The 71,894-nt window shown below is 39.3% G+C and overlaps 5 protein-coding genes across 6 annotated transcripts in view; all 5 read left to right on the top strand.

The window, feature by feature from the left end:
• Positions 1–6,717, top strand: part of LOC140942697 (N-terminal kinase-like protein) — a 10,035-nt gene extending 3,318 nt beyond the window's left edge. The window contains exons 7-19 of one of the 2 annotated variants that reach the window (XM_073391663.1): positions 455–613; positions 987–1,094; positions 1,230–1,343; positions 1,511–1,600; positions 1,850–1,912; positions 2,644–2,832; positions 3,568–3,649; positions 3,964–4,119; positions 4,396–4,529; positions 4,955–5,038; positions 5,146–5,304; positions 5,473–5,610; positions 5,856–6,717. In XM_073391663.1, the coding sequence (XP_073247764.1) occupies positions 455–613; positions 987–1,094; positions 1,230–1,343; positions 1,511–1,600; positions 1,850–1,912; positions 2,644–2,832; positions 3,568–3,649; positions 3,964–4,119; positions 4,396–4,529; positions 4,955–5,038; positions 5,146–5,304; positions 5,473–5,610; positions 5,856–6,209 (1,830 nt within the window). In that variant the 3' untranslated portion in view covers positions 6,210–6,717. The remainder of the gene's footprint in view (positions 1–454; positions 614–986; positions 1,095–1,229; positions 1,344–1,510; positions 1,601–1,849; positions 1,913–2,643; positions 2,833–3,567; positions 3,650–3,963; positions 4,120–4,395; positions 4,530–4,954; positions 5,039–5,145; positions 5,305–5,472; positions 5,611–5,855) is intronic. The other variant, XM_073391664.1, reaches the window with a different exon arrangement.
• A 6,625-nt stretch (positions 6,718–13,342) lies between these two features.
• LOC140944105 (uncharacterized) lies at positions 13,343–17,559 on the top strand. The gene is made up of 2 exons (XM_073393229.1): positions 13,343–13,619; positions 16,006–17,559. Exons 1-2 carry the CDS (start codon positions 13,343–13,345, stop codon positions 16,359–16,361), a joined length of 633 nt encoding a protein of 210 aa, XP_073249330.1. The 3' UTR covers positions 16,362–17,559.
• A 12,478-nt stretch (positions 17,560–30,037) lies between these two features.
• On the top strand, positions 30,038–38,678 carry LOC140943853 (uncharacterized). The gene is made up of 2 exons (XM_073392972.1): positions 30,038–30,936; positions 38,281–38,678. Exons 1-2 carry the CDS (start codon positions 30,810–30,812, stop codon positions 38,643–38,645), a joined length of 492 nt encoding a protein of 163 aa, XP_073249073.1. The 5' UTR covers positions 30,038–30,809; the 3' UTR covers positions 38,646–38,678.
• On the top strand, positions 32,231–33,082 carry LOC140942548 (uncharacterized). Its single transcript, XM_073391465.1, has one exon. The coding sequence runs from the start codon at positions 32,231–32,233 to the stop codon at positions 33,026–33,028; it is 798 nt and encodes a 265-aa protein (XP_073247566.1). The 3' UTR covers positions 33,029–33,082.
• Positions 38,679–48,394: 9,716 nt separating the features above from the next.
• LOC140944843 (uncharacterized) overlaps positions 48,395–71,894 on the top strand; it is a 24,123-nt gene continuing 623 nt past the window's right edge. The window contains exons 1-6 of the mRNA XM_073393945.1: positions 48,395–48,942; positions 49,071–49,217; positions 52,334–52,887; positions 54,561–54,714; positions 56,333–56,467; positions 59,708–71,894. The exon at positions 59,708–71,894 is cut by the window's right edge and continues 623 nt beyond it. Coding sequence (XP_073250046.1) covers positions 48,759–48,942; positions 49,071–49,217; positions 52,334–52,887; positions 54,561–54,714; positions 56,333–56,467; positions 59,708–69,489 — 10,956 coding nt within the window. The 5' untranslated portion in view covers positions 48,395–48,758 and the 3' untranslated portion in view covers positions 69,490–71,894. The remainder of the gene's footprint in view (positions 48,943–49,070; positions 49,218–52,333; positions 52,888–54,560; positions 54,715–56,332; positions 56,468–59,707) is intronic.

Here is a 71,894-nt window from a genome sequence, read left to right on the forward strand (position 1 = left end):
TGTCAGTTGACTTTTGATAATGATTATTTGTAACTTATAATAATAATTGTTATCATAAGTTACATGATATTTGTATTATTAACCCTTTAAGTCCTGATAGTGACCAAGATCAATTTTCTCCTAACAATATCCATATGTTACCCAGAGAAATGGTTATGAGAGTTAATAAAATGAACACCTAAGAGAAAATGCTTTGATCTTCTACCAAATTCTCTCAACTTATTCCTTAAGGAAATGTATAAAGACCAGTTTGGAGAATTTGTATGTGGATATTGGGGCTTAAAAGGTTAATGATAATATTGATAATATTTCAAGGCTTAGTGGTTGAAATCCTCCTTCTATTGTCAACAGAGCACATGAATACTGCCATTACTGCCATGGTAACAGTAACATGCAGATACATTTGCATGATCTGATTCTTAACTTTACTGTGCAATTTTTATTCTTACTGTAGATTAAAGAGCATAAGGAACAGAAAACGTTCTTCTCATCCTTGAGTTCATCACTGGATTCTTTTCCTCAGCAATACTGTAAACACAAAATCCTTCCACAGCTGCTTAATGCTTATGAATATGGATCAGCAGGCAGTGCCGTGCTTGGACCTCTCTTCAAAGTCAGTAATCTATTTCCCTCTATAAATTATATTCACCTGGACCCAGTTGTTCGAAGGCCGATTAGGGGTTAACCCGGGGTTAGATTTAACTCTTGTTTCTTTTTCTTGTGTTCAAAAGCATTTTCTCGAAAAATTTTCTCTGTTATTTTCAGAGCTTCCAATCATCAACTTGTAGACAAAAAGAATTAAAACTGAAATGCTTTTTAAGCATTCAAATCTGAATTCAAATCTCGCACTAACCCTGGGTTATCTTAACCCAGCTTTGAACAACTCGGCCCTGAATCGTTGTAAATTCCAAGACAAAAAGTGTTGGTTAGGATATGTAAGGAATTCAAAACCTGTTAAGTTTTGTTGCAAATTCTTGGCATCATAGGTTGGTAAATTATTGGACACAGATGAATACCAACAGAAAATAGTGCCATGTGTGGTCAAACTATTCTCATCAACAGACAGAGCTACACGTATCCACTTATTACAACAGGTATAAACAAGTTTGTTTGCAATTCTGCTCCTGTTTTACTTTGATTAGCTGCATAAAGCAAAAAGGAAAAATGATATTATTAAACTAAAATGGTAAAGGTACAAGTAAAATATGTGTAAAAATATTTTGTTTCAGCTTGACAACTTTGTCCAGCACCTGAAGCCATCAACTGTAGATGAGCAGATCTTTCCTCATGTTTCTCTGGGTTTTGGAGACACAGTACCAGCCATGAGGGAACAAACAGTTAAGGTATAAAATAGCCCAGCCTGCCATGCTGCTGATTTTGATGATAAATTTTGCCTTATATTTAGATGGCCCAAACTTGCTCTACTTCAAAATACATATTGGTTATTGAGCACTGAGTACTTGTAAGCAAAATGAAACTGTTGTTGATTTTAGTGTTTGATTCCTTACAGTCAATGCTACTTCTTGCTCCAAAATTGAGTGAGAAGACAATCAACAATCAGCTACTGAAATACTTTGCCAAACTTCAAATGGACCAAGAGGTAATATTATCTTTTAGTTTTTCAGAACTGAGCTCCGGCCAGTTGTTTATCATTTTACACCTAATTAGAAACCAGACCAATATTCCAACTGTCAATAGTGAATATCAATAGTTGAAAAGTTTTTGTGTTCCATGTTTTATTTTAGTTCTAATTAGGTTTGTACAGAATGTAGTTGTATCTTCAAAAATTTAAGCAATACATTGCCAAGATTAAATTCTTGAGCTAAAATATTTGTCTTACTTGTCACAGGCTGGCATTAGAACAAACACTACAGTCTGTCTGGGAAAAATTGCTGTCAACCTTCCACCAGCTGTATGTACTTATATCGGTAGTTTTAAACTGATTATAACATCCTACATTGCTGGCAGTTTTGTTATTCGAACTGGAGAAAATGAAATGGGCGGGCAGTACAGTGTTTCTCATTGTCTCCAGCCATTCTCTTTTCAGCTTGACTGCTCACTCACCCTCCCCTCCATGGTTCCTCACCAACAAAACCACCAGCTATGCCAGCTAAAATTATTATAAGTTTTTGTAACTCTTTGTTTTGTGGACTAAGAACCTAATTTAACAACTAGTTGCCCTTTGTAAAAAGTCGAGTTTATTTGAATATTGATCAGTGTATTCAACACAAGGCACTAATTAAGGACACAAGTTTTTACATGTCCTGCTGAAGACGAGACTGCTATTTCTACGGGGTCAGTCAAGCGGAAGGTGTAGCCGTTTACAGAGTATTTCTGTAGGTAAAATGTACTACCATTGTCCTCATTTGTTGTGATTATTGTATCTTGCGTGAAGCTGCTGCATCTCGTTTTCTTTGTGGTATGATTTAAGGCCTTGCTTTCTTTCTTTACTATATACCGTTTAGACCCAACAATATATCCACACTTACTAGTCTACTCAAGCCTGTTAGAATTAATCTCACTATGTTTTGGCCTCTGCTTATTTAGTTGGCCCTTGTTAAACAACCCTAAATATAACAAAGAGACACATATTAATTAGTCAAAAATAGAATATTGACACAGGATCCCCCATTTTTTTGGCAGACCCGTCAAAAGGTGTTGATCCCTGCGTTCTTGCGTGCTTTGCGAGATCCTTTCCCCCCGGCCCGCACAGCTGGAGTGATGGGCTTTCTTGCTTGTGTGGAGTTTTTCAGTTTAAAGGACTGTGCTGTTAAAATATTACCTGCTTTATGCAACCTTACAATGGACACAGAACGCAAAATCAGAGATCAGGTAAATAATAATGGAAAAATAATTGATTCATCAGAGTATCCAGCAAGGCGAGGGCAGTAAAACAAGCACAGAGTCAGTCTATCACTGTTTGGGATGAAACTCAAGGGTTTTCACAGAGAAAAAGGGAATGAAATGGTCCAAATCTGTGCTTTACATGATGAGTTACAGACCCTGATAACTTAGATACTGTTGATACCGGTCAAACTTTGAATTTTCTTTCAGTAGCGATTTATTTTGTTTCCTCCTTAAAGTTGAAACAAACCGTGAGTTATTAGTAATCGTAACGTAACTGTTGTTTGTCGATACATTTTGCGTATCTAGTGAGTGGAGAAGTCAACAATAACTGAATTACAGTCATCAGGTTATGAGTGAAACACTTTAACACGTAGTTTAGTTTAGTTTAGTTTTAGTTGATTTCACTACAAAAAAAAGCAAAAGATACGTAGAAGCAATGTGGTGTGGAAGGCCAAAAAGAAACCATAAGCCTTATAGATATTGGGCTCTCTCAGAGTGTAAAAGTATAAGTTTACAAGGCCAGGATCGAGTGTATACTAAGTAATTACATGACATTGATAACAAGTGGATAACTAATATAAATATGTATAAATAAAGTATAGTAACAAGTGTATAACCCAAAAAAAGATTGATAGTTTGTTAATTGTTAAGAAATGGTGCTTTGGTTTCTGTTTCATGCAGTTCGTTCCATGTGTCTCTTGTGTGTTTATGTGTGTGCAGGTCTTCAAAGCGATAAAGCTTCTCCTTGGAAAGCTTGAGAAAGCCTCAGAAGATCCTGAGTCGGCCATGAACCAGGGAGCAGGTATGGCAGACAGCTATGATGTTATCGACGCTAATATATTTCACCGCAAATTAACGTGATTCCACCGCAGAAAAACGGATAATTAGGAGCACCCTATACTACCCAAATCCCACTGCAATAAAATTAACATCCCACCTAACGCGTAGGTGAATTATCGATACTCTTAGTTTTTAGTTTCTTCGTGCCCCAGCAGTGGGGTTGCAAGACGTGCAGGCAGATTGATCCAGTTGTCGTCCTCATACTCTTGTACCTTCCAGGGATCCTGGCTCATTTTTTGTTTAAATGAGGAAGTAATTTTACCTTTCCATCTCTAGTTGCAGAGCAAACTCCTGATTCAGCAGCTGCTGGAGGTTCTTCTTGGACGGGTTGGGCTGTCAGTTCGCTGACATCCAAACTCTACCGGGGAGGGAGTATTCCTGCTGCTGGGGCTCCTGAACACGCCAAAACAGTTGACAAGGATAAAAACCCAGGTATGACTGCCGAGTACAATGCCAGTCCACATGCAGACAAACCCAGTGTGTAGTAAACACCTTACTTTTTTTTCCAGTTAAAATCAGTAGAACGCGAATGGTTGTAGGCTCGATTTTCACCGCTCTCCCGAATCTACATATACATGTAGATGAGCATCGATATGTCACGTCTTGGCCGGGTTCTTTGCCATTTCATCACAAATTGATATCAAAGAATCCATCTCAAGGGAATGATAAGAAGCAATAATAAGATTTTTATATTCCCTTGCTATTTAGAATCAACATCAGTCAGCAAAACATCAACTAAAAATTGTCCTGAACATACACAACCTACAAAAAATGAAAAGAATGAGGACTCGGGCAGTGATTACGGAGGGGAGTGGAGTGAGGACGAGTGGAATGATGCACAGGTAAAAATTTCTCCCCAGAAACTCCTCTCTTTGTTTTGTTTTGTTGTTTTTTTGTTGTTTTTTTTTGCTTATTTACTCTTTTAGAGAAAGGTGCTATATTTTGGTGTGAAATCGCCATAACCTTGTATCTTTTGCAATTGATTTCTGCTTTAGGGATCTAGTGTCTCTGAAAGACACAATCAGTTTCAAATTTAGATTTTTTTTTTTTTGACGTTTTGCGTTAAACAGCACATCTCGTATCGCTTTTCTTTCCATCCAGTGGTATTAACCAGTAATTTTTTATTATACTTGAGTTGCATACCCTTACGACAATGCATTGAGTGTGTGAAGCCTGAAACCCCAATTTTTCTCTTTTCTGTTGCTAGTCCGACCCATCTATTGATGCAAACGACCGTTAAGGCTTTTTTTAATGTCTATTTTTTCAGGAACCGGACATAGACGATCTAAAGAGCGACCTTCTGGCAGCGAAAGAGGAAATTGCTCAGTTTCAGAATACAAAGAAAAAACCGGTATGACCACTCAGAAAACAGCCGATGCCTTCGATCATTTAAATCGAGATTGCAGTTAAAGAGAAATTGTAGTGTATGAAGTCTATATTTTTTTTCTTTATGCCCAGTCCCTTAGACGATCTGCAAATCTTGCGGCTGATTTAGACGGAGGAGAGAGTGGCAGCGATTATGGTGACTGGGAGAATGATAACTGGTCTATGGATAGCTTTGCTGCACCTTCTGTAACGAGAAAAATAACACAAAACAAACCACAACAGATCGCTAAGGTAAGAGAACAATGAAGACCTTTGGGTGCACGTACCTCCCAATTAACTCTTTAAAAGAAAACGCATATTCTCTTTTTGCTCCACCGGACTTACTCTCAATTGACTGTCACTATAACCTCTCTGAGTGTGTTAGTTGTTAAATTGCTCTTCACACTTTGGTATTTACAGCAAACTGGAAGCAGCACTAAGCATAAAAAGTCTTCTCGCGCAGACGATGATACGCTGATATCAGATATATTAGGCGGAGCAAGTAGTCAGCCTCCCGTTTCAGACAGCGGTTGGGACGAAGACTTTTTCGCCCCAAAGGTATCGTGAGTGATAATTTTTGATTTCAGTGTGGTGAAAGCAAATCTTTGTTTCCAATTTTTTCCCCTTAAGCATACATAATACTGCTCATGTTCTAACCAAGGCATAGAAAAGCTAACCGTGTTATTTATTTATTCGTTTATTTTTATTTTTTATCCCATTTTCCGACAATAACGGACTAAGTATCCTCGCTAGGATTCCGTGTTAATGATGCCCTGGTAAGCAAAATTTCTCGTCACTTTCAGGTGAAAATCAAGTCAGGTGCGGGACAAAGATCTGGAGTCCACGGCAAGAACAGACCTCGCCCGTCACAAGACACTGAAGGGAACGCTTGGGATGACGGGGACTGGGGATCATTTGACGAATCACCTCTGACCAGCACTGTCCCTGCGAAAGAATCCCAAACTAACAAGTCCCCGGATGGTGGATGGGAAGAAGACGACTGGGGTACGGAGGACTGGGGACAAGACAAACCCAGTAAGGCGGAACTTGCAAAAAAGAGAAGAGAAGAACGGCGGCAGAAACTGCAGGCTCAGAAAGAAAAACGAGCCGCCGGAGGAAAGGGACCAATGAAACTCGGTGCAGTGAAAATGCAGTGAAAATTGGTCGGAAACAAATTGGGATGTCAGGTGGTGCAGAGTGAGGCAGAGCTAAGTCAGATTCGAGGAAACAAGCTAATGAAGGGAAGATGTTCAGCAATTGCCTCTTCGTCGACAGGCAAAATGTGCTTTGTTTTGAAGAGAAAAAATTACCACTCAATGTATGAATGAAGAAAATCAGGCGAATGAAAGGACCTGAAGAATGGCGAATAACGGAACTGTCAATTGTTATTTGTATTGACTGTGCAAAGAGAAGATGCTTTGCGGATTAAGGATATTGTTAACTCTGCTTTTGTATGGTCAGGGCAATGCATATCTACTCCGGCATACGTGATTGTTTGACCCAGAAGTAAAACTGGCGCAATCTCACCACATGCATTTCTCGTCCGTCCTGTTTGTTCACTTTACCGTATTTCTGTGAAGAGAATCATAGATATTATCATATTTCAATGGATATGTTGATCTAAGGTGGCGTATCTAGTAATCATGCACAGTGGTCTCTTCCAAAGCGGTGGTGTCTTCTTTAGTGCTTCCCCCCTAAAAGAGTTATTTTTTCGAAAAATGTCTGTCTTAAGAGAAATGTTGACCTTCTTAGAGATTTTCAAATAGAAGGGCGAGATGAATGAAAATGCACCTTGAGAAAGGAAAGACCTTTCTCAAGATCCTGTATCGCTTAAAAGTTTTTAGTTCTCTTCATACGTGAAACGATCTCAATGCTCTCAGTAGTTCCCAAGCGACGAGTGTCCTGATTCTGTCCTTTGGAAACATTTTACACTTGCATAGGAATCACCACGGCACTGAAAAAAGCTGGTCAGTAGCGAACAACTTAGCCTATGACGAAGCTCTTGTTTGTTTTTTTGCACGTTTCAGCGAGTCGCGCCATAGCGTACAATGCGCCAACAAGAAAGAAAGCAGGCTATTCTTTCTAATCTCCGCCGGCTCATAACTCGTAGAAAGAAAACAAGCGAGAGATTCCCCTTAGGCTATGATCAGCCAAGGCCCGTGTAGGTAGGAAAATGTAATAAGCTCTAGTATAGTTGAGCATGAGTTTTTGAAATTTTAATTTCGAAAATTGCAGTTATGGTTTAACTCAAGAGACTATAAAGGGGACAGAGAGGGCATCCCCCATATACACCCTATTCCATAGGTAATTCGTCTCGAGTTATTTTTAACACCACAGATCTCAAGGGGGATTAGACAACAGCCAATCACATAGCGCGAATGTGTTCCGCGTGGATGACCCACGCTGAGAGCCACGCGTCCTTCACGAAATGACGCAGAACAAAATGGGGGAAGACGCGGAGAGCGATTTTGCTATTCCTTTTGTCGACGAAAACGACTACAGCGAGATTTCTGCGAAAGCTGTGTCAGCGAAACCGAAATTAAAAAGAATCGCCCTTCCTCTCTTGTATAGAGCTAACAGTAGAGCAGGGAAATCCTTAACACACTGAATATTCTCTCAGGATCATTTATAATTTACAGTTTGAAGAGAGCAATTTCTGGTTTGATGTTTATTTTTTTCAGTCTTTATAGCGATTATTCCTACCCACCTACTTTGTCAACTGTAGGCGAACCCTCCTAAAGCTGAATTTCAAGGGACCATATTCAAGCTAAGAAAGAGAAATAAAATTTCGTCGTTGCTTATTTACGTCCTCCATAAAACGCGAAATTAGGCATTTTCACGTCGTAGTCGTGCAAAAACGGGAAAGAAATGAACAAAAAAGTGTGTTGCACGTGCGAAGTTGTTTTTTTGCTAATTAAACCTATTGTTTTTTTGATGTTCTAGTTGTCGTCCGCGTCGTTGGATCTTAAACTCCCTAAATTGTACAAACGACCTGTTTCAATAGACCGGCGAAATTTCTCATTTTATTAAAGCACTGAGGTTACGACAACTTCGAGTTAAACTGATTTCACGGGTTGTCAAAGAGTCCAGCGATTCCTTTTTCCCAGGTGAGTGCCGACTCATTTCGCTTCAATATTTAGGAATGCTCTCGATCTTTTTACGCTTTCATTGCCTCTCGCCCGACATGTTTTGCACGGCGTTTGGTCATGCGAAACCTCCACGAAACATCCACGCCTCGTGCGAGGTAACTTTATCCCGATTCTAAAAATAACTCGACACGAATTACCTATGGAATAGGGTGTATATGGGGGATGGCCTCTCTGTCCCCTTTATAGTCTCTTGTTTAACTATAAATTTCTTATTATAACATGTAGCTGAGCTCTCTTCGCTCGAAATGTTGCTTTTTACAGAGGAAAAATAAATTAATTTTCTTGTCCACTTAGTGCTGTTTGCTGCTACTATTGTACGAGGTGCTTAAAAAAAACTGAAGAAATTTGAACTATCAATTTGCTTTGACAGAACTGACGTCATCATTCTAGTCGATACTCAAGACGAAGGCAAACCATCGAAAAACACACCTCCTAGGCACTCTACGTAACTAGTTAAACTAGAAGTTGCAATGTGAAAGTTATCCGGCTGGCGAGGAGAAGGCGGTCATGGAGCGATAGGGGGAGACATACGTAAAAAATTAGGGTTTTTGAAGAGACCGGGGCTCCCTTGTTAAAAGGAGGGTGGTGCTTGAGGGGGAAGGTGAACTTTTTATTTCTCTACTATAAATATTTTGGTATCTCTTCATTTCGAGTAACACCCTAAACACCGAAGATTGCGTTACCTTTTTGGCGTGTCTATGGAATGTTTATATATTCTGCCATTTTTAAAGAGAGGTACAGAAGGTCCCGAGTTCAAGGGAAGTGTAAGTGTAAGTTCGGTTTGAAGGTTGTAAAAGATTTTTGGAAGGTGTTTCAGGGAGCGGCATCAGTGTTAGGAAACAATCAACAGTTTTGTTATGAAATATGTAATGAGAAAAATTACATCTCTTTAGGATAAAATACAAATTGATTATAACGGGAACTTGAATGTGACGCTACACAAAGGTCACCTCTGTTGTCCATGGAATTTTGTATAAACTTAGCATTATTAGTATTATATAGTAGAGTATATATTCTGTGTCATTTATTTGATTTCAAAAAAGCCCAATCTTCGTCCCTGGACCGCATCTAATACCTCAGTGCAAATTTAAAACCATCATACTGGACATAGGATTTACCAAGAAACAACAATAAACGGCTTAAAACTGAAGACCCTTTCTACCACCACCCCCCCCCCCCCCCCTTCCCGTCCCCCGTCGCAAGGTTGTAGAAAAACTCGCAAAAAAAAAGTTAAGAAGATATGGTTGAAACGGCTGAAATTTTTTGAATTGAAAGTAATTAAAACATAGGAAAGGAAACCCTTAAAGCCGAACGCATTAATCTGACTACAGGTGTACCTGTTTACAGCGCTTGATCCGATCGAGTCGTCTTCGCTTCGCAGAGGTAAACATGACAACAAAATTAGCCGTTTGGGGAATCCAAACGGTGACCGCTTCCGCTTAATAGAGGTCAAATTTACAGTAAATATGGGAAGCAAATTTCGGGAAATTGATGGGTGACCCCTTAATAGAAAGTGACCCCTTAATAGAGGGCCGCTTAATAGATGTTGGACTGTATTAAGCGGTCAACCTCCATTAAGAGGTCACCTGGCTAATTCCCGAGGGTGATCGCTTAATAGAGGTTTGACTGTAGTATTCTACTACCTATTTCACGTTTCAAGTAAAATCACTCTAGACTTCAAAGCTATTTTTGCTTTTACATATTTTAGCTTTTTTAACGTCTTCGCGAATTGTGTGTACTTTGTATTTTTTAAATTTTATGACATCCTTTTTGAAAACCATCTTTTGTATGAAGAAGTTATCTCAATAAAGATTATTATTATTTTTATTACTTAATTCACCAAATTCGTGTTGAATCTGAATTGCAGACGCAATTGTATTTTTTATTTATTTAAGCTATGCTATTCAGCACTACATTTATCCTCTCTTTCAATTATTCCAAGTATTTATGTCTCTTAGTTTCACCTTTATATGAATATATTGTGAACCTATCTATTAGATTAGATCGAGTATCGATCTGTTATTTTAGTAGTCTGACTGAAATGTCTGGTTCATTAATTTACTGCTGACAACTGCTGAGAGGGTGGTTAGGAAATGAGTTTTCAGTTTTTACCGCAAAATGAATGAAACATGTTCTAATGTATGCTTGACACAACAGTTCAGTCTGAGACACGTCTGGGGGAAATGTAAATGACTGTTCAATGACGCCGCGGTGGTCATCATTCTCCGGTATCAGAAGCATATGCTTCTGTTGGCATCCAGTGGTGAAGTCTAGAGTGATTTTACTTGAAACGTGAAATAGGTAGTAGATTACTACAGTCAAACCTCTATTAAGCGGTCACCCTGGGAATTAGCCAGGTGACCGCTTAATGGAGGTTGACCGCTTAATACCGTCCAACCTCCATTAAGCGGCCCTCTATTAAGCGGTCACCCATCAATTTCCCGAAATTTGCTTCCCATATTTACTGCAAATTTGACCTCTATTAAGCGGACGCGGTCACCGTTTGAATTTCCCAAATGGCTAATTTTGTTGTAATTTACCTCTGTTAAACGCCTTGTTACATAACAATCACTAAACGGCATATATTTGGTCACCTGGAACTCTCGCTGGCGCTGAGCAAAGTCAGTGACTTGCTTGACCAAATTAGGCGACTATAACTGAGTTCTCTCTTTATGTTAAATGAGATTTTAAAATTGCTGATGATGTGCTGTCATTTAACGTGAAGAGAGAAATTCAGTTTTGGTCGTCTAATTTGGTGAAGCAAGTCACGGACTTTGCTCAGCGCCAGCGAGAGTTCTTGACCAACTGAATATCCAAAACTATCCAAAAAATAACAAAATTAGCCATTTGAGAAATCCAAACGGTGACCGCGTCCGCTTAATAGAGGTTACCGTTGAATTACAGTAAATGTGGGAAGCAAATTTCGGGAAATTGATGGGTGACCCCTTAATAGAGGGTGACCACTACGCACTAATTTTATGCACTAATTCTATTGTCTTCTTCAGTTTACCTGTCGCTATTTTGCACTATTTGTTGGTATTTGTTTCACGGTTCTGGTAAAATCACTCTGAAGTGCAGGACTATTTCCAATTGAAAAGACTATTAAAGATATCATTAGACAAATATGAACGGAGACGTATCCCGTCTTCTGTGTGTACAGATACCCAGGTGTGTCCTATCGCATCAGTTGGGCGGTAGCATATTGTAAGGTAAGTTCTACTGAACTCTTTGTGAAGCAGATCCTTTTTAACTTATAAACAGAAGATTTTTTAACATTTCGAATGTTTAGTCAAAGTTCCACCTAATAAGAAATGTTGTCCTTTAGCGAGAACTGACTGCTATTACCTGTTGATATTCGCAAACGAAAATGAGTATGAAATCGGAAAGATTGGCCCAGCTCTTTAAAGATCATGTTCATCGACTGACAAACTTTTTTTGAAAGCTGACGGTCATTGTTCTGCTTGACAACTCTACTTCAAATCTATCTCAAATAAGATCAGCGTATCCCAGTCAGATTTTGCTTATATTTAACCCCGTTCCTTGCAAAAGGTAAATCTAGACATGAGGTGTTGCAGAATAGTTTCACACCTAGCTTGCAAAGCGAGGTATGTCAAAACAAACTCCTTTATAGGAAGTTTGTACCGTCATTTTCCTGTCTAAATAAGAATGCTTCGAAGGTCTGACTTTGCATGATTATTCCTATCTTTTCACTCTCACTGGTACTTATAATACTTTACACCGTATCCCTCCTGTACATAGGGATTGTAACCAATTTTCAAGCGTGCTTGTCTCGATAGTATGAAATATTTGGCACCAAATAAATTACACTACCAGAGTGGAGGTAAGAAAACTGAAGTCAGATTAACCTTGGTTGCTTTTGGCGACATATATCTGAACCAGCGTCTGCTTTTCGAGACACTAGATGAAATGTTAATATAACAATGAAGTCTTTTCCCTTTTTTAGGTTTAGTCGTCTGTACATGGCGGTTACGTTTTCAGTGGGATCCTCATTCTGTAGTGTTCCAAATTTCTACTCCCATAAATTTTAATTTAATATGAATTTCTTGCAATTTTTCCTTTTAAAATCTATATGTGAAAGGCAGATCATGCATAATGCAGCTCGCGTGGCGGGCAGGTGCAAAAAGCGGAGGTGTTCGGTGGAGGGACGGAGAAAAGCGCGAAAATCCTTACCCTCTCCCTTTTTGCCTTCCTCCCAATCCCCTACCCCTTTCAACACTTGCTACGCAGGCTATGTATAATGACTATGTATATTTTCTCTTAATTTGAAAGATTTTGCAAAAGCAGTGGCAGATTATTTGGAAAAACTAGTACATAGTAGTGATATTTGATACAAATGTAGCTCGTAAAATGGATAAAAAGTTCCCAAAACGGAATGGCTTAGTTCCAGCATGCCTTTGCAGGCTTGTATCTGTTTAGAAATCATTACAGAACCTATTCTAACAAGTCTTAATCTTCCGTACTCCAAAGGATTAACTTATCAAATACACTGAAGGAGAGCATCGAAGATGGTAACAAAAGAATCATTATTCATAGTTTTCGCGCTTTTTGGGAGGTTTCTCGGAGCAACTTCTCCTCCAGCAAAAAAAGGTAACTAAACAGCCATGAATTAATCAGGGATTAATGGTTCAGTTCTCCTGACAGCACCAGATCAGTTATGATTGTCATATGAGATCATTTGAGAACAAACAGAAAGACTGCTGACCCGAAAAACCAAGCGTCATTGCACCTTGGGGGCCAATAATGTTACGGTTTCTTTAACGATCATCCAAAACAAGGCACGACACACAACCAAAGAAAGGGATAAAGGAAAGATGAAATCCGTTTTATGTAGATGTTTTTGTATGCGATGGAGCGCTTTTATTACCTTAACTGAATATAAGTTTAGTTAAAAATGAGTGGAGGTTGTTCACGTTACTTAACCTGTGCAGCACTACTCATCAACGGAAAAGAACGTAAGGAGAAATCAAAAGGAACCGGTCTCCTGACAGGAAACGTGACTGATTAAAGAGAATCAGCTTTCGCCAACAACAAGAGTGAACAACAAACAAATATTGATGAGCAGGCAACTGATCTACATTTTTTTTTCTCTTTAAGAAAGCTTAAAAAGACAAGCGTATGATATGAACGCCTTTCCTAATGACATCAACAAGTGTCTGTTTACCGCGTGGACAACTGCTTCTGGAAATCCAAACGCCGTTTTGAGCAAGTCCGTTGAGTGTAAAGGGTATAAAGGAAGCCATGTACAGCTGTGCTATGGTCTTGAACCACCTAAGGCACAGTTTGCTGCCTGCTACAACAAAGAAACACTTACTCCAGACTTCACAGGACATATTGTAATACCCGATATTGAGGGAACAGGAAGAGAAGATGAATGGAGAGAAGACGAAGGAAAATTTGGTAACGAGTCTTACTTTCTTCTAACTTTTCTCTACCAGGCTCCGGTTGCTCTAACGTTATATAGTGCTCATTACCGGAAAATTCCTTTATCCAGTGGATAAGTTATAGGGAAATGTTCGGCACTAGACACAGTGGGTAGCGTTATCCACTTTTTTTGAACAACTGGAGCCAGAACAGGAGCCCATATCGCCATACAAATAAAAAAAATATTTGGCAGCACTTTCATAATCTAGATTCATAAGATCTCATAAGTGTATAAGTTCTGAAGTGCTGCATTATAGCGAATAGCTATACAAGTGCAAAATGAACGGGATTGTTTGACATGGATAAGGAGAGCTAGGGGGAGAGATTTACCAACAGCAATTAATAAGCGTCAGTTGCATGACTATAACAAAGTATTACAGTATAATTGCAAAAGCTACTTGAATTTAATTATTGATAATCCTTTTTAAATTAAATATTTAAAATAATTTGAAATATGTTAAACATTGCTTATTTTTAACCATCAGTAGGATTAATTATTCCGGAGACAAATTTGTCTCTCAATTCAAAGCAAGTGATATAAATGAAATTAATTGGATCTTATCGAAGAAGAACTTGGACAATCTAATAAAAAGTGAGTTTCATCTTCAATTCTGTTACAATTTCAAAAACTGCATAACCTTTCATCACGTGGTATATTGTCGTATCATACCTGTCTCAATCCTAAGTTTGAGCACAGCTTTGTCGTCTTCCTTTAAATATCACAATCAATCAAAAAATTCTCAAACACATTTTGTATATACAGCCTAAAGATGAGGAATCTCTCGTTGAACAAGCTTTTTTAAGTGTCCTTCGACTTACACTGTAATAGCAAAAGTAGCTTCCACTCTCGTTTAATGAAAATGTCAGAATACTTTAAGCTTCCTGACTTTAACCCTGATTTATTAGATATAGCTATGGTATAAAGGTATTTAAGTTCAATGAAACAGGAATATATCTCATATTGGCAAAACACCCTTCAACATTCTCAAAAACTTGAATTTTATAGATCTTTTAAAACCGATCATACCTCCTCTAGTTACTTAACAGTTAATGAATGAGGCTGAGTATCTTATAAAGAATTATGGATATCGAGGAGGGTGTTATCCGTCGAGGCCGTAGGCCGAGGCGGATAACACCCTCCAAGATAATTCTTCATATGATACGAAATTCCATAATTCTTCATATGATACGAAAGCCGAATTCAAGAACTGTTTTATTATTCATTCAAAATAATTCCTAGTTTAAAAACGTAACTAAAATATGCTTACCTCCATCGATCCATCGATGTTCAGTTCATCTTCGATAGTGTACGTTTAGGTTTGTCCAGCTCCGCAAATCAGTTCTCCAAATAGCAGATGTCGCCCTTCGAGTTGTCTTCTTGCTGTTCTTGCCATGTTTTTAGCTATTTTTTCGCCTAGTTCTTACTCTTGAAACGACTCAACCTCGTCCCCAGGTGCCTTAACCTGCGAAAACGCTGCATTTTTGACGCCATTTCCTCGTTAAAGTCAAAATTCTTCCAAATTTGGTCATCCGTAACTGGTTATGGTGAATTAAACGTGTGCTTTTAGCCAATCAGAATCGGGGAAATATTTTGAATGAATAATAATTAGATTTAACAAGAGGAACAGCTGGGAGAAGGGCTTTAGTAGAACTACGAATAAGCAATCACAAACTAATGATAGAAATAGGCAGATACAATCAAACTACGAAGGATAATAGGCATTGCCCTTTTTGTGGATGCAGTGTAATAGAAGACGAAGTTCACTTTCTTTTTCAATGTCCTACATACTCTATGATTAGGAATAAATTTTACTATAAAGTCAAGACTTTAAGTCCAATTATTACCCAGTTACCTATAAACGGTTTGATTAATGAACTGATGAACTCTTCTAATTACTTTATCAATATACAATTCATAAAATATATTTCAGCTTGTTTTGATGTTCGTGACAAATTATTATCAAAGTAACGTAATTGCCCTGTGTTGTAATTTTGATTCCTAAAAATAGCTTTTGTGTATGTGTTGGTATGGTCATGCAAATAAAGCTCGTTGTTGTTGTTGGACTGCTTATTCTCAGTTTCACTAACGTTTTTTCTGGAAGGGTTCTTCCTTGTTAGATCTAGGTAGGCAGCGGGGCTATAATTCGCTTTAATTATGTAATAAAAATTAAGTTTTTGTGAATGTTGAAGGGTATGATTCCAGTAAGAAATATATTTCTTTTGCCTGATCACGGTAGAGAAACATATGCCTCTCCCTTTCATATCTCCATTGACGCAGCTAGGATACTTGCCATGACGCCAGTTGTTTTATCATATGAAATGCTCCACTAATTCCTTGTCTACTTGCACTCCACCTTACAAGCCCCAGTACCTCAATCGAAAGTAGAAGACTACGATCCTTACAGTCAAAAAGGCCTGTTCGACAACTATGACATCCAAAAGCAGTATTTCTTAGCCAAAGGACATCTGACTCCTAATGCAGACTTTAATACAGACGATGAGCGTCTTCTAACAATGATAACTACAAACATTGCACCTCAGTGGCAGAAGTTCAACAGCGAGAATTGGTCAGGATTGGAGAAAGGTGTACGAAGATGCGCAAGTTCTAGCGAAAGAGAGTTATACGTTTTTACTGGTGTGGGTAAGTATAGCGAGCCTTCAACGCGCCAGTGTATTCGCCAGCAATTTCCTGACATACAAGGAGAATACATCTTTTAAATAAAGAAACCATTTAATTAAAATAAATCGAGAAAAAGCAGCGATCGACCGTTAAAGAGGTTCAGCAGTTTTTTGAAGTAAGACTGCTGACACCACGTTCAACAGTTGATCCACTCTTTGTAGCCGGTATGCTTTCAAGTAGGCTTCCATGCGTATGTTTAAATATGTTTGCTCTTGCTGTTCCGCGTGTGCTTCGGCTGCTCCGAGAACAAAACGTTCAGTGGCTTCGATTCAGAGAAAGGGTAAGTGCATTAGTACACCACATTTGAACAACTGACTATGCACTTCTGGAATTGATGCCGTCACTACCATCAATCCCATTTACTATAAGCCTAGCATTAGCACTTCGTCACTAAAATCAAATGGCGAATAATTAAGTGCTGCTTCATAAATAGAGAAAGGCGAAGAAGGAGTAAACTGTGACCAATTAAAACAGTTTTACAGTTTTTACTGTAAAGTGGAACCCAGTCTTACGGCCATTTCGGTAATACGGTCACCTCGATGTTACGGCCACTTTTTTTCGGCCCGGCAAAACGACCATACATTTCCTTACTGAAACTGCAAACCCCCGTTAATGCGGTCACCCGTTAATACGGCCAACAGCCACATTTTAAAATCCCAAACAGTAGAATTTCTTATAATTTCACCCCGTTAATAAGGCCACTTGCTCGAAATTTTTGGAAAATTAAAATGCCTGTGACATGTCAATTTCATTGACCTAGTACTCTGAGCCTGTACTTGTGCTGTTTTTAGGCTACAGTACACATAAAGTGCACTTGTTGCGATGTTATAGCCAAAGTTTAAAAGTGTTTTATGTTCTAAAGGAAAATTTTAAGTAGTTTTTTTTTTTCAATTACTGTACGCGATATCTACATTCCGGTTGTTTATTAATGAGAACAGTTGTTCAAGAAATGCGAATAAGATATGATTGAGCAAACAAAAGATAAGGGTATAATATATTGCATGAGCCACCAAGAGGCAACTCGTGAATTCAAAGAATTTAAATTACCACCTTTTCAAGAGAAAAATTGTAAGCCTTTAGAGAAAGGCACATTCATGGATAATTTCCTCAATGGCCTTAAATAATTGAAATTGATGAATGAATGCAAGAATGCAATTAGTTTAACTTGTTTAGTATCTGCATTTTACCTGACTATTATAAACTTTAAAGAGTGTCAATAAAAGTTAATTCAAAACACCCTGTGTGCTCTTGTTTGAATATGACCGCATATGAAACACTTCTTCGTTTCAAGCTACAGTATCAATACAGATAGAATTCTGAAAATTACAGCCTTTAGTTTCTCATGTCCTCCATCTTTGACTGAAAAGCAATTTTGTTGCACCAATATACAGGGTCAGGAGCCAGCCTTACACAGGGTTCTTTGGTTGTAAAACTCCGGCATGTAGGCTTACCAAGCTATACCATATAGTAAAAAGCCTGGTTAACAAGGGGATTTTGGTTAGCTTGGCATATAGCAACCAGGAAAACCAGGCTTCAACCAGGCTCTTAAAGTATTCAATGAACCAGGCTTACCAGGCTCCAACAACATGTGCAAAAAGCCTGGTTAACTAGGATGGCAATCCTGGTTTGTCTAAAAGCATGCAGGAAACCAGACTTTATAACTAGGCTCTTGAAAGCGTTAAGCGTTGTGATGTAGCGAAGATTTGACAAATAACTATGACAGCGACAACAGGGAAATATGATGTTGCAAAATTGTATTTGTTTCATGTACTGTGAATGTGTCAGCTCTAAAAGGATTAGCTTTTAACTCCGCATGCCTTAAGTATAATTTTTTCTTGCTTCTTATAACTGTGACGTTGTTTCATTCGGTCTGGTAAATAAATTTAACCTCAATGCTTTGACACTAAGGCTAGCGTTTTAAACGTCACCGTCACCTCTCCTCTCCCCCCCCCCCCCCCCCCCTTCCAACTCCCACGGCCCGCAAAGGTTCCCGCAGGGTATTCCAATATAGCAAGCGCACGGTAGATGATGAGAACAAGGGGTTGGTTGTTTTTTTAGCGTGCTTGGTACAGTGCTAGTAAAGAAAGGGTTGGTAGAAAACATCAACAAAGTATCAGAGAGAGCTACTGTGACAGAGACCCAAAAGATCTGCACTGATGCTGCGATCTGCACGGATTCTCAAGAAGGTGTTCAGTGTATGAACAGAATGAGTGACTTGAGTGACTGATGTTCGAGGTGCATGGTTTGCGCCCGGCTGATGCACAAAAAGAACATGAGCAAAAACTGTGTAAAAATAATAATGAATTTTGTGTTGCGCGATTATCACATTAACAATTGTTAATTGCTCGATCATTACAGTGATAAAAAGCTAAAAAGTAATTAACACAATTTATAAACCATACGATATTTTTCAGACAGCGAGTGCAGTGACTTGAGCAGAGGTATGATGTGACAAAATTTGCTCTACTGGAATACCACTGACGCGCAGCTGCATTCTGAACTCTCTGTATTTTGCGAATATGGCATTTGGGAACTCCAAATAAGAGACTGTTACAATAGTCTAGGCGGCTTGATGTAAAAGCATGAATTGGTGGTTCTGTACATTCTTTGGTTAAGTACTTCCTAATTGTTCTAATGTTGTAGAGATGATAGAACGCTGAAGAGCTAGACTAAATGATATGGTCCGCCATAAATAAGTTCCGTCTAACCAAACTCCAAGAATTTTCAAAGGAGCTATATTTGCATTAATGAATTAAACGTGCGAAATATTTACTTTGGTGAGCTGCTGTTTCTTGCCAAACAAAAGAAACTCAGTCTTAGCCTTATTCAATGATAGTTTATTATTATGCATCCAGTTCATGACAACCTGAATACAACGCGCGATAGCGGAACTAACGCAAAGAATGATTCACACACCATACACCAGCTAGCTGTGAGCAAAATAAAAAGTCGATCTTTTTAAAAGAAATGGTAACTTTGCAATTGTGCAACCATCGTGTTATGGATTCAGTTGGGAGGTTTGACCCGGGGGGGGGGGGGCTCTTTAGGAATTTCTGGGTGGGGATGTGCCGCTAAGACCCTGGAACCCTTAACCTATACCAGAGCTAGCTCAGCTGAATTTTGCTACCCTATATTAGAGTAAACTCCCCAAATCCCCCTACCCTAGAGTAGCTGTTTTCCAGAAACTACCGAGGTCATTAAAAATCTTCAACCAACTGATCAGTTTCCTGAAAAATGATACCCTATTCTAGACCCAAATGCTCTCATTTATATACCCTATCCTAGAGTAAACTGCTTAAAAACCACACCCTTTACAGCGGCACATACCCATACAGCCCATATATGGCAAAAGTACCCCCCCCCGGGGGGGTTGACATGTACCAGTTTGGGAAAATCCGTCGGTACCACTAGAAAGAACGCCTTAACATTACTTCAATTTCCGAGTTTAAAAGTGATACGTCCTAAGCGAGCGAAGATATACAAACAAACGTCACCATACAAACGACTGTAAAAGGTTTGGACTTTGAGGAGCTATATCTTGGTTAGTTTTCAACAAATTACTTTCAAACTTCGCAGTTTTACGGATTTAAAGACGCTCTTTCTAGCGCAGTTGACGGATTTTTCTTTTCTTGTCCACGTCAAGAGTTGAAAAAACCCATGGATGGGTCTATTATAAAAGACCATTCGCTGCTACCAAAGCAACCCACAAACTTTTTTTCTTTCAGACTCTTACTTAATTTACCAACTTCAAAAACATTCTCGTATTGAATCTGAATTCTAAACGCTTTTCCTTTGTTTCTTTTATTGAATGTAGCTTCGCCCTTCAGCCCTAAATTCATCCTGTCTTTCAATAATTCCATTTTTTTTGTCTCCCGGTTTCACAATTTTCATGACTTTATTCTGATGCTATCTAGACAATTCCTAGTATCCATCATTTATTTCAGTAGTCTGTCTGGTTTACTAAGTTACCCTAAATATTAAACGTAGTGACCTAACGGGGTTGTTAGGCAATGAGCTTACAGTTTCTACCGCAAAATTAATGAAACAGGTAATAATGTATGCTTGACACACACAATAGTTCATTGTGGGGTTATTGAAAAGTAAATGATCAATGACTGTTCAATGAGGCTGTGGTCATCATTTTTCGGTATCCAACGGTGAATTTTTAAGTGTCAGACTATTCCAATTGAAAAGAAGACTATCAAATAAGCAATTGGATAAATATGAACGCAGACGTAGCCCGCCTCAGTTCTGTGTGGACAGATTCTCGCGGCAGGTGTCCCATCGCATCAACTGGGCAGTAGCATATTGTGAGGTAAGTTCGAACTGTTTGCAGGGATCCTTTGAAACTGAAAACAAAAGATTTTTTTATCATTCCGAATGCTTTATACTTAATAAGAAATGTTGTTCTTTTGCAAGAAGTGGCTCAGTTACCAGTTGTTTTTCGCAAAAGAAGATGAGTAACAAGTGCGGAAGATGGCCCGGCTTTTTAAAGATTTTCATCGACTGTCAATTTTTTTTTTTTTGAAAGCTAGCGGTCATCGTTCTGCTTGATAATTCTACTTCAAATAAGGTGTCTCTAAGCCACAACTTCCCTTTTAATCCCGTCCGTTACAGAAACCAAAATTTAGCCATAAGATGTCTAGTTTCACATCTGGCTTGCAAAACGAGATGATGCCAAAACACACCCCTTTACGTTTGTCTAAACATCTTCCACTCTAAACGCTTCGGGTCACTGCTGTCGATTGTCTGACTTTGGATGATTAATTCAGGGATGATTGGTATCACCTTTTCACTCACCCTGGTGATCATAGTCCTTATGACTCCTCCCGTACATAAAAGGATTGCAACAAAATATAGAAGACAGTTTTCAAGGGTGCTTGTCTCTATTGGATGACATCTAAGAAGTTTTATTGTCAGACTGGAAGCAGGATTGAAACTGGCCTCAGATTAACCTTGTTTGCTTTTGAGATAAATCAAAACAGCCTAATGTGTCGAATTTGGAAAAATATCATCTCAGTCTCTGCAATCTAGAGGACCGTTTCTTTGACATGAACGTGCTTTGCTCTTTTCTATTTTTTTTTCATTTATTTCTTTTAACTCAATGTGAATTAGGACTCCGATGCATATAATACACTAAATTTTGGTTGCACAAAAAGTGTGTGACGTGGCAATACGGGCTTAAGAATCGTTTCTTTTTTTAACACACTTTTGCCACCCTTATTACATCAGCGTCTAGGTATACTTTAAAGCATTTAGAAACGATCTTTTTATAACAATAAAGTCTTTTATTTAATGATAACGAAGGAGCCCAACCCGTCCTGGCGGTATTCAGTGGGGCCTTCATTCTACAGTGTTCCAAATTTCTGCTTTTTGCTCCCATAAATTTAAAAAGAATTTCCCGTAATTTGTCTTTTCAAAATCTATATATATTTATGTAAAAAACAGATCGTCTATGATACTTATTATTATTATTATTATTATTAATTATAATCATAATTGCTATTATTATAATTATAATAATTATTATTATTATTATCATTATTATTATTATAAAACATTTATTTATACCTCTCTTAATTTGAAATATTTTGTGAAAAACCCAGCAGATTATTTTTGAAAAACTGGCACATAAATCACAGCGATATTTGATTCAAATTTAGCTTGTAAAAGTGGATAAAATGATACCGAAACGGAATCATCAGGACCAACTCGCCTGTGAGTTCCTGTATTTGTTTAGAGATAGAGCATACTTTAGTCTAAAAAAACTTTTAAAATTTTCTTTACTCCAAAGGATTAACAAATCAAATACATTCAGTAAAAGGAGAGCAGCGAAGATGGGAACAAAAGAATCATTACTCATGGTTTTCAGCCTTTTTGCGATGTTTCTAGGGGCAACTTCCCTTCCTACTGAAAAAGGTAAATAGTTAACAACATCAGCTGTTATTGTCGTATGAGTGTCGACTTCCGGCAAACAGAAAGAGTTCTGAATAAAAGTAAACCATAGAAAAAGCGCCAGCGAAGTGCGGGCCAGTAACCTTGTGGTCTCTGGCATGACGAACCAAAAAAAGACTCGTAATTAATTAAGAAACAAATTGATCTTGAAACAGACAAACGAAGGATGAAAGCCATTTTTAAATTTTTAAGCATGTCAGAAAGCACTTTTATAAGGTCAACTGGCTAAACGTTGAGTTAAAAATGTGCGGAATTTACGTTACTTAACCTGTGCAGCACGCAGTCATTAACGGAAAAGAACACAAGAAGATATTGAAAGAAACTGGTCTCCTTACACGAAAAGTGGCTGATTAAAGAGAATCAACTTTCCTCAACATATAATGAAGCTTTAGTTAAAAAGTCAGTGAAAACCAAACAAATATTGCTAGACAGGCAAATGATCTACAATTTTTCTTTTTCTTTAAGAAAGCGGAAAAAGGGAAGGGCATAATGTTAACGCCTTTTCTAATGACATCAACAAGTGTCTGTTCACCGCGTGGACAACTGCTTCTGGAAATCCAAACGCCGTTTTGAGCAAGTCTGTTGAGTGTTAAGGGTATAAAGGAAGCCATGTACAGGTGTGCTATGGTCTTGAACCACCTAAGGCACAGTTTGCTGCCTGCTACAACAAAGAAACACTTACTCCAGACTTCACAGGGCATATTGTACTACCCGATATTGAGGGAAAAGGAAGAGAAGACGACTGGAGAGAAGACAAAGGAAAATTTGGTAACGAGTCTTACTTTCCACTAATTTTTCTTTGCCAGAGCAGGAACCCATATTATTATCCGCATGAGACACCTTTTCCAGTACTTTCACATTACTAAATTTGTAAGTGTATAAATAGTGCATCGTTATAGGGAATACCGTAAATTTCCGAAAATAAGCCCCTCCAAGTATAAGCCCCTCCAAGTATAAGCCCCTCCAAATATAAGTCCCCCAAATTCGTAACGCAAAAAACCTTCCGTTAAATCCCCTCTCCAAATATAAGCCCCCCCCCCGGGGGGGGGGGCTTGTACTTGGAAATTGTCCTGTAGTACAAAGTAAGACAAGGAAAAACAGTAAATTTCCTCCCAACTATAAGGCTAGCCCAATCCCTCCGTACATAAGACCCTCCGAATATAAGCCCCTCTCAAAGGGCCTGTTGAAAAATATAAGCCCCGGGGCTTACTTTCGGAATTTCACGGTAGTTATAGACATACAGAGTGAACGAGATTGTTTGACACAAGTCACATGGGGTGAGCGGAGGTAGCTGAGTTTCCATCACGGTAGACAAACATATACCAACCCTTTAATAATTCAATTGATTGAGCTAGGATACTTGCCTTGTCGCCACTTTTTCCTTTTTCCTAATGATAAACTAATTCCTTGTGTATTATTTTGCACTGCACCCACTAGCCCCAGTACCTCAATCGAAAGTAGAAGACTATGATCCTTACAGCCAAGGAGGCTTGTTCAACAACTATGACATCAAAAAGCAGTTTTTCTTAGCCAAAGGACATCTGACTCCTAATGCAGATTTTAATACAGACGATGAGCGTCTTCTGACAATGATAACAACAAACATTGCACCTCAGTGGCAAAAGTTTAACGGCCAGAACTGGCAAGAAATGGAGAAAGGTGTACGAAAATGCGCAAGTTCTAGCCGAAGAAATTTATACGTTTTTACTGGTGTGGGTAAGTAGCGGGCCTTCAATGTGCCAGTGTATTTGCCAGCAATTTCCCGACTTACAACAAGAATGCATCTTTTAAATCAAGTAGCCATTTCTGCAGTTTTTTAAAGGCAATACTGTTAACATCACGTTCAGCGCTTGATCCACTCTTCGTAGAGTATGATTTCAAGTATGTTTCTTAAATGTGTTTGCCCCAGCTGTTCCGCCAGTGCGCATTTCAGACCACGTGCAGTGGCGTCGATCCAGAGGAAGAGTTTGGAGGTCCCAACCCTCCTTTCCAAATGCATTATGATGCCAGTTTTTTAATCAATTTTCAATGTTTATTGAGCTCTTCTGGAATTGATACCAACTATGGATTGTATTCACCTGTCATTTATTATAAGCCTAGCATAGCATATCGACTCTAAACAGCGAATTACCTTGCTCTTTCATGAACATAGAAGAGCGAAGAAGGAGCAAACTGTGACCAATTAACCCGAGTCCCAATAGTGACCAACATCAATTTTCTCATAACGATAGACATACATTGTCAAGAGATTGGGTTATGAGAATTAATAAAATGATCACCTAAGAGAAAATGCTTTGATCTTTTATCAAATTCTCTCAACTCATTCTTTAAGGAAATGTATAGAGATCAGGTTGGAGAATTTGTATGTGGATATTGGGACTTAAAGTGTTAAAACAGTTTTACAGTTTTAAAACATTGTTCACTAGCTTGGACCCATTCCCCTAAGCTGCCTCGATCCTTCCTGAGGTCCCATAATATGTAACAGCTGCCGGCATATTCTATCAAGACTACACCAAGGTAATAAACAATTATTCCTCGAGCCGGCACTTTTCGCTACTAGTGGGCTATAACATATAGCCTAGTAGTAGCACAACCAATCAGAACACAGCATTGATAATAGATCACTAGTTGGATTTTACTAAAAAGGATTTATCTTTAGCGCACCTAAGGTTCTTTTTCCTTTTAGGCGGTAAAGCAAGAGATTCGAGCGGTGAAGTTATCTCTCTCAAGAGAAGAGTTTTGACCCCGAGGTGGTTTTGGAAAGCCGTTTGTGATCCAGTGGCGAAGCAGTCGATCGTCTTCGTGGGTGAAAACAGCGTTGGCATCGCCAGCCAGGCTAAAACAAAAGGATGCAATATGATTGAGCAAACAAAAGATAAGGGTATAATATATTGCATGAGTCACCAAGAGGCATCTCGCAAGTTCGAAGATTTTAAATTGCCACCTTTTCAAGAGAAAAATTGTAAGCCTTCAGAGAAAGGCACATTCATGGATAATTTCCTCAATGGCCTTAAATAATTTAAATTGATGAATGAATGCAAGAATGCAGATAGCTTAATATCTGACCATAACAATCTTAAAAGAATTTCAATAAACGTTCGTAAAACTTTATAATGTTGTGGCGTCTAGGTTTCTCAGTTCCTCTTTCTCATGCACACGGTGGGCTCTTGTTTGAATATCATCGGATATGAAATACTAATTCTTCTCAAGCTACTCATAACCGGTAAAAATTCTGTAAAGCCTTTATTTTCACTAGTCCACCATCTGTGACTCGAGGAAAGTAGCTTTGTGGTACAGTGAAGATTTGACATATAACTAAGCAGGAAATAACGGAGAAATATCTTACTGGAATATTTACACTTGTTTCATGTGAATTTCATCTATCAAAAATCTTAGCTCCAGTTGAAAGTGTAGGTGCCGTATCTTGTGGTGCGGTTATTAAGCTCTCCCCGCTTTCCTCTGCAAAGGCTCGGCCGCTGAGAATTCCAAAAAAATTAGAAATAATCAAAAAATAGCGAGGGCGCAGTGGATGATGGGAAGAGGGAAATGCCTCTCTTCTTCTATTTGCCCTTCCCATCTTCCCCCGCGCGCTCCTTTTTCCGTCTTCCCAGTCTCCCAAGCACACATGGAGTCCTCTGCGGAGGAGAAGGACTGAGCTATCCCTATCGTGGCCAATATACCTTATCGACTCGAGTAATAAAACTAAATCTTTGTGTTTCACTCCCCCAGTAAGGCAACACCATGCTGTCTTTAGCATATGAAATCCTTCATTAACCTCTTCAGTGCTTGCCTACTATCCCATGATGCTAGTGGCTCCTGAAAATCGCTCAGTTCTGGGGATAATTAAGTGAAGCAACCGGGGGCGAAGGGTGAGGTGGGAAAGGGAGAGATTTTTTGCCTGTTCACAGACCCTTTTTATTTTCTCTTTACAGATCGCCGCGCGATCTCCCCCCAAATTTATGGGGGTACAGCAATCGGTATTGAAAGTTAATGGGGGTCGTACTTTTCGTGTATCTAGATGCCAAGGCATAAGCTGTTTTCCAATCAGTAGTACATCCCCCCTTGAAGACTATGTTGTTTCATTTTGTTTGGCTTTGCACTGGTGTGGAATTTTGAGAGAGTCAAGTTCCTTATAAACGACCTTAGCCTTTTAGTGCTAGAGATAAGGAATGCCAGTCTGGTATGATCGATAAAATGGGATCTTGTGGAGAGTTTTTATTATGATGACTCTCTTAGGGCAGGATATAAGTCCAAAATATTCTAATTGTTTTATTTTTATTTGATGAATTCGATAAATCTTTCCTTTGAGAGAATGAAAGTTGAATGGTTTCTTCTGATAGTCTTGAACTCTTTCGCCTTTTTTTTTTAGTTAACTTATGCATATTATAAATTTAGGGGCGGATTATCTTTCTCAGGCGAATTGGGGATGGCCAATTTTAGCCAATCTGAACAACATTGTATAAAAGCTACCACCGGAGTAGCTTAATAGTTCAGTGACCCGTAACTATGATGAATAACAAATGAGCCGTGAAATCCTTTTTAATTTGAACTGCGGCTTATCGCTTATAACTTCCATTGCCGGCCAGGAGAAGATAAACCTTAGAGATTTACATTACGTAGTGCAACATTGTGATAGTTAAGGACACTAAATATATTAATTATTATTGGATTTTCGTCAGAAGGTAAGGACTTAACATTTGTTTGTAAATTCATCACACCTTTCTTTGTCTGATCAACTCAAAAGTACAAGTTTACGAGGAAACTAGAACCATCATGTTTGAAAAAATAGGTTCAACAATACCCTCATTACTTTCTTTTCCTTTGCCAAGGCAGGGCTTGATTGACACTTATTTGAGATATTTTTCTGGGAGGGTCTTGACACATTTGTTCCATGGTTAGCTCGAAAGAAATCGGTGACACGGTACGCAGCACGTTAGGAAAGATTTATTGCTTGCTTGAGGGGTTTGAGAAACTATATTTATCGTTCTTCCCGTCCATATCATTTGCCCAGTGAATTTTAAAATAAGAACGCCTGATTCATCTCTGTTCATTTCTTTATCCTGCGGGGATTGTTTTGCCTTTTTTGTCTTCTTCGCTATTTAGCTAAAAAGTGTTAGTTTTCACTTTTAATGATTGATTTAATTTATGTTTATTTATCAAAGGAAAATTTCTAACATCGTTTCAAAACTTTTAAATCGACCTACAAATTATTTCCAGACAATGAGGTAACCAGTTCCCAAAAGCATTAATTAGTTATTACAGGAGCCTGCTATAGGCTCCTGATTATTATCAGGTCTCTAAACAAACCTATAACTAGAACAATAAATTTAAAATCCTGCCTTATGTGTTTCATTACTATTATGTTTCATTGGGATGACACAGTAAAGCTGTTTTGTCTAGAAAGAAATTAAAACAGTATACCCTTCACAATTGAGTTTATTTTTACCGTCATCTTCCGCTTCAAAACGCCAAAAAAACAAAGGAATTTGTGAAATTAAAGAGTGTGTCTTCAGTGAAGTTTATAGTCAGACTTATCTTCATGTAAGTTCAGGGGCACCCAACTACGATTTCCTCCAAAATACGTTCAAAACAGTTTTGAGGCTATCCTGAGTACTTTTAGACCTCTAGAAATGCATTCCAAGCGGCGCTTCAAAATCTTTATCTGTTCGGTCATCCTAGAGGAACTTAGGTCTTTTCGAAATTACAAGGGCTTCAGTATTATTTTTCAGAAAATTTTAGGTTCAATAATTCAATTTAACGTTTTACGAAAATAAGAATTTTTCTGATTCCTCTCTCGATCACATTTTATAGAAAAATAGTGTAACCTGGGTTGTAAAATATGAAAAATTAAACTTCAGAAAATCGTAGGGAATTTATTAGATAAGCTTCGAAAATTGAACACGAATGGAACGTTGATCTAGAAGTTCAGTTCAGCCGTCCTCAAGCAAAAGAAAATTCTGGGCAATATTTGCTTCTCCGAACAGATATTTCACAGAAAACGGTTGTTGCCATGGGAGCCCCTGTAAGTTAACTTAGACAGTTTACGTGCTCACTGTCCAAGTCATGAGTTGAACCCGTACCCAGGAACAATCCACTAGGCAACGTTGCCGACCTAACTCCGTAATGTAATGATGTGTTGCGCCTCTATTACAGAAGAGGAATTTTCTTTTTTGCATGGATCGTCCTTATAAGTTCTAACTAAGTTTAAATCAGTAAGTTCTAATAAAATTTGTCTTCACTTGATTTGTCCAACGTTGACAGATAACAATTTAAACAAATTATAAATTTCTTCAGTGGATTTTTTTCCATTCGTGAAGTTTTGTTTTTGTTTTCTGCTGACAAAACCCTATTCCTCTACAGAAAAAAATTACAGGGTATTATCGCTCATCCCGAGAGGTTTATCCCAAGTACCTTGGATATTTGTCATGTTTGCCTTAAGCCCCATTATGCAACATTGTTGGCCAACAAATTATCAATGTTGAATGTTACATGTTGCTAGGCTTTGATAGATTAATTTAGAAAATTAGCATAATATGCTACTAGCGGTGCTCGCATATTTCTAAAATTATGCCAGTAATTATGCTTGTTTTTGTGAATTATGCTCATTTTAGCATTTCGATCTCCATAATTCTTCATAAGAAGGCTGTAAGATACTCAGCCTCATTCACTAATGTTAAATAATTCATAGTCTGACAACTATAAAATCTCAAACAATAAAGAATCAGCACGCGGACGCCATCTTGGGCAACTGAGCCAGCAATGCGTATGCGTTAGGTCACTTTCTGTGGCATCCAGGTCTCATGAATGTGACAATCAGCTGACAAAAAATCGATTTTGTTACTTGAATTTGCCTAAAACACTGCTCTTGAGTCAAAAAATGATTGGGCAAGCAATAAATGACAATTTTGTGCTGCAAAATCTAACCAAAAGTGAAAATAATGCTAGCAGTGCATTTTCTGAAAACACGTATGGAAATCATGCTCGTAATGACGAATTTAACCAATAATTATGCTAAGCGTAGAAAAATCTATCAAAGCCTACATTTTGCGTCCGTTTACACACCCTGTTGCTTGTTGTTGGGAGTTGTCGCACAAAGTTTGAAACCGGTCAAACTTTTGAGGCCACAAATCCCAACATTTCTTTTGTTCCGTGATTACCGAAGCGTGCCGTTACAATGTTGTATCCGTTTGCATTTTTGCACAGCTCTTCCATCATTGATGGGGCCACGCACGTGCATTATAAATGGTTTCAAAGTCTTATCGGTTGTATCCATACCGTAATGCACTGCAGGTCCCAATATTGTCGGTGAATTGTTCCTTCTGTTTGCACGTAGCTTTACGCATGTTTAAACTCCTGTGCAGAATTTTAAATTAGAACGATAAACTTATCCATACGGCGACTAACACGTTTAGAAAGAAATGTTGGAACGTTTAAAAGTATATAAGCGCAAATCCTTCAAGTTACGTTTAAGGGAATCTTCTGGCTTGTATCGTATCACAGCTCTGGTGAGTTGTGGGCTGTTCTGTTTTACAACTTTTAAATTTCGCTGACTATATTTTGTTCAGGTTACTCCAGAATGCATCCTTGTAGTCGGTTAGACAGGTTGAGAATGCTAAATTCTTACTTTGTATATTCTTTTAAATTAAAAGGATCTCGGGGATTTCTGGCTTATACTAAGACCTATGATGCGAGTCAAGCAAACATTGGTAGCCATCCTTCTCTTACTGTCCATCCTTCAGGGGGCAACATTAGAAATAAATAAAAAAGGTAAATCTCTTTCTTATAAACTGTTTATAAGTATTCCAATCTCCCTCTTGAATGAGCTTAGGTTTTTAAAATACATTGAATATAGTTTGAAGCATTGTTTCACGTCAATAACTAGACCGTGCAAAATGATGCAGTATTCACACCAACACTATTGATTGTAACGAGTTGCTATTAGTTTCAGTAATGCACCAGAAGAGAGCTGTCCAGCAACCACAGGAGCCGGACATGAATTCCTTTGCTTCAGACTTCAACAAATGTCTATTCAAATTCTGGACCACATTTTGTGGGCCCAGAGAATCTGTCCTTCAAATGCCTGTCAAGTGTCCAGGAGGAACTTCAAAACAGCTTTGTTATGGTGTAAATCCTAACCAAGCTCAGTTTGCTGTTTGCTACAGCACAGAGACAAAAATTCCGCTTTTCACTGGACACGTTTTGGATCCCAATATCCCAGAAGGTGGAGGAAGAGATGCAGATTGGAGAAGCGACCCCACTGTTGGCAAGTAGTGTAATTATCTTCAAGGGTCGATTTCCACCACGTTAACCTTCTGTACGGTGGCTATAACACCTTTAACCGGCACTCGTTTGATTAACGATTATTTGTTAATTAACTAGGAAACCAAAACTCAGTGGCGCAAGACGATGATTACAAGGCCCCGCAGAACCAAATTATAGACAACTACAATCAACAACAACAACAGTTTTTTTCCAGAGGTCATCTGACTCCAAATGCGGATTTTGCAGATGCCGACCGGCGCTCATACACAATGGTAACAACCAATATTGCACCGCAGTGGCAGTTATTCAACGCCGCAAATTGGGCTGAAATGGAAAGACTGCTAAGAGGGTTTGCAACCCAAGAGAATCATCCACTTTATGTATTTACTGGCACAAGTTAGTATCACATTTCAACGTTTTCACTTACGGTATTAATAGTAGCAATTCATTTTCTGAGGGAAGGAGGGACGCTATCGAACCAAATTACCAAGTAAACTACCATTATGGTCTGCGTTCATTGGCAGCGTATAAAACAGACGTAGGTCTTCTTTCCAGCGTAATAGGATTACGTACAAGGCACAAACGCCTCAAGCGAATATCGAATGACCAGCTTTATTCTCGCTATACAAGGTACTTTCATTTTTCTAGCATAAGTTATCATTCTGTCATTACGAATCATAATCTCTCCCAAACTCCATCCAACACTGTAAATAATAATAACAATAATAATAATAATTATAATGATGATGGTGATGATGATTGTATTTATATAGCGCTATTTACTACTAATTGTCAAAGCTGTTACTGAGATAAATTATAGTAATAATGTTAACAGTAAAACATAGAATGCCAACAACATAATTGGAAAAATACAACAAAATAAACACTATATTAAAAATCTGTATATTAAAAGAAATCTCTAGATCAAAAGCTGTGTCTTTAGTGATCTCTTAAATTAATTCAAAGACGCTGTTTTTCCAATTACATATTTGGAGCTGCGATAAAAAAAAGATATATCTCCATACGTTTTTAACATCAGTAAGTACTATTCAGTGCAACTAAAAGTTGAGACATTCTTTACTCCAAGAATGTAAGGACCTAGAATATTTCTGATAACTCAAAAGATCGGAGATATACGAAGGAACCAGACCATTTAGAGCTTTGTTCAGCTATAAAAATACGGAAAATCCTCTATTGAGCCATTTCCCCTCTCAAATAAGCCTAACCTGTGGGTGGTCAGGCCCTCCTTCTTCACTTTTCTATTGTTTAGCCAATAATGACTGATGCCAGGAGCCCATAACCCGGAGCGTCTAACTTCCATACTGCGCCTATGCAACGGCGTTTTCACAAGGAGGTTTATTTTAGATAAGCTTTTCCCGCGAATTGCTTTCGAAAAGCCAATCACAAGCAATTGCGTCATTAATGACAAACTTTTAATACGTAACTAGGACAACTCCTTCACATTGAAAAAAACATAGCGAACACACGTGAGGAATCTTCAGAGAAGTCTTCTGACAGTACTTCAAACGACAATTTCAGTTTTTCACGGAAACTAGGGGCCACGTGATGTGGTTAAGATGGACGGCCGTGTGTTTAAGTGCTCCGCGTAACATTTCGTAAATTTCTGATGTTTAAGTGTTCCTTCTCCTTTTTTCTATTTGTTTTGTTATCTTGTTTCGTGTGTCACATTATGCCTGAGTCTATTGCCAACCTAAAGAGAGAAAATAACGATCTCAAATCTAAAGTTTCAACGTTAACGAAGGAGATTTCAAGACTAAAAGACTTATTTCAACAACAAAGCAGCAGTGTCGCCCCTTCTGCTAAAGAAAAATCTCACAGCCTTGAATTCCTAAGCAAGGAATATGATGACTTTCTTCTCTTCAAAACCACTGCCAACAAAGAGCTGCAACGACTAAGTTCACAACTCTCACAGGTCAAGGCCAGGGTGGACGCCATTGCCAACGCCATCGATGAATTCCAAGAATATAGCTTTCAATACAATGTTAAAATTGTCGGTGTTCCCGAGGTGTGTTCTGACGAAGCGGCTTCAACAACAAGTAAGCTTTGTGTAAAATTGTTTAAAGAAATGGGAGAGAATATATCAATCCAAGATATTGACACTGCCCATCGTGTCCCGCAAAGAAACAACGCCGGAAATCCAAAGCCTATAGTCTGCAGATTCGTGAGACGGCTGGTTAAGGAATCTCTAATGTCTCATCGGAAAGAAATTAGCAATGTAACCCCAGCTGCGGTTGGGCTACCAGAAGGGTCTTCATTGTCTTCGGCCAGAATTTACGATCATCTTTCACCAAGAATGCAAGCAGTCCTATTCCAGGCTAAAAGAGTTAAAGAAGAGCTCCACTATCAATATTGCTGGTCAAAGGGTCCCGTTATTTGTTTACGAAAAGACTCCACATCGCGGATAATCAAGCTCAAGAGCATGGCGGACCTCGACGAACTTAAACGTAAATTGGCCATTGAAGGTTAGATTTTACTAAAAATGTCTATTGTACACGATAAAAAATGACTTCTCACAAAACAAAGAAACAGTGCGAGCTCGAAGATAAGACCTTACTCGCGCAATTACCATATTATAACTGTAAAGTCCTGACTTCTGCCCACCCACAGTTTAATAGTTTAATTGATGATAATCGACCTTCTAGAAAATTGCTAGATTCTCTCAGTAGTCTCTACGACCTTATTGTATTCCAGCTAAACTCTCTTGATAAACATATTGATCCTGATATAAATCTCTCCTCAAACAAAATACGCTCAAAATATTATTCCCCACACAGCTTTGCGCAGTTTATTGACAGCAAACAGTTGCAATCAAAAATCTCCTTTTTACATACAAATATACGTAGCTTAAAGAAAAATTTTGAAGAATTTCAACATCATGTTTTAAGTGAAATGAATTTCCGTTTTACTATGGTGTAACAGAAACTCGTATATGCGATCGTGAATGTAGTTTTAATTTTGTACCAGAATTACCAGGATACTGTTTTGAATCGGTCCCAACACCTTTATCTGCCGGTGGTGTTGGCCTGTTCATTGATCAAAATTGTAAATACCGCGTCCTTGAACGAGTCTCCAATTCTTGCTATCAAGCCCTATGGATTGAACTTCATCTGCCTAACAATAAGAAATCTGTATGTGGTGTTACTTATAGGCAACACAATAACGCTAATGAGTTTCTAGAATACTTGACAGATTTTCTTGAACGGCAATGCCGTCAAAAACAAAATATTTATCTCATGGGAGACTTCAACATAGATCTGTTAAAATATGAAACTTGTAGTTACACACAAACCTTGCTCCAAACAATGCAAAGTTTTTCAATGTTCCCAGTGGTTGATAAGCCGACTAGAGTCTATGGTAATTCAGCAACTTTAATTGACAATATTTTCATAAATAATCCAGAGAATAATATGGTCAGCGGCAATATCGTGTCCGATACAACAGATCACTTCTCTCAGATGTGCATATTAACGTCGCACTGTAAACCATTCTTTCCAAACAACAAAACTAAGGTTCGTGACTACTCTACCTTCAATGCAAAGTCTTTCATTGACGACTTGCAGAATATTAATTGGAATAATATTTGCAAACATATCGATGCTAATCAATCGTTCTCCAGGTTTTACAAATGCGTCAACAAGACAATTAACAAACACGCTCCTTTAAGAAGTATATCCAATCGTAAACAAAAATTCCTTGCTAAACCATGGCTGACTGCGGGTTTAAGAAAATCAATCAGGGTAAAGAATAACCTCTTCTATACCTCAGACCGTGACAAATACAAATTATACAGAAATAAAATCATTTATCTTACGAGATTAAGTAAAGCGAACTACTACCAAAGTTTCTTTGATCTCAACATATGTAATATGCGTCAAACTTGGAAAGGAATTAACGAGCTAATTGGAAACTGTAAAAAGAAAAACAAGCGCAACTCAACTAACTCTATTCGCTCAAACCCGAATGAGGTTCCAACTAGTGACCCGAAGGAAATAAGCAATATTCTTAACAAATATTTCGCCACTGTTGGGAGCAAACTGGCTTCTAAAATTCCTCAGACCATAAATACATTCTATGATTATTTAGATCCGCCACTTAATCGCACTTTCTTCTTTGATCCTATTATTCCGGAAGATATCAATTTAGAAATTTCAGTTTTGCAAGACAACAAGGCCCATGGTCTTTACTCATCTCCAGTTAGGCTGCTGAAATTGGCAAAAAGGGTCATATCCGTACCTCTAGCCACGATTTTTAATCAGTCTATTTGCTCAGGGATTTTTCCATCTAAACTAAAGTGTGCTAAGATTATCCCGATATTTAAGGACGAAGATGACACGCTGCCCGAAAACTACCGACCTATTTCTCTGCTCTCGATTTATAACAGGATTTTTGAAAAACTTATGTACTCCAGAGTTACCAAGTTTGTCAAAGATTGCAACATTCTCTATGATCAGCAATACGGTTTTCGCAGTAAGCACAGTACTCAGCATGCTGTACTTGATATTGTTAACACAATTCTCCAAAACATGGACAACGGTAAATTTTCGTGCGGTGTTTTCATCGATCTCAAAAAGGCTTTTGATACTGTTAACCATGAAATTTTGTTAGCTAAACTTGAAAATTATGGTATTAGAGGTGTAATCAACTCCTGGTTCAGATCATACCTGACTGATCGGAAGCAAACTACGGAAGTTAATAATGTTGTGTCTGAGGCTGAAACGACCTTGTGCGGCGTGCCACAAGGCTCAGTCCTCGGACCACTCTTATTCCTACTGTACATCAATGATATTTACAAGTCCTCTTCGTTATTTGCCTTTTATCTATTTGCTGACGATACTAGTATAATACTTGCAAATAACAACCTAAAGGAACTCGAAACACTTGTTAATCGCGAGCTTGGCAACGTCAACGAATGGCTAAAGGCCAACAAACTGTCCTTGAACATAAAAAAATCAAATTTTGTAATCTTTCGTCCCCGGCAAAAGAATATGCCCTTCATACCTAGGATTAGAATTTTTGACTCCGTGACTAACACCTACGCAAACCTTGAAATGAAAGATTATGTAAAATATCTTGGCTTAATGATTGATTCAAATCTTTCATGGAAATACCACATCGAATCTATCTGTCACAAAATCAGCAAGTCGATAGGAATTATAGCTAAAATTCGACATTATGTCCCGCGTCGTGTTTTACTTTCAGTTTACAACTCATTAATTGTCCCTTACTTGACTTATGGTATTTGTGGTTGGGGAAATTGTGCCTTGACATTTCAAAGAAAGATCGTAACTCTACAAAAACGGGCCTTACGTCTCATTTACTTCAGTAAATCTAAGGAACACGCCGTACCCTTCTTTCTCAAATCAAATTGCCTTCCCCTGTCTAGCATATTTTTCAGAGATTGTAGCTATTTATTGTATGATATCAACAGACAGATAGCACCAGTTAGTATTCTCAATCAGTTCGTTAAAACAAGTCAGATTCATAACTACAGAACAAGATCTGTCTCTAGCGACTCGTTTTATGTTAAGTTCTCTAGAACCGATAAAATGTATGCCTTTTTCACGAGAATCGGTGCCCAAATTTGGAACTCTATTCCGTATTCGATTAAAATACTTAAACGTTCGTCCTTTCGTAAAAAAATAAAGGAATTATTACTAAATTTTTTGCGGCCAGAAGATGATTATGTCGAAGTCTCCCGTCTTATTAAGTTATTTAATACTTTAGGTTAGCCTCTCTTCGTAATCGTTATGTACATGCCTTGTTTTATGTTAGTTTAAATTCTATTTACTGTAATATTGTAGTGTCTTCACTGTTATTTAGTCCATCTATATATAAATCTTGTTTTGTAAATTGTGCTCAGCTCCCCCCGCCTCGATTAGTTCATAAGCTATTTGCGGGTGGGAAAGTAATGTAATTAGTTATTTTCCAATTTTCAATAAAATTTGTTGTTGTTATTTGTTGTTGTTACTAGCAGTTCAGAGCAAGATTTGCAAAACCTAGCCAGGACGTCTACTTCATCGACGACAACGCATAATTCACGCAAAGGGAATTACATCGAAATCATCTTGGAGATAGCCGACTGTGAAAAGGTCCAAGCGAGCTACTAACAGTCTAAACGACGATCCAATGCAGCAATTGACCTCGTGGAACAGTTAATTTCGCGGGAAAAGCTTATCTAAAAATAAACTCACTTGTAAAAACGCCGTTGCACGAATTTATGGCAGTTGAACGCTCCGGGCTGATGCTCAAGTGTCAAAGGATCAAGCGAACAAGGCGCAACTAGTCGATAGACAGATTTCAGACGTCTATATTTCAAGTTTTCTCGGGGAATCATGTCTCCCGGTGCTCATGCAATAACCAATTCTTTGAGAAAAACATTATATATTTCCTCTTCTCCTGATCTCTTTCATTGACCATCATCTGTCCATAAATTTATGTCACGTCAGACCAATCTGATTACATGTAAAATAACATGTGGTATTCCGCAGGGGTCTATTTTAGGCCCTCTCTTATTTACTATTTATATTAATGATCTCCCTTCGTGTACTGAATTTGTTTTCAAAACCCAGAATGTATGCAGATGATACTACCCTTACCTCATCTGCAGAAGACCCATGTGTCCTTGATCATAAAATGAATTATGATATGAATTTAATTCAGTCATGGCTGTCAGCAAACAAATTAACTTTAAATGTTAAGAAGATTAAATACATGCTTATAGGGAGCGCATTTAAGTTATCCCAAATAAATAGTGACTTCACTGTCAAAGTCAATAATACACCCTTAGAAAGAGTGATTAAACATAAATCCCTTGGAGTTCAAATTGGTGAATCTTTGAACTGGCGGCCACACATTAATACCATATATCCGCTGGTATTGCTATCTTAAAGCGTGTAAATATGTAGAATGCACTGGTAATGCCATATTTTAATTACTGTGGTGCTGTCAAAAGATGCAGAATAGGGCTGCTAGAATTCTCACCTTTTCTAACTATGACGTTCGCTCAAGTGTTTTGTTGGATGAGCTTGGCTGGGAAAGGCTAGAATATGTAAGACTTCAACAGTTGGCTGTGACAATGTATAAAATCCATAATAATCTTTCCCCGTCGTATCTGAGGCGGATCTTTACCAACACCGCAAATGTGCATTAACACAATCTTAGAAATTCTGAGTTAAATTATTACGTCCCCAGACACTACAGAGGATCTGTTCTGTGGAACAAGATTCCCTCAGAGATTAGAAAACTGCCTAGTTTAAATGTTGTAAAACTTCAATTCGTGGCAAAGATTATTGTAACTCTTGTTATTAATAATGTAAGTTTTTGTATCTTTAACATTGTAGTCAAATAGTTCCTTAGAGTATTTTAGTCTAGTTTTAAACACGATTCCTAGGAAGACCATGTAAAATGATACGATTTCGTGTATAAATAAAGATCGATGATGTAAGGTAATTGAGGGATACAAGCCTTCCCAGACTTCAGATAAATGACTACTTGGTTGACCGCTTTATCCCTGTACGACGGCTCCGGTGTGACATTTTTCGATGGCCTGTCATAGATATCCGAACACAAAGTTACGAATTATAAGTTTGTGATTATTATTATTGTTGTTGTTATTAAATTTTGTTTGTTTGTTTTTTTGTTTGTTTTTTTTTTTTGGCCATTTTCAGTTCTCCTTATCAAAAGTAAGTCTGACTTTGTATTAACGTTGTTATATTCAAGGTGGACAGGCGAAAAATAAAGCTGGAGAAGAAATCAAGTTAAACCAACGGGTTGTAGTGCCCTTGTACTACTGGAAAGCGGTATGTGATCCACTTCACTTGCAATCGATTTTCTTCTACGCTCGTAACCCAACCGACACAGCAAGGGCTGATAAACAGGAAAGAGGCTGTGAAGAAGGACAACAAACTCAGACATCTGGAATAGTCAAGTGTAACAGCATAGACGACGGCATTCAAGCGATTGAAAATGATGTCCCTGGGGCTATACTCAAGATACCGGAGTTCACCCGAAAGAAAGCGTGTAAACCTAATGAGATGGGAGCGTTATTCACCGAATATATTCGAGGTCACGCTAACTGGAGTTAATATTTAATTCCTTCGTCTGTCGTTAAACGAATGATATAATCGATTAAAAACAGACAAAGTTAAACAATATATGTTTTTTTAGGGGGGGGAAGGGGGGGCGGGGGGTAGTTGGGTGTGTGGTTAATGTTTGTCACCCTGAGGCAACACAGTACTTATAGTACTTATAGTACTTATACTTCTCTTTCAAACGCCTGGTAGGCGTTTGAAAGAGAATAGGAAGACGATTCCGGGCGTGCAAGAAGCACTTATGTTTAGAAACGAACGCAAAGGCGAGAATGGCACAAATGGCAAAAAAATATATAAACAAATTGGATGCCAAAAGGGGCCCCTTTGAGAGTGGCAAGTTTGTTAAAAACGGAAAATTGGCACAAATGGTGAAAAATCGCTAGAGGGCTGGCAATATCTAGAATGTGGCAAATATTCAAATTAAATGCCAAAAGTGGACCCTTTTCAACAAAAATGGCAAATCAGAAAAGAATTGCCAACAAGTCAAAAATATGCTAGGGAATTTATGTACAAAAGGGTCCCTTTGAAAGGGAAAATACTTTTACTATACAAGCATTGCCTTTACTTAACTATGCGGCAAAAATACCGTACAACTGAATTCATTTCAGTTAGGCTTATGTATTTGTGTCATATACTCCACAGGTTTAGTAAATATTTTCTTATGTCAAAAATATCCCGGGGAATTTCTGCGAAAGGCCCTCCCGGCCTTCTCCCTCGCACGTATTTTTCCCTTCCCCTTCTCTTTCGAACGCCCGCCAAGAAGGCTTTCAGAGAAGGACACCGCTGTAACCTTATCCAGAGTCAACCGTATGAAGGCGCGCCCCGCGCGGGGATCAACGCAGGGATACCCATATCACAGTTCAATACAATGGAATACCGCCAATACCGCCAATTAACGAACAGTCCGCTAGTTGCAAATGTTACGTCCGAGTGAACGATAGAATAGTAAACTTGTTTGAGTGTACTTAAATTGGATTCTAGTCTTGCATTGTCTCTAGCCAGCGTTGACCAAATTTGGAAGACATTAGCCGATATCAAAACAGTTGATGACGGTCACTTGTACTGATATAGACAGAAAAGCGGCCGACAGCACTGAGAGGGTGTAGGAGACTTAAATGTAGAAGACACAGTAGCTCAAAAGAGCCCAGGTTAGGTGGTCTGGCCATCTTGTCAGAATCCCTGATACAAGCACCTTCCCCCTCCCTCCAGAAGACTGATCTACGGTGAATTAATGGAGAGGAAAAGCAGACAGGGTGGACAGAAGACGCGCTACAAGGACTATATCAAAGCGTCGTTGAAAAGCTCAGATATTGATTTTGAAACCTGGGAGACTCTGGCACTTGGCCGACCAGCCTGGCGTAGCAAAATCAACAAAGAAGCTGTGATCTTCGACCAGAACAGAATGGCAGAAGCTCAGAGTAGATGCGAGCTGCGCAAGTCTAAAGTAATCTCCCCGCCACCTGCCCAATTCACCAGTGTCCGGAATGCAACAGAAAGTTTCGCTTCCGTATTAACAGGATCAGCCGCAGCCGGACACACTGCACTAAATCCTTCTCTTCGTGGTGTTGCTGGTCATCGTCTACAACGACAGACGAGCAACATATTGGGCGGTTTACTTGTTTGTTGAAATGGAATGTCTTGCAATCCAAGCAAATATAAAGAGTTGACGAGTTGCGTTTCTGCACTAGCATCCGCCACACCAAGAAGGGAGAAAACATCTTTAATTACTGAGTATAGACCTGATATTCAAACCTGAGTTAGAAATTTTTACAATGATAATGTTTCACGCTGCGTCTTACACAATGGTCACGCATCAGAATTTTTTGGTCTCAGAAAGAGTCGTTCAACGGGGTTGCTCTTTTACCCTTGGCTTTTTGCACGGATCGTCCGAATACATAAACGTCTTAACAATGTGGACTAATTAATTTGTACTTTCCTCTTCTTTTGCCATAAAGTACACCATAGAAAATGGCACCCCTTTCAAATACCCACTCAATAGCAAAAACACTGATCTGTGAATACCTTCTCTGTGCTAAATAAACAAGGAACTATATCTCCGATTGACCAAGTGCTAGTTTGTTCGTCTCCGAAATGTCGCCTGTTTTTACAGGCTATGCCAGACGCAACTGTTTCCAGATGCGTTCGGGGTAATTCGACATGTCTGGTATAAATTCGGCCAATAAAGTGACTGTAATTTAGTGACCTGTAACCATGAATAACAAAATAATAGGCGCTGACCTCTCTTTTGAAGTAGTTGCTTATAACTGAAACTGACTAAAGCCTTTATTGTTGAGTTTATTCCTGACGTTCAGGAGTGTACAGGCTTTAATTTGGAAGTTGGTAAGTCTCAGATAGTTACATATTTTCAGGAAACTAAGAGTATTGATTGTTTGTTGTTAGAAGGTGAGACCTTTGTATTTGTTATAGTATTCAGCCTTTTCTGTCTGATCAGCTGAAAACTACCAGTTTGGTGCTCAGTGCATGACCTGAGAACAAAAAATTAATGAACCTTTATTCTATGGCGGTCTAAGATGAACTCTAAAGAAAAGCGTGAGGCGGCTCGCAGCTGGGCAATAGAGAATCATTTAGTCAGTCGGGGAAACCCTATTAATAGTTTGTGGTGAGAACGTGAGAGCTTTATATTATTTGTTGGTAAATTCAAAACACGGCCTCTGTGATCAGGACAAAAGCCACGTTTACGCGTGAAAGGATGATTTTTTAAAAGATTGTTTTATAAACCCCATCAAGCTTTTTAAAACATGATCGACTCAACATCATTTGCCTCCCATTTGTCCTGAAAAATGATTATCTTACAGACGTTCCTTTCCCTGAAAACAAGGAAACTCACACCTTTTTAATTCAAGTATAAATTTCCTTTCTTCCTCACACCTAAACCAATTTTATTTCTATTTTGTTTGTTTCTTACAAACAATGAAGTAACCAGCCAAAGAGGCATTTATTATTTATAAGCGGGTCTCAAATGAACCTGAAACAATAGACTTAGACTTGTATTGTGTTTCAATTCTGATGATTACTGAGGAATCGTGCTTCTCATTAGAAAAGTTGTCTTGTCAAAAAAGGAATATTAAAGGTATACTCTTCACAACATTGGCATGCTCTACCGTCCCAACCCCAATAAAAAAGAAACGAAAGAAAAGGATGTGGGGAAATCACAGAAGATCTAATTAGTGGTCCGTAAATGATAAATGAAAAGACCAGTTAAATGCTTTGAATACGGTGGGAGTGTACTAACCTGCGTCAAGTTTCAGATCGGCTCCACTCAGTCTTGCCTGCAACCAGGCTCCGTAAAGAAGGGAAAAGGCAAAAACAGCGAGCGAAGCGAACCAAGGGGTGCACTGTCTGGACTGGGAAGGAGGAAAACCCGCCGCCCTTTCCCCCTCCCTAATCCAACAAGACAAGACAAGACAATGCTTTATTTGGAGTCTTATACAGTCCTATGTACATCGACTTTATCCAAATAATTTAAAATCATAACACAAATTGCACACTAGTGGAACTATAAGCTTTTAATTTCTTTTTTATCACGATAATTACTAGTATATTATCTTAACATATGTTGTATATTTTAATTTTATCACAGTATAATTTAAATAATTATTAGTTCGATACCCTGTATTAAATTATTATAGATAGAAATCATAAATGGGCGCTTGATCATTTCATGGAAGCGCGCAATATAAGAATTAAATTATTATATTATTATTATTACTCCATGGAAAGTTAACTTAGGGCCTGATCTTGACGATGAGACTGGCTAACACGGCAAGCCCAATGTAAAAATTTTTGCCACAGTCACCCCAGAATATTATGGGGGTTTTGCAAGCATGTTTTCAAAAATTCGGCTAGCGGTTAGATGGGCCTATAACTGTGGAGCCTTATAAGTGGAGGGGAGTGGGGGTATGGGCTTCCAAGCAGCAGCAGTTCATAGCCTAGATAGGCTGTAGGCTCAGTTTCATGGTCCAAGACAGCTCATTGCGGTCCTCAATTAGACAGGCTGCGTATATTTTCTTCTTTACCTCAAAATTTATAATTAATTTCTGGCTGTAAAGTGTGCATACATGTTAGACAGGTTGAGAATGCTAAATAATTCTTACTTTGTAAATTCTTTTAACTTAAAAGGATCTTGGAGATTTCTGGCTTATACTGAGACCTGTGATGCGACTCAAGCGAACGTTGGTGGCCTTCCTGTTTTCTCTTTCCATCCTTCAAGGAGCAACATTGAAAATAAATAAAGAAGGTAATACTATAAATCTCTTTCACATAAGTATCCAAGTAAAATCTCTCAATCAAAAAATTTCAAGTAAATAGCTATCACTACAGAATACCAACACTTTTGATAATAACGAGTTGCTTCCAGTTTCAGCAGTGTACCAGAAGAGAGCTGTCCCGCAACAACGAAACCCGGTCGTGAATTCCTTCGATTCAAACTTCAACAGGTGTCTGTTCACATCCTGGACAAGTTTTGTTAATAGAAATACCCCTGTCCTGCAAATGCCTGTAAAATGCCAAGGGCGATATTTACAACAACTTTGTTATGGCACAGATCCGGAGGATGAAGACAGAGCTCAGTATGCTGTTTGCTACAACACAAACACACTTATTCCAGAATTCACTGGGCATGTTTTATATCCCTTCGAACCACAAGCTGGGGGAAGAGACGAATGGGCAATCGACCGAACTGTTGGCAAGTTATTTTCTATTCTCTTGGTCTATTCTTTTTGTGTGTGTTTGTTTAAGCCAATGTTTTTTACAATTTAATTCTTACAGTTAAGCGTAACCAACGATCCAAGCAGGTTTTAAGATAATGCACAAGTATATAAAGACACAGGTACACAACTATTCCAGCACTAGTACAAACTGAATAAAGACAGTCCTCTATTTTTATGTTAGATCGTTGTGATCTAGCAAGTTAGTACCGTTTCCCTCCGTTGGTGATCGTGGTCTCTTTCTTGGGTAAACTATCAAATCCATTCAGTAAACCCTAGGTGCCCGAGGTTTTTTTCTCTCTTAATTCCTTCTAGAAAGCTTATAAAACCGAGTGCACGGTTATTTTATCCTAGACATTTCGAGAAAGGGCCTCTTGAACCAGGGTCATATCGCGCGATAATAGTATCAATAAAAGGCTTGGTCGATTTTAACTTATCAGTAACCCTTAAATTCTAATTACTACATCACACATCATATTACACGTTCTCGCTTCCTCTTTTCATCTTTCTTTTCCTCTATTTTTGCTTACATTCATTTGTTTTCTAAGAACCGGTGGCACTCCTTTCTGACTATTCTTAAGTTTCTCAGTGTTAAGCGATTAATATAACCAATTAAATAAAACGACGTTTAAAATGCCAAATTTGTTTGTGTGGTAATGTTTTTCATCCAACCCTCCCTCTAAGAGGACACTATTGGGTAGACCTTAAAGAGAGTCAAAGAAAGTGACTGAAAGGTTTTTTTTATTGAAATCAGGCGCGTAACCATGATGTAGTATAAATTAACGCTAACTTGTTTCAGACGGAGGACCCCAACAGAACTGTAGCACTCCGTTTGGGCTAAATGGACCTCTCTTATAAATCCGTCATGAAATATATTTGATAAATATATTTGAACAAGGCGAGGCTGTCGAGTGGTTCTCAGCCAACAGCTCCCGCTTGTGTTGTGTGGAACTGGCGCTTAAAGGAGTGCTTTTAATTTGCACTCTTCTCGGCAGTAATGGGCAACTGAAAATGGTTTTGATTGTTCAGACGCCTGATGGTTTTATCATGCTGATCAGCTTTGATAAGGGCAAAACAGTTGTCCATGGGCATCCATGGATGCCACTGTCTGGTCCCCGCCTTTTGTGTCTATACCTTCGGCCAAGTATAAGAGGTTAACAAAACGGTAGTTTTAGGATCTTTCGGCCTGTGAACGAACGCTGTCATTGCGTTGATTTTCTTAAAGAAAAACAATTGTTCTTCCCACCCAGGCCTTAGTTGCACTAAAGTTGGATAGAGCTATACAAACGATAAATCACTATTCACTGGATCACGCAATTATTTTCTCTAATACTTTTTTCACTAATATTTTTCCTCTATTTATCCGGTGGATTGCGCGATCCATCTTTTGAGTAACCGGAGCCAGGTGTATAAATGGACACCGGCGGCATACTGCTAGGAGTAACCCTAACATGATGAACTCGCAAGAAATTGGGAAGGTGCTAAACCAACTAATGGTTGCGTTATTTATTTCCTGGCTACTTTGACTCCGTACGCACGTTAGGCCAAGCGCTTTTTAGTTGTGACCTTGACCTAGGCTCCATTTCCGCCACTCTCTCGGGGAACTAAATTTTTCCATAGCGAAAATCTGGCTTCTTGCTGGGGATTAAAATTTTCGATTTTCAGGAGGACGTGCCTTCGAAATACTAGTGAAACAACACCCAGAGATGCCGTTTGTAAAACACGTTGCCGATAAACAACAATCCCTGCAACAATTCCCTGTTTTTCTATGACGCTACGGTAAACATTGTGGCCTAGTCCTTGTACGGCGTCTTCCCACGCAATCTCAGTCAAGGCATTTCGGTGGCGTATCTGAGAAAAAAAAACTCGCTCGGACCACGTGACCCAAAACGCATTAGTCGCGCGGAATACTGATGAGGCCTATGGACAAGCCAACAGCAGGCAGACGTTCTCTACAGTCCTTCGCTATCATTAAAAACACAGGCCGTTTTCAAAGTAAAGCAAGAAATGGATTATCCGTCTGAGGCTGACCTGTGTACAGTCGCCCCCTCCCCAACAGACACCACTTCTTCGATTTTTTCTGAGGGGAGGGGGCGGCTGTACATAGGCTATCTGAAACGGATAATCTAAACGGATAAACTGTCCGTCAAGATTGACGGATAAAGTCAGGCGGATTGTTCATTCAACATTAAAACCATTTCATTTTCAAATTAAGACGTATTACCTATCTGATGCGAATTATCAAACATATAACCCATCTCACAGTAATAATCTGTCTCTAGTATGAAAACGGCCATTACTGTTATAAATGAATGTCGCGCCCCGGCCTTGAGTTGGGCGTTCGGGTGTCTGCTTTTGCCTTTTTCCAAAGATTATTTTTAAATTGACGATTGACATTTCTATGCGTAAAATAATATTAGAAATGGAATACTTTATAAAAAGTGTGATCTATCAAATGTTAAAATTTTTCAAAAAGAATAGCTTCAGTTTATCCCGAGATGATCCTAAGACCTTTTTTTGCTTTGAAGATACAAAAAATACAGGGTTATTAATATTTAACTCTTTGAAACAAAAGAAATTCATTTTTAACTTTTTTGTTAACCATAACTGAAAAAATTAACCAACAGCCGTAAAAAAGCCGAAATTTTAGCCCATAACCGTAAAATACACCACCTCATTGAGACCCTCGTAAACTAGCTGGACAAGCTAAATGTACTTTCCACTATAAACAAGCCTTTAAACCTTTTTTTAGCGTTTGAGTACGAGGCAACAAACAGAGGATATTGCATATCAGCGCGGAGATACGGAATAACTCTTCGTTTGATAAAAAATATATCCTGCGGAGCGCTGCAAACGAGTACAATGTTTTTCAGAGTTAGTCCAATGGTTGTGGGTCGTGGGTCGTGGGTGACGATTAGGCGGGGATTAGGCAAACTCTGTTTTTTGACACGAGAAGAGAAGTTATGTATCTCCAAGCGGCCAGATAATGTCTATTTATGATATAAACACCCATTAAAAACCAAATCATTTGACTTGAATATTTTTTGCAGCGAAAGGAGCGGTGCAATTTTTTACGTAACCATAGCAATGGAGATCTTTTCATGTGTTACTATTTTCACATGTGAAGAGATTATGTTTTCGCGCGAGACCTCATGTGGTATTTCATTATTGTTTATATAAAAAAAATATTCTACCACAACTACATTACTCCCAAGTTTATTTCATCCCCTTTACGATGCTTGGTCATGCACTTTGGTTTTGGCTGCGATTTTGGTTGTGGTTTATCGCGCACTCCACGCGAGTCACACGAGACAAACGCGTCAAAACAATCATTTTTGTCACAAAGGAAATCAACACCTAACACCTGACCTCAGTTTTAAATTTTCAGCTCTGTGGAATTTTGCAAGCTGTAGTTGGCCTATTTGTGGTAAATGTGTAGCAAGAGACAATGGCGATAAATGTTTGCGGTTTTCTCCGTCCTGTACTTAAAACGAGGCGGTTTGTTTGCCTTTAATTTGTTTAATTACTTTTAAGATTCTGGATCTTTCTGTTTGCATAAAAGACTAACCTGTCATAACACGTAAGCAGAAATTTAAAGATCTTTAGCCTTTTTAGTTCCTAGTTCTATTGAAGTAAAATAAATACAGCTTTTTAGCTTAAACAACGATAAAAGTACACCCGTATTATCATTACTGTGAGGGCAATATTAACACATGTTTAATGATGATCTCGACAGCGAGAAGTTATGGAACAAGTCCTTTCGCTTTAAAAGCGGAACTAACAATAAAACCCAACAGTTTGGGCGTTAATTTCCCCAGTCATTTAAATAGAACCACACACCGAGTAAAGCTGACTCTTTAATTCATGAAAATATCGATCAACGCTTTCCTTTGCTAATATTTCTTTAGAAATTGAGTCTGAAAATAGAATGCAAACAATATATTTGATTTACTGTTCCTCAAGGCTAGCGAGCGTAACGTGGTATCAGAGCGACGTAACCGAAGAGTAAAATAGTTATATGAAGTCGATTTTTTTTTTCGGCCCTCTAGCCGAAAAAAAAACGATAACACGTACATAAAGTTAATGGGTGACAAATTGTTGACAAATTGAAATCAGTGACCGTGAAGTTTATATAGGTGTATAAGGGTAACACTTAACAGGAAATTGTCAAGAATTTTTTGTTTGCGCATTATTAGTAGTAAGATGTGTCTTGACTGATTATATTATTTAATCCCCTAAAATCCTCTGGTTACTTAATGGAACTTAAATGTCTTTTTTATGAAAGCTTCTTTTCCGATCAGTATATAGTTATCGAAATTATAAACTGAGTAACTGCGGGTTTTGACGCTCTTAAAAGGCAAGCGAGTACTGCAAATGGATGAACACTTAAACACATGCACGAATCTGATATCCATAGAGACCACTAATTTATCGAAAGGGAATTCGAAGGAGTTTTTAAAAGACTGTTTAAATTGAGTAAGTTATAAACCGGCTTTATTCACCTTTTTCAAATTCTTTTTTTATTGAATTTGCATATCGAATGCTGGTCCAATTCATAAAATGGCACCAAGTATGTCATACCTGGCATTTACAATCAAATGTTTTTGTAGTGCAAGGTAGAAAATCGTTCAACCTGCAAGCAACAGATCTTTAAAAGACGTTTTCAACAGTAAAGCGTTTCAGCGACTGTTTTGATTTTCACTGTAGGTCAACATTAATTTTAAAACTATTTCCAACTTAAATGTCAGCTGAGAGCGTCGTTCCCTGTATGAGACTTTTAAAGGCAGTTATATAAGATCCTTCCGCAAATATGTGCTGCTTTTCGAGTTCGAAAAAGAATCAGTTTAAATGCATTTTGTCACTATGTTAAGCTTTTATTGTGTTGCAAGGCAATAAAGCCCAGCAGGTGATTATAAACAACTAATTCTTCATTATTTTTGTGCTCCAAGAAACAAATACGTTTCACTAAATAATCCCTTTAGAGCATATTGGGATATGTTAACTAGTATTATTTGCCCAGACGTCTCGAATGTAGAGAACCATATCGCATTAAGCAAGCTTGTCACGCTATAGATCCTGAACTCGTAAGCGTTTAAGATCGAAGAATATTCCAAATATTTAACAATTGACTCTATTGTAATACAAAAGTCAGCGAAGCACCGACAGCATCTAGCCAATGAGAGTCCAGTGAAAGCCCCGTAATTGACATTTCCAATTGAGGTGATTACAATAGTTTATTTTAGTCATAAATAAGTATTTTTCTCCTGGGACTCTGGATAATTCGTCGGCGTTCGTAAGATGCAAGTTAGTATTAAGAACGTGTGATCGAATTTGTAGCATCCATGGCGGGTGGTTAAGTAAGGCCTGTAAACATTACAACATGGCTTTTTACAACCTCGTACTACTGGGTCTCTTTCTGATATGCCAGCACATTAGGTTTGTGATGGCGGCTAGCGAATGCACTACTGCAATCGTGGCTTCTGTGTTTGGAACTATTGGAGGATTGCTTCTTATTGCTGCCATTGTGGCGCTTGTTTGGTACTGCTGCCGACAGCGAGACTCAAGTACGAAACTTCACATTTTTTTGTAACAATCCAAAATTTCCAAGAGATTTCAGTGCGAAGATCACTTGGACCCGTTACTCGTTAAGGGGCACTAACCTATGTTATGCTTAATTTCTTTTTTTTCTTAGCTTCTCTTTCCACATCTTCTGCCGATTCCGCAAGCGATCATGAATTTTCATTCGGCACAAAGACGAAAGGTGGTAACATCGGCTTAAATGGCAATGGGACACCTGTTACGTTTTCACATCGCTACAGTGAAAAAGCACCTTCAGTTGGTAAGTCAAAAATGCCAAATGCAAGCAATTTATAGACATACGCACTTACACATTCCTGTGGTACAGCCTTTAAACTCCCGTTTTAAAAATAATTTTTGCTCTGCTTGTTTCAAAAACATTAGTTTTAGAAATGAGTAAAACTTAAAAAATAAAAACTACGCGATGCAGGTTTAAAAAGAACATGAAGGTTATTTGCTTTGCAGCATTAATAAGCTTTAAAGAATTTGGGTAATCGTTATATTGGCCAATTTCCACATTCATTAATGAAACTAAACAATAAACTTTAAAGCCATTTGTTGTTATAGCGCAAGTAACAGCCACTTTTCTAAGGATATTCTCGCTTATCTCTAGTTAAGTTCATGCCGGAGAGACTTTACTACGCTAACAGTTAACAAGCTCTCATATGAACAAATTCGCTCGGGAATATAACTTACCTCCAACTGATATTTTTGATTCGCCGCAGTCAGCCGTATCAAAGCTCGTATTGATTTCTTTTTCTTTTTCCTTTTTACTTCAGTCAAAATCTTTTTACCAGTTTCAGCGTCTTGTATGCTGATCGTGTTGTACATAAAATAATTCCGTTCCACGAAAATCATCCTGTCATTTATCTCAACAAAACGCCGCAAACCAGCTAAGGAACTCAAGATGACGCAGGGAATTTGCATAAATACCATTGATTTTTTACAACCATTCAAGCACAGAATATTCAAAGAAAAGAATACAGTGTTCTCTTGTTTCAAGTTCATTATGAAATGAAGTTACCAACTCTTGTACTATTGAGTAAAAACCACGACTCCTTGCCGATTAGGGGGAGAGAACTATAAAGGTAAATTTACCGATGAGGAAAGAGTTATTCAGGATACATGAACGAGAATTTTCTTTCAACCCCAAAAAAACTTCGAGAAGGTTTCGGAATCAAAAGCTTCCCTCAAACTGGATGTTGGCATTCCAAACTGAGTGATTTAAAAAAATATTTGTGGTGAACACAGCATGAAAGTGACGTTTTTCTGAAGGCGCAAAAAAAGTTGAAAGAAAAAAATTTTAAAGTAATGAAATTCTCTAAACTAGATGTATCATTGAATCATCCAAAGTAACCAAAAAAGCTGTAAAGTCATTAAAATCTGGTATTCATAAACCACTATGATTTATTACAGTTTTCACGGGGTTGTGTTTAGACAATAAAGACAATTTATAAAGATTTAATAATTCAGTTCTCTAACTGTTCACTTATTCAATTGCTAGAACCTTACCTTGGTTCTGCTTCTGCATGTTTTTAAATTAAGTTAAAGCAAACTTTGATATTTTTTTAGTTCCTTGAATCAAGATATTCTGGTATTGTTGTGTTTGTTTCCTAATTTTCAAATGTTTATAACAATATTTAAGGAAAATTGATGTTTTCTGGTGCTAATTCAGGTAAAAAAAGCAGGGAGTAAATGTTTCCTCTGTAAATGAACTTAAGCAAAAAGAGTGGGAAAAAATGATTTACAAGTAAAAAAACATGCCTTTCGATCTTTAGACTGAGAAACTCGCTTACTAACCTACCACCAAAAAGTGATTCACGATAGATATATTCTGCAGCTACAAAATCGCTGGCTAATCTATTTTATTATATCCACTTTGAAATCACTGGCGATCCCTGCAATCTGATTGGCTCTCAGCTGTGTGATTTATTCCCAAATCGCACCATTTTTGGCTCTAAATCGCATCTTTTTCCCAGGCAATGAAAAAGGCACACTAAAACAGCACAATCACGCTTATGATTTTATGCCAAATTGCACTCCACTCAGTTGAATTAGGTACGCGTCCCGTAACTTCTTAGGTTGGGTAGTCTTGAGAAACTTTTTCTATCTCAGCGATCGTTGTCGCAGCGATCGCAGCGATCGCTGGAAAGTGGCTTCCATCGCTATATCACAGCGATCATAGGGATCATACAGAAACCAGGCTTTACCCGATGATTGTGTTTGCTTTCGATTGAATGATATCACTTACACAAACATGGTCATTTTCAGTGTTTGTTTTACATTCTTTTTTACCACTTTTTTCTGTATCTTGTGATTCGTTGTAAGTTTGTCATTCCACTCTGTCTAATAGGCCACAAACTTTTATTTCATTTCCTTCCTGCTGTTTGAGTTATGCAAAGCCGGATATGAGAAAATATTGACGCAGCTATCTTCAATAAATGGGAAAGATTCTTTGTGCTTGCTGTCTATTGGAACAGGAGGTCAAAATTATAACCCTTAAAGAATTTATAAATACAGTGCTGCTAGGAATATGTCTATAAACTCCTTTTTGTGACCAGTGGAAATGGCTTTCTCGGACGAAAACATATTTTCGTTCATTATTTTAGCAGAGAGAAGTCAGTCAAGCAAAGATGGTTGTAATGGAAGTCATGTGCAGTTTGCATTGTAATTAGCACCTAAACTGTACTTAGGTCCCTTGACGTAAGTTGCTGACAAGCGAGCGAATTTTAAAATCTCTGAAAATTTTGGTTCGAGCATCCAAGAACGCTAAATTTATACCACCTGTTGGGTCAATTCTTAATTTATTGTGTTCACAGTTGGTCTTTTTAACTCGCACATATGTTAGCTTTTTATAGCAATGATGTGTATGCTGGATTTAATGACGGTTAATTCAAACTTCTTGTTGTTGCGTATACCACGGAACTAGCTTCCAGTGCTCTTGAGTCTTCGTGACGAACAAACAAAAGCATTATGTTTGGTGTATTCATTTGTGCCTGTGTGTTGTTGATAGCAGTGAGACCTTCATCATATAACTTACAACACGATATAACCGAGCCGTTCGGTATTGTTAAAAAAATACAATTTTATTATATAAAACAGCAGTGAAATACCAAGTGAGCTTTTGCGCGAAAACATGATATCTTCACATTTGAAAATACGAAATTTCTCTTCAAGCGTTGACAAATATCTCAAAAGTGAGCGCCGCTGCGTGGCCATGTAACACCCACTTTATACGTTTTAGGAATAGAAATGAGAAAGCAGGAAAAAAGTTATTAAAGAATTTGAATTTGACGACTTTCAACGTGTTTTTTGCATTAGTCTGTCAGTTTATCGTATATGAACCACTTTAATGAAGTGTAAAATGTTGTGTTCCAGCCTACAACACATCAGGTGTGGTTAACCCAGCCTTTGCTGGTGGGAGTCGTGAAGTTCTTATTGACATGCCACAAGGTCATCATGATGAAGTTAAAATTGATCTGGATGGAGATCCATCGTTCAAGCCTCCTGCACATAACGATGAAATCAAGATCGACATGGATGGAGGATCTGGCATTAAACTACCCTCCGGTTCAGGGGATGCAAAGATTGACATGGATGGAGGATCTGACATTAAACTACCCTCTGGTTCAGGGGGTGCAAAGATTGACATGGATGGAGGATCTGGCATAAAACTACCCTTCAGTGGGGGGGATGCAAAGATTGACATGGATGGAGCATCTGACATTAAACTACCCTCCGGTTCAGGGGATGCAAAGCTGGATATGGACTGGGATCACGAACGTAATGTTGACTTTCCAGATGGAAATCGCCGGGAATTGAAGCTTCCCACGGGGAACGGAAGTCCTTCGGGTAGTGGTCTTCCAGGTACCGATGCAAATGTAATCATCAAGGGTCCATCGAAACCTAAGTCGATTCCAAGCGTTGATTTGGTAAGAAATTGATCAGCCCATTTTTCAATTGTTTTTACAATGTTTAATTGCTTGAGTTTTGAACCGCTACAAAAGTTGAAATAACTGGTAGCTTTGTCTATTCTTTAGCCGGATCATTTAGCGCGCGATAGTAAACACAGTGAACATGATAGTGAACATTTCCTTTGGCAATAACATAGCCTGCGTAGCAAGCGCTTCCGCGCGAGTTCGTCGAGAACGTCGGGACGAGAGCAAAAAAAAAAAGGATTGACGGGGGAGGGGGAGGGGAAAGAAGGAACCGCTTGCCCGCAAACCCCACGATTTTGAAAAACTGCGTTCGCCCACGAACGCAGCTTCTGATTGGTGCGGTCCTGTTAGTGTTGATTACTTAGCACTCAAAACATCAATCAACCAAGGTATGCTTTGTTTACGAGCGTCACAGATCTGGTCTCATCTGATTTGCGGTCGCAGATTACAAATGCTTTGGACTGATATTTATTTGAATCGTGTTTGTACAAAGGTTTATGAGATCAGAGTCTTCAAAGTATATTTGGAGATCGAGCAGTGGAGACTAAGGAAGGCCAATTTAATGGGAATGACAGCGTGCGGATCTGACTGGAAAAAAGAAAATGGACTGTTTGTTGGAGATAACATCAACGTAAATCAGAACATCAGTACTCAACACTGGCTAAAGCCGCCATAGACAAGCGATTTGTTAGCTTTCTGAAATGAAAAGATTCTTTTTGTTTATTGGAAATTTAGCGGCGTGTATTATAGAGAACGTTTCGACACAGGCTGAAGAGCAGCTGCTCTGCAAAACTTATAGCCCGCGGAGTGAATTGTTCCGGACAAATCATTGTTGACGTTTAGACAAGGTTTCACGACGAGATAAAGCCGCACAATAAAAAAACAAGAAATTCCGCAGCAACCGCTTAGAGTTTTAACCTTCTTTTATCGTAAACCTTTTTTATTACAGTTTTCGCAATCGCCTGGAACGTGTTCTATTACAGAACAAAGTAATTTTACAAGTCTGGCAATCCAGGGGTAATCTGTTCGTTATACTTCTATTTTGACGAGCTGTCAATTTACAAACGAGCCGAACCGTGAAATATCAAGGGGCGTTTTTCAGAATCGTGGGGTTTGCGGGCAAGCGTTTCCTCTTCTCCCCTCCCCCTCCCTCTTCCACCTTTTTTTTTTTCGCTTCCGCTCTTACTTTCGCGCAATAACTCGATTGGAAACGCTTGCTACGCAGGCTAGCAATAACAGCGAGAATAACTGTCATCACTGCGACCATATTGCATCCCGTTCTGTCTGTTATCACCGTATCCTTGTAAGATTCAGTTTAAAATCTCAGTTTCATCAGATCCCCCTCTTTATCGGATTTCTAGTATTACTGAAATAATATGAAACATTCTACGACTACGCCCTGTAGTCCTATCTACTTGAAATCATATCCGTTTTCCTAAGTCAGGTTAGAACTAAAACATGGAATCCTACAGTTTTTAAGTTAAGACCTATTGAAGGCTGCCATGACAAAGAATTGAGCCAACAGTGCAAAGTGGAAAAAGAGAGTCTCATTTCGAATATACTAACATCGTTTCTGCAAACTGTTACATGAGGCTAAAAAGTCTTTTCCCCATTTGCCTATCTAAAGAGGTAGAATTTTCTTAAAAACGAGTGACTTTCCTTTTCAGCCACAGAAAATTGTTGATGTATTTCTTGAACGTCCAGGAAATGGTGGTTTCGGATTACTGATAGCAAGAGACAAGACTTTGCCTCCCCCTGCCTTGTTTGTTAGAGAAGTTACACCTGGAGGCATCGCGGCAAAGACAGGACTCGTTGATAAAGGTTAGAGATTTAAACTAATAAAACCTTTGTCTAGAAAAAAAGTCGCTGCACGCCCTGTGGTAGATAATTAATTCATATCTTCTTTCACGACCTAGTCAGTTGAGGTGATGACTACCACTTTTGGACTGCATACTGCTGGTCTTCTCTTCAGGTGATAAATATAATGTCGAGTTGATTATGCAGTGCTTTTCGGATCACAATAGGGGACTATGTTTCGCGCATTTCAATTTTTAAGGTTCCCTCCGTGGTTCGCTGGTGTACAATTCATCTCCTGAGTCTTCCAACAATGACCTTGGTTGGGGACACGTTTTAGCCAATATCGAAAACAAATTACTCGAGTGCAGTGTGCAAGAGTCCGTCTTCCCATACAGTCTATGTTATGTTGTCAATGTCTATGTGATTTGTAGTGCATGTTATTTACCTGTCATGATTCAATTGGTGTCTTTTCCCTTGTCCCAGTATGATCTACAGCTGTACGCGTTAGAACTCTTTGGCCAAGAATGGCTAGACACGCCCACAAAGGGTAGGCGTTCAGTACTGTCTCGTTCAAAACGTTTACAGTTGGGCGAATCATGTTTAGAAAACGCTTGGACTTCACAAGTTGTAACCAGGCGTTATTTATTTTCTTTTTTTGCTTCTTTGACTCGAGAGGGAAAAAAACGCCTGATACATTCATTTAACAAGCCGTCAACCGCCCCCTAATTTAATTTACATAATCTAACGTCTGCTTGACCTGTCATGTTCTTAGCCAATCAACGTTTACCAGACGGGAATCAAATTTTGGCGCGAATAATGTCCCTTTTGAAATTAATTTTAGGGAAAAGAAATTTTTTAAGTACGTCCATATTCAGATGGAGCTTCCTAAAAAAATTTTTTTAATGTTTTTTTCGGTGATGAAATACTGCTAGCTGGAGCTGCTGTACCTTTTTTTAACAGCTACAAATAATAAAGAATTTACTGGTAAAAGTTCGTTGACTTCGTCATGTACCGAAAGCATTGAAAAAAAAATTATGCTGGTTTCACGGACTAAAAAGTGTTGTGAAAGTGAGGATCGCTCAGAATAATTCGCAGGTTCCTGAAGGAGGAATTACAGTCAAACTAGGTCAAGAGTCCATTCATCAATTGATTATTAATTTGAAAGTGAATCCGTTTGTCGCTTCTGTTACTTGTACCCGGTATCAAATTGCATTTAAACGATCAGTAAATTTTGGACTGGAACTTTTTAGTATACGATGAGATGGAAAGTATTTCAATGGATCAAATTTCTATTTGGAACTTGCTTCAAATTTACGAAAACTGAGCCAGCAGAATATTCATAACGAACTCGCGTGTTTATTTACTACTCCTTGCGCAAGAAAAAATGCAGACTGAAATAAACAACAACTAACAGATGGCCGATTTTGGCCAATCGGAACAGCGCAAATCATCCTTATTGTTTCCTATCCAATCAGAAAGAATTCCATATTCTGGCTTTTTTGCATGTAATTTCTGAAAGAATTGTATCATACTCTAGAGGACATGATCGCAGGCTCCGCAAGTAGCGGATCGTTTGTTCAAAGCAAAAACGATGTCTGTGCGGTTTCACGTCGAAAAATTAATGTAGCTATATTGGTTCTAGGTGACAAGATCATTGCAATTAATGAAACATCCATTGAGGGAATGCCTCATGATCAAGCCATGTCACTTTTACGAGATGATAGCTTGAAAATACTACATCTAACACTGAAGAAAAAGGAACTTTACAAGATAAAGGGTAGGTAAAAAGAGGTACTTTTTAATAATCAAGTGAACAGTTGACTAGACCAATTTCAATATATTAAAATTCAAACTTGGCTCCGAGGCTTGGGAAAATAAAACAAAAGTAATCTATTATTCATTGCTGAGCGTCAAGACGATTTCATTTGTTTTATTCCCTGAAGCCTCGCAGCCAAGCATGAATTTTGATATATCGAAGTTGGTCTAAAATTCCTTCCAATGATTGCTACACTGTTTTGTATCATTAATGTGGAGTACAATATAGAACGATGTGACAAATCAGCGACCTCATTTAAATTAGTCTTTAAGACTATACCTTTCACTGTAAAATTGACGCTCTTATAAGCTTTGTTTTTATGCGACAGTTAGATGGTGATGTTACATATTACTTCTTTGCCAAGTTAAAGAAAGGGTGGTCAAATGATATTTGTACAAAATGTGCTTTAATATAGGTTAATTTAAAGTGTGATTTCGCCTTTTTACTATAAAGACTATAACCTAATAAAACCAGTACGAAAATGCTTGCTTGGTTTTTACCTAGCATGTTTTTTCTCTCCAAAATTTCCTGTTAAAATCTGACCCAGAAAATTTAAAAGCCGTTCAAATTAGAGTTTGTTGAGAAAGCCTTTTTCCTCAATTTCAGGATTGAATTTTTAAAATTGTCTCGTACAAGCGGTTAAAACGCAACTGTTTTGTGCTTAATAGCTGCTCAGGTATACGTCCCCCCACCCCCCCCCCCCCCCCACCTCCCCCGCGCAGCTTCTCCGTAAAGGAGCTCTTCTAGTTAAGAGTGCCACCAGTTTTCATCACCCAGTTTGAAACACAAGCCTCACCACCAATTAAACATAGGTTAAGTACAGTAGTAGGGTACAGTAGAGTATCTTTATTAAATCTCCACTATATGGCTCTTCCGATTTAATTTACAAATTTGGAAAAGGAAAGAAGAAAAACAAGACTAATTTACAAATCTAATTATTAATAACAAATGGAAAAAAACTAAAACGAAATAAAAAAGTAGCTACGATAATATATCGTTATTACACTATACACATATACCTATTATTGACTTAAAAATACACTAATGACGTATACTGTTTTAGTCATGCAATCAGTCACCTAGTTCTCGGTGTGACATTGCGGCTCTAACTTTGCGCCACGCGTTCTACTATTTCTTGTGCTTGCGCTTAGCAAGTTCCAAGTGTTGATAGATCGATAATGACAGGAACGTTGTGCAGTGGCTTTCATGCACAAAGGAACGTCTAGGTTTTCCCTGAAGTACATTCAACTAAAGGATTTGTGACAAGCAAAGGAAATCGGCGCAAAAAAGTACATTCATTATAAAATTTTCAGAATCCAAACTGTGGTTTTATCCTTAAATTTTTAGGTCGCCGCTTTAACCAACATGGGCATTTTGGGAAAAGCGCATTTTCCAGAATTCTTACAAGAGAAATATACCAAGACAGCTTAAAGAATTTGGACGCCGACTCTGCCGGAAGAATTTAGTTCCACGGAAGCTGCCTAGCGCATAGTCGCTATAACAGATTGAGATTTACCTAGGCCTGGTTTCAGTTTTGCTTTAACCTGTCACCTGATATGTTCAAAAACAAGTCTATGAAAACGAGCAGTCGAAATCTTAAGGAGAACGTCTGCAAACATGATGTGCGGATTTTTCTTAAACTACTATTTAGCAATTTCAACATCGGTCTTAGATTATGGAACGATGTTTAGCGGAGTATAGAGCGAGGTCGATATCCTGAATCGACATAGTTCAACCTGTTTGGCAATGTGTATGCTATAAAACCCCAACATTAGTAGTATCAGTCGTGTGCAACGGATAATCTTTATTAGCTTTTATGATATACGAAGGTAGCTTTTTAAATTTTTTATGAAAGATAAATTGGCAGTCTTAACCCACCACTGGATGTCGTTCTTGTGTCCTTCTGAAGCATGTAAATAAAATAACAAGAATGGTGATTATATTAACATTTCAATTTTTTGATGTCAAAAATATGTGATGTCTAAGGTTGTGTAGATCCTGCTTTTGCAAAGCTGATCTGTCCAGCATTCTTGACACCAGTCTTTGTAAAAATTGTAAAGTATGCGCAACATAGCTTTAAGTTACTAATGTATCATACAGTTTTAATTCAAAATTTTTATAGCGTTATATTACTAATTAGTTACTACTTTTCTTAGCCTACATTTCAAATTTTATGTTTTGAGTGTCTTCAATTAGTAAGGGGCGGGGCCCCTCAGCTACATCTAAAATACACGTTAACAAAGTTTCATTCACGGTTTATTCATTCATCAATGTTTACATAATCATGTTACTTAGAGAAAAAGAGCATTGTTCAGAAGTCAGCGCCGTAGCTAGTATGAGGCCAACCGAGGCACTCGCCTCGGTAAAATTTTGACGAATTTCGCCGATCATTTTTATTTTACATAAGCGATCATCGGATATTTTTAACGCATCATGATATTACAAAGAATTCAGCAATTCAGTCAATATACTATGAAAAAATTACCATATCATCGATCTCAAGGGGCCACGTACGTTAATTCAAATTTTTTTTGAACAAATACTGATCAAAACCATTGGCGAGGTTAACGGTCACCCAGATTATGTAGCTTGTTTCTGATTATTGCTTTTTAAATTCCACTTAAATTAACTCGAAAAAAAGTTACCGAAAGGCCCAGAAAACGCTGCAAATCGCATTTCCGAGAGACTAAAGTTCAAAATTTCTCGGGGGGGGGGGGGGGGGCATGCCCCCGAACCCCCCTAGCAACTCCCGCCTGCCTCGGTTGGCCGTTTGGTCTGGCTACGGCACTGGAAGTATTGTAGAAATTCTGCTCTTGTAGCCAGAGGAAACTAGGAGAGAAACAAGCGTTCTCCAACTGCAGGACCTATAAAGTGTTGTATTCTCTAATCAAGCCGATGTCGTCCTCCTAACTTTAAATAGATAGTTATCTTTGATGTTGTTGGGGGAAAAGTTCCATTACAACTAGTATCTGGGTGGGTGGATGTGAAGAAGCTTGACTGTACTCAGCCTCTCTCTGGAGGCAATTTTGAGTTGAACCGAAATTTTATATTCCAATCAACTTTAAGGAAACTGCTAACAGTATCAGTGAATTTGCCTCTTTATGCGGTTAATTCAATTATATTACGTTTCTCTTTCCAAATCCTTTACTCTAGAATGTCCGTAGGTTTCAGCCTTACACTACTCAACTGTTTATTTCACAGGTAGATCAGTTGATATACCTGATGGAATCATAGAAGAATCATGTAAAGTTGATATGTCACCGGAATTAGAGGCAGGTGTGCCGACACTTGATGTTGAAGGGGTCCAAGGTCGCGCCCCTGACGGAGAAGCATTGCTAGATGTAAACATGGGTAAACCTCATCTGAATAAGCCTGTAGGAACGCTAAAAACACAGGTTTCTGGTCCAGATACGTTTACAGACGTCGATCTTGGTAAACCCTCGTATGACCTGGATCTACCGTCATCTAAAAGGAAGAGTGCCAAGTGCTTCTCATGCGCATCCAGTGGAGACAGAGACGAGCCATACATTAAAGGAAAATCGAACGTTGGCATAGGTCTAAACACACCAGACCGAAAAGCACAAGACGTTAAATTGTCTACCGGCAAACCTGACTTAAAACTTCCATCCAGAGACTTTGATGGACCGGATGGCCATATGGAGATGAAGGCAGGAAGGAACTTTGACATGAGTGGATCGGGTCCTGAAATAAGAGACCCGGATGTAGGAGATACGCAAAAGGAATATGGGCTTCGTGGATCAGCACCAGATGTTGATATAGGTGTGGACCATGGAAGATATAATGGAGATGCCTCCTTACCTACTGAAGGGGTTGCTCCAAAAGGACCCGGGCTTGGTCCCTCTTCCGCCGAGATCGATTTGCCTTCTGGAAAGAAAAAAATAGGAAACTGCCTTACGTGCACAGCAAGTGGTAAAAAAGATGAGCCCTATAGGAAAGCTAGGAAAAACTATGGATACGAGTTTGAAGGACAAGACGTTGATGGCTCCATAGAAATGAAAAGGCTTTCTGGGCCTTCAACTGATGCCAGTGGACCAGATGTTAACATTTCTAAGAAACGACCAGGAGCCAAGTTAGACACCGGTGATGTCGATTCACCTGAGGCGAGATTAAATACAGAAATATCAGGTCCCAACGCTAAACTGTCATCTGGTAGAGTAAAAGGCCCCTCAGCAAGTGGTGACGTACATTCTCCGGAAGTAGATTTTCCCTCCGCCAAGAAGAAGAGTGGTAGCTGTTTCTCCTGTGTAGGAAGTGGGGATAAAGATGAACCATACAGAACAAACAGAGGAAAGACAGATTTCAGTTGGAATCCACCTGAAGTTGACGGATCTTTAAAAATGGAGAAACCTGACGAGCTGGATATCAGTGGCTCTGGTCCTGGTTTCAGTGGGAGGGGAGAGAAAAAGGACTTGGGATACCAAGTAACTGGCCCAGACTTCAATGTTCATGGACCAAACAAAGGTATTTCCACAGAAATACCGAAGATGGCGGTCGATACAGCATATCCTCATGTCAAGTCAGCAGACGTGCCCTCTGGAAATATGAGCGCAGGTATTTCTGGCCCTGAAATTGATCTAAGTGGACCAAGTGCAGACGTTCCTGACAGAGACTTCACTATTAAAGGACCGAAAGGAGATTTTTCTGGGCCTAAATTTGACGCTAGCCGACCCAAGGCAGGAGTGTCGGGGCCTGAAATAGATCTTAGCGGACCAAGTCCAGACCTTCCTAAGGGAGACATCAATATTAAAGGGCTGAAAGGAGACTTTTCTGGACCCAAATTTGACGTTAACCGACCAAAAGGAGGAGTGTCAAGGCCTGAAATGGATCTTAGAGGACCAAGTGCAGACGTTTCAAAGGGAGACTTCAATGTTAGGGGACCAAAAGGAGTCTTTCCTGGGCCAGAATTTGACGCTCGCCGACCAGAAATAGGGGTTAATGGGCCTGAAATTGATCTCGATGGTCCCAATTCGGACGTTTCTAACGGAGAATTCAACATGGGAGGTCCTAAAGGAGATTCTTTCCGACCAGAAACGGAATTTTCTGGACCTAACATTGACTTACGTGGACCCAAAGCTGGCGCTTCCAGTGTTTCTGGTCCGGGTCCTGATTTATCAACTGGAAATATAAAGGACGCTAAAGTTCATTTGGATGCCCCGTCTGCTGAAATAGATTTGCCTTCCAGAAAGAAGAGAATGGGTGGAAATTGTTTTTCATGCGCTGGTGCGGCTGACAAAGATGTGCCATATGGGAAGAAAGCAGTAGATGCTAATGTTGATCTTAAAGGTTCTGATGCAGGCGTTGCTGGGCCGAAATTGGACACTAGCCGACCAACAGTAGGCGTTTCGGGTCCTGGCATTGGTTATAGTGGACCAAATGCAGACCTTCCTAAGGGTGACTTCAATATTAAAGGGCCGAAAGGAGACTTTTCTGGACCCGAATTTGACGTTAACAGACCCAAAGCAGGATTTTCTGGACCAGAAATTGATCCAAGTGGACCAAGTGCAGACGGTCCTGACAGAGACTTCCATATTAAAGGGCCGAAAGGAGACTTTTCTGGACCCGAATTTGAAGCTAGCCGATTCAAAGCAGGAGTTTCTAGACCTGAAATTGATCTTAGTGGACCAAGTGCAGACGTTTCAAAGGGAGACTTCAATGTTAGGGGACCAAAAGGAGACTTTTCTGGGCCAGAGTTTGACGCTTGTCGACCAGAAATAGGAGTTAATGGGCCTGAAATTGATCTCAGTGGCCCAAATTCGGGCGTTTCCAACGGAGAAATCAACATAAAAGGACCTAAAGGAGAGTTTTCCAGGTCCGAACTCGATTCTCTTCGACCAGAAACAGAATTTTCTGGCCCTAACATTAACTTTCGTGGACCCAAGGCTGGCCCTTCCGTTAAAGAACCAAATATGGAACTAACAGGAAAGCCTAAAATTTCTGGTCCTGGTCTTGATGTATCAACTAGAAATATAAAAGACCCTAAAGTTCATTTGGATGCCCCGTCTGCTGAAATAGATTTGCCTTCCAGAAAGAAGAGAATGGGTGGAAATTGTTTTTCATGCGCTGGTGGGGCTGACAAAGATGTGCCATATGGGAAGAAAGCAGTAGATGCTAATGTTGATCTTAAAGGTTCTGATGCAGGCGTTTCTGGGCCGAAATTGGACACTAGCCGACCAAAAGTAGGCGTTTCGGGTCCTGGCATTGATTATAGTGGACCAAGTGCAGACCTTCCTAAGGGTGAGTTCAATATTAAAGGGCCGAAAGGAGACTTTTCTGGACCCGAATTTGACGCTATTCGACCCAAAGCAGGATTTTCTGGATCTGAAATTGATGTAAGTGGACCAAGAGCAGACGCTCCTGACAGAGACTTCAATATTAAAGGACCGAAAGGAGACTTTTCTGGACCCGAATTTGACGCTAACAGACCCAAAGCAGGATTTTCTGGACCAGAAATTGATCCAAGTGGACCAAGTGCAGACATTCCTGACAGAGACTTCCATATTAAAAGGCCGAAAGGAGACTTTTCTGGGCCCGAATTTGAAGCTAGCCGATTCAAAGCAGAAGTTTCTAGACCTGAAATTGATCTTAGTGGACCAAGTGCAGACGTTTCAAAGAAAGACTTCAATGTTATGGGACCAAAAGGAGACTTTTCTGGGCCAGAGTTTGACGCTTGTCGACCAGAAATAGGAGTTAATGGGCCTGAAATTGATCTCAGTGGCCCAAATTCGGGCGTTTCCAACGGAGAAATCAACATAAAAGGACCTAAAGGAGAGTTTTCCAGGTCCGAACTCGATTCTCTTCGACCAGAAACAGAATTTTCTGGGCCTAACATTGACTTTCGTGGACCCAAGGCTGGCGCTTCCGTTAAAGAACCAAATATGGAACTAACTGGAAAGCCTAAAGTTTCTGGTCCTGGTCTTGATGTATCAACTGGAAATATAAAAGACCCTACAGTTAACTTGGATGCCCCGTCTGCTGAATTGGATTTGCCTTCTAGAAAGAAGAGAATGGGTGGAAATTGTTTTTCATGCGCTGGTGGGGCTGACAAAGATCTGCCATATGGAAAGAAACGGGTAGATGCTAATGTTGATCTAAAAGGTCCTCATGCAGACTTTTCAGCGCCCGAATTGAACACAAGCCGACCAAAAGTAGGAGGTTTAGGTCCTGGAATTGATCTCAGTGGACCAAGTGCAGACATTTTTAAGGGAGACGTCAATATTACTCGACCGAAAGGAGACTTTTCTGGGCCCGAATTTGACGCTAGCCGACCCAAAACAGGTGTGTCAGAGCCTGAGATTGATGTCAGTGGACTAAGTGCAGACATTTCCAAGGCAGACTTCGATGTAAGAGGACCGAAAGGAGATTACTCTGGGCTCGATGTTGATGCTAGCCGACCAAACCCAGGACTTCCTGGACCTCATTTGGAGCTCAGTGGACCAAGTGCAGATATTTCCAAGGGAGACTTTAATACAGGAGGACCCAAAGCAAACTTGTCCAGGCCCGAATTTGACACGAGCTATCCAAAAGCAGGCGTTTCTGGGCCTAAAGTAAGTGCAGGTAGATCAAGCACCGATTTTTCAGGGCCTAAATTAGATGTCAGTGGATTAAAGGCAGACCTGTCTGTTGAAAAACCAAAGGTGTCTGGTCCAGATCTTGATGCCTCGATTGGAAAAGTTGAGGACCCTGAAGTTAATGTCAATTCTCCGTCTGCTGATTTAGATTTTCCTTGCAGAAAGAAGAGAAAGAGTGTAAATTGTTTGTCTTGCACTGGTGGGGTTGATAAAGATGCGCCATATGGAAAGAAAGCGATGGATGCTAATATTGATCTAGAAGGTCCTAACGGGAAAAACCGAGATGGCGAGTTTGAGCTTGGCCATCCAGAGTTTGATGGAAAATTTGGAGCCAAAAAAGCTGGCAGTTTTGACCTTCACGGACCCAATATTGACAGTGAGGACTTGGCGATGAAGATAAATACTCCAGATTTCGACCTAAGGTCCAACAAACCTAATTCTAGTTTCCAAACACCAGACCTGGACGTAAAGGCTGGTAATAAAGGGGAAATAGACATTTCCCTACCAAACGTTACTCATGAAAAGCCAGAATTATCAGGAACCTTTACTGGTGTACAAGATAAAGACATCGAACTTAGAAGTCCGGGCCTAGATATTAACAGTTCGCAAGGCAGCGCTGATTGGGGCATTTCTGGGTCAAATCTTCCTGACGCGCCCAGGGTTGCTATCAACAAGCCGTCAATTTCTGGTGGGGATTTAGATGCTGATGCCGAAGTACCAGGTCTAAGAATTTCCGGTAGTAAACCTTCATCGGAATTGGATACAAACGCCCTTGATAATAACACAGACGTTCCTAAGAGCGATCTCCGTTTTGGCATAAGTAAGCCAGACCTTGATACGAAAGCTGAACTACCTGATCTAGAAATTTCAGCCCCAAAACCGCAATTTGGCGGAGAAGAATTTGACATGGATAATTCAGAGCCAGAAATTCCTACTAATGATTTTAACTTTGATCCAAGTTTACCTGGAATCGGACGAGGAGTTGGAGGACTGGACAAGAACATGAGAACAGGTGAATACTTAGACATTGATATAAATCGACCTGACATTAACGAATATGACATGGATATACCGAAGCCGAAGATTGAGACAGGTGATGTCAGCTTAGAAGGCAGTTTGCCTGAACTCGATACCTCTGCTGAGAGTCCAGCAATTGGTTTAGACGATAGACAGCTAGATATTAATGTCTGGCAACCGACCCAAGACATCCTAGCACCAAAAACACTCGACTCACCAGAGCCAAATGGAGGATGGTCTTTTCAACCCGGAGGAAAAGACTATGACACCAATTTTGACTGGAGTGTAAATACATCAACACCCAAACAAAAAGGCAGCAACCTTGCAAAACTGGAGTTAGAGACCGAACCGCTAGCAGTAGTAAACGATTCCAATTTAGAGCTTCAAAGTACTCCAACGAAATTTCCTTCGATGGATTACGAGGAACCTCGAAATCTTCAGCGTTATGATGAGATTCGCCCTGACATGGAATTAAGGTTGTTATCCCCAAAGAAGACGGACTATCCAAAACCAGGTTTTGAATTTGAAAACTCAGAAGGAAGTATTGATGTTGGAAAGGATGGGATAGAGCGGAAACCAGGCAGAATGTCTTTAGTTAAGGTGGAAGAAAACGTGACCATCTGCTCAGCGTCACTTGAAGAAGATGAGCCTCCCGCTCCAAGGAAAAGAACATTGACACTAGACAGAGAAGTTAGGCAGAAAATTGAAGTTGTTTTCCCAGGTGAAGAGGGTTCAGACACAAAACAAAAAGGTTCGTCTAGCTCGTCCTCATCTTCCTCCTCTGAAAGTGAAGATAACAAAGAAAAAACCGAAAAGCGTAAAAAGAAATCGCGGTTGTTTAAGGCGTTCAGAAAAAGTTCAACCAGTTCTGCATCTTCAAAAGAGGATGAAACTCCTAAGCAAAAAGAAAAAGAAAGGAAATCTTCAACAAGTTCTTCCGCATCCGAAGACGAGAAGGAAGGAAAAAAGAAACCATCAAAAGGTGATCTTGCCATGGGAATAACAACCCAAATAAAGCCAAAGAAACGCAAAAGTTCTGGCAGCTCTTCCTCATCGGATAATAAAACTGGTAAAAAGAGGTCTGTCAAGCAAAAAGACTCCAAGCAGCACAAAACGTCCACCAGCTCAACATCGTCGTCAGACGAGGACCATTCTAAGAAGACCAATTTTCCAATTTCAAGTGAATACCCCAGTGCACCAGTAAAGTACAACGTGGAATACACGACATTACCCGAACAATATCTTGTGAGTGCAAACGCAGGAGGACCTAAGAAACCAGAGTCAAGTGTACCTACTGTGGTCTCTCACATCCGAGATGACAAATCTAAACATGAAGAAAGAAAAAGCTCCACAAGCTCCTCGTCTGATGAGAGTATACCAAAGCACAAAACGTCTCCTAAAGATCCTCAACCATCGATGCTATACAAAGTAGAGTATTTTACTAATCAGCAAAAATATATCATTGAACCTCATGATGAATTTGATAAACCAGAATTAAGTGCTGCAGAGGTCCAGGAAGATGCTCTAAAAGTGGAATTTCACTCTGTTAAACCTGAAGATACCAAATTCTCCTTTATTGAATCAAAGGAACGGAAAAGCTCAACAAGTTCGTTATCCTCGGAAAAGGGTGCTTCCGACGTCCAGGAAGTCGACCTGAAGATGGAATCGCCTTCTATTGAAGTTAAAGATCCATCAGCAAATGAGCGCAAGAGTTCAACAACTTCAACTTCCTCTGAAGAGAGTGGTCGTCTCTCACCCAACCTAGGGGTAAGCGTGCAAAGGCAAGAAACAGTGCACCATGTGTCAACCCCTGATCGCTTCTCTATCAATCAGGTGGACGTCCCAGCAGTAACTGAAGACCCTTTAGTCATCGTAACTCGCTCCTTTAAAAGACCTGTACCGGAGAGTGACGAGGAAGGCGCCACGGAACATTCTAAAGTCCAGCTTAACGAGCCTCCAGTGACCTTAGCCTACCATCTCCAGTACACTCACAATATTAGAATGGGTATGGAGGACAATGATAACCAAGTCCAAGAAGAAGGAATTGCACCTGTTGTTCGTTCGCGATCAGTAGAGTATGAAGTTCCAGACTTGTCAATTGTGTTGCAACCAGAAGACGATCATTCATTCAAAGCAAATGAGCGCAAGAGTTCAACAACTTCAACTTCCTCTGAAGAGAGTGGTCGTCTCTCACCCAACCTAGGGGTAAGCGTGCAAAGGCATGAAACAGTGCACCATGTGTCAACCCCTGATCACTTCTCTATCAATCAGGTGGACGTCCCAGCAGTAACTGAAGACCCTTTAGTCATCGTAACTCGTTCCTTTAAAAGACCTGTACCGGAGAATGACGAGGAAGGCGCAACGGAACATTCTAAAGTCCAGCTTAACGAGCCTCCAGTGACCTTAGCCTACCATCTCCAGTACACTCACAATATTAGAATGGGTATGGAGGACAATGATAACCAAGTCCAAGAAGAAGGAATTGCACCTGTTGTTCGTTTGCGATCAGTAGAGTATGAAGTTCCAGACTTGTCAATTGTGTTGCAACCAGAAGACGATCATTCATTCAAAGCAAATGAGCGCAAGAGTTCAACAACTTCAACTTCCTCTGAAGAGAGTGGTCGTCTCTCACCCAACCTAGGGGTAAGCGTGCAAAGGCATGAAACAGTGCACCATGTGTCAACCCCTGATCACTTCTCTATCAATCAGGTGGACGTCCCAGCAGTAACTGAAGACCCTTTAGTCATCGTAACTCGTTCCTTTAAAAGACCTGTACCGGAGAATGACGAGGAAGGCGCAACGGAACATTCTAATGTCCAGCTTAACGAGCCTCCAGTGACCTTAGCCTACCATCTCCAGTACTCTCACAATATTAGAATGGGTATGGAGGACAATGATAACCAAGTCCAAGAAGAAGGAATTGCACCTGTTGTTCGTTCGCGCTCAGTAGAGTATGAAGTTCCAGACTTGTCAGTTGTGTTGCAACCAGAAGACGGTCATTCGAAGGACGAAGAGAAAGCTGAAAATCGGGTGCCAACCGACGAAAAAGACCGCGCATCTCCGACAATGAACATACAAGCACATACCTTTGAGACCGTGTACGAGGTAAATATTCCGGAAAGACCAACCACAGATAACTATGAGCTGGAAATTCAAGAACACTCACCTGTTGTTGTGTTACGGTCAGTTAAAAGGATTTCCTCTGAACATAATGACATGGAGGAAGATACCCAGATATTAACCAGCAATGCAGACGTTCAGTTAAGTGAGCCTAGTAACGATGTCCAGCTCGACTATCCAGAGGGATGGGGTGTTTCCACCACTGATGACTACCATTTGCCGAGAGCTGAAGAAGAATGGATCGTGAAGCACTCAGTGAAAAAGGATAAACCAGACATAACATCCTTGGCAGGTTCACTTGATTTTCCTGAAAATAAAAATCAGCCGAAGGCAGAATCTAACCAGGATAAAGATGCCAGTGTAAAATCTCCTCGTGAGGCAAGTTCCGTAAGACGAAATTCTAACTCTCGCCTTTGGGACTTAATGCAGGGATACTTGATAGAGAGACCAATTGTGGATGATGATGATGATGATGACAAAGACTCTACACCAGACCCTGAAAAGACCACGGAAGTAAAGAATGAGGGTGACTCAAAACCAGAAAAACCGGAAAGAAGTGTTTTTAATTTTACGATACAGCCGGTCAAATTTGATACCGTTGATGTCCAAGTTCAAGCTAACGACAGTAAAGAACCAGCGAAAAAATTGACTACGTCCTTTACACAAGTAGAGGTTGATGTTCCAAAAGAAACACCTCCTGTCTCTCAGTTTGATATCATCGCAGTTAAACCTGATGTTAAAGAGCAGCATACTGAACTTACGACTGCGCCAGTTCCGAAAGTGGAAAGTGTTATACCAAAAGCAAGATCCAGCGTGTCACAGTTTGAACCTGTTGCCATTCAACTTGACGTCGGTGGTAAACAGCCTATTGTAAAAGATTCTCGTTCCTCATGGCGAAAGGAAGCTTCGCTTCCCTCAGATGCAGATGACAACGAATCCGACCCTTGGATGAGACATTACTCCAAAGGACTTCATCAAAGAGGCCATCATCAACCATCAACTTCAAAGTTTACGGAAAAGGAATCAACAGTTCCTGAAAGGCCAGGCCTAAGCCTGTCTAAAGTACCACACGTTAAAGGAGTAAGGACATCATCTGAGCACCAACGTGAAAGGCCAAGATATTCCATCGATGGCCGGGCTCGTATCGAGCCTGCATCTTTTCCAAGCGTCACAAATCGCAGCCAACCAGGGACATCCAGACAAGAGCCCTCGAACAGACCATCAGTTAGCAGTTTACGTTCTTTTTGGGATAAATAATTTCGGCCGCGCAGACGAAATTAAAAAGAAACATACCATTATTATGGAGAACATTTCCGTTATTAAGGTGCGTGGTAACAATTAGAAAAAAAAAACAGTCCACTAGAGGGAACAAACATTTTCAGCAAACTGACCCGATATTTTTAACTATTGCGATATTATAAGATGAGCAGCTTTATTGATAAAGCACGCCAAAATCGATGATAGATTCATCAACTTCTTAAGCTATTATAATTATTTCCAGTGAGAAAGGACGATGATTTTACATGCTGCCAATTTAATTCATAATTATTAATGTAATTAATTACGAGTTCATCCTTTGAGGTGATGGTTTTGATTTGAATGAAACTGAGTTGGGAGGCAAGGCATATAGGTGCGGTTACACTAAACATTTTCTCCAAAGCTCCCTTGGGGACAGCAGTTTCGGCTGGGCTAACTCTTGCGGTTACACGCTGATATATTTCCCGAGGGGAAAAAATTCGACCGATCTCTTGTACTGGCATAAAACGCAGAATGTCTTCTACCATTTCATCCTTTACATAAAACGTTAATAATTTCAGCTTTGTTTGGTGATAGCGATAAACGCTTAATTTTGAGACGAAAACGAAGGTTTCGACCAACCTTACGCGTTTAATCTAATGTTCTCAGCTTCTCCTTCAAAAAAAACAAAACAAAACAAAACAACAACAAATTTCACTTACCAGTCAAATTGCATGTTCGCAAAATTGGCTCCAACTACCTCATAAAGAAATGGCTCTTTTAAGTTAAAACTGCTGATGGAAACAAAAATATTAAGTTTCTCAAGGCGATTTTGAATTTATTACACATACGAACGTTCATCGTAAGGCTGGAAATCCTGTTGTGTGGTCGAACTTCAGGATAGATTTGGCGCCAAGATGAACATAGCAAATGAATAACACGTGTTTTATAGTCTTCGCTACATTTCACTTTCTCGTGATTGGTTGAGCCACTTTGAGTTCTTATTCAAAAACTCATAGAACCTAGCTCGGGAATTGTCATGGGGAATTCTTTTGTCTTAGTTTTTTTGACGTAGAAATTTCCCCAAGGCATTTTCACTTAAGAATATCGTTTGCAGTTGCTTAACCATTGGCAAGAGCCACTAACCCAAGGGTAAAACGGCTGGAGTAACCGCAGTTAAATGTCTGTCTTGGGATTTTAAGCTCCGAGTGACAATTTGCAGTGATACAGTGTCACCACCCCGCCTTACTCGACTGCCTTATCTACACGACTTAACTTGTTATTGCGACCAGTTTTTTGGCCCTTGGTCATCTCGGTAATACTGTACGACCACTTCGTTTTTTTGATGAGATTTTCATCGAACGCTGGTGGTCGCAGAAAAGGGGTTTCGCTGCATTATTCGTTGCTCGCATTCGCACAGCAAAAGAATTGCACATATCATTGAAGTTTTTTTGCTCGTATGGACTAATCAACAAGTTTTCATTGAGAATTGTTTGGCTCGTAAAGATGATTTGAAAATTATATCTAGCACTGACATTCGTTCCCCGCGATCAATAGACTCCGTGTCTATTTCCTCTTCACATCAGCCCGGTTACACAAAAATTATAACTTTCGCGCCACCATAGCTTCGGCAACCCTTAATGCTGTATCGCTGCAGTTAAATGGGATGCTTATGACGTGGAGAACACAGCAGGCCATGCAAGACGACGACATCCGGGCCGCCAGAATTCATCTCGCTTTTTGATTCCAGTAACCGTGATGAAGGGTTCCGCATATGGCAAAATTTTCAGCCCACTTACCGAGATCTCGGGAACCAAGCCAGCCTGCACTCTCAAATGAACACACTTAAAAGTTTACAAAGGATTTAGAGGAAAGGCAAGATCTCGGAAACTTGGCTCATGTGAAGAGGCCCCAAGTGTCTGTAAAGTTAGTCCTACAATCATGGACAAAAGTCTGGGGACACTTGCATTTCTGGGGCGTTTTATAATTCACACAGGTCCAACCCCTCCCCTCACCCCACAAACAATGTTGGACGCGTGTATTCAGAATTGCTTTCCAAAATTAAACTTTGTATAGGGTGGGGAAAGGGAGAACTGCATGAAAATTTCGAAAAGGATGCATTGTTTTATGAGGGAACCGAGAAATAACAGAAAAATATGAGTATTGACCTACTGTCCCAAGGACTTTTGTCCATGATTGTAGTTTTTTTATCGTTTCTGGACATGCAACCAAATTTTACCGTCTGCAAAAACTAAACAGTTGGGGGGAAAGGCTCACTGAGATTAGTACGGCAGACAATACAAAGGAAAATGAGAGATATATTATGCATTTGAAATAAGTTATGGTTTCTATGAATCGTTTATCTTGGAAGGGGCTAGTAGTAAGCTTCCTCGTCTTGCGTTGTTTGCAAGCCTATATTTTATACA

Source organism: Porites lutea, chromosome 7 (genome assembly GCF_958299795.1).
Source record: "Porites lutea chromosome 7, jaPorLute2.1, whole genome shotgun sequence".
NCBI classification, from domain to species: Eukaryota; Metazoa; Cnidaria; class Anthozoa; order Scleractinia; family Poritidae; genus Porites; species Porites lutea.

What these genes read in the sequence shown, in the direction of transcription:
- LOC140944105 (XM_073393229.1), top strand. Translation starts at nt 13,343, where the DNA reads ATGAACGCCTTTCCTAATGACATCAACAAGTGTCTGTTTACCGCGTGG. An exon ending in AGAAGACGAAGGAAAATTTG is followed by an intron (nt 13,620 to 16,005) that starts GTAACGAGTCTT and finishes CCACCTTACAAG; the next exon opens with CCCCAGTACCTCAATCGAAA.
- LOC140943853 (XM_073392972.1), top strand. Translation starts at nt 30,810, where the DNA reads ATGGTAACAACCAATATTGCACCGCAGTGGCAGTTATTCAACGCCGCA. An exon ending in TTATGTATTTACTGGCACAA is followed by an intron (nt 30,937 to 38,280) that starts GTTAGTATCACA and finishes GTTATATTCAAG; the next exon opens with GTGGACAGGCGAAAAATAAA.
- LOC140942548 (XM_073391465.1), top strand. Translation starts at nt 32,231, where the DNA reads ATGCCTGAGTCTATTGCCAACCTAAAGAGAGAAAATAACGATCTCAAA.